Raw genomic sequence first — 69,941 nt, forward strand, 5'->3', positions numbered from 1 at the left:
ATCATTATTATCCCTACTTGAAAGAAGGAGAAGCTAAGGCTGAGAAAGAAGAATTGACTTGTCTTAGGTCACACAGCCAGTCAGCGGCAGAGTTGGGAATAGGACCCAAGAGCCCTGATTTTCAAACTAACCGTCGGATCTCGAATTTCATACACTGAATGACGTGAATAAAGTGCTCTCAAATGAGCTCCAGACCAACAACACTACACAGGAATTATTCAGCAAGTATTTTAGGAGAACTGGAATGTTAGAGAGAATCATGAACTGCTCAGAGACAATTAAGGCAGAGAAGCAGCAAAATTCGTCCAACATATGACTGGTTATGACTTATTTACTTGGTCTTAAAAGAGAACAACAAGGACCTGAGCCTCCTCCCTGTCAATAATCCCCAGCTCAGCCAATCAGGGTAGAGACTGAGGATGGGAGGCTGAGGGTTCTCACCAGAGAGCCCAAAGGATGGCCCAGGTCACTGGTGGGGATCACTGCTCGAGCACTATTTCAGCCCCACATTTGTGGGGGGACCTCTCACAATGGGAGCTGCAGAGCATTCGCTCGCGACACACACACACACACCCCTACACCTCCTGGTGTTGGGAGGGGAACAGGAGAAAGGACAAAAGAAGCAAGAAAAGAAGAGAAAGGAGGGAGGGATGGAGGAGAAGGTGAAACAAAAAGGACAAACCCTAATGTCCCCAGTGATTCTAAGGGACAAAATTCTAGGTGCAGAATAAAATTCTGCCTCCTTAAACTCATGTGTTCCACGCCTAGAATTCAACTGTCACCAGATGGATCAGACTGAGCAGGTTTCAAACTTTAAGGAGGCTCTTACCTTCTAAACAGGGACGTCTGTTTTCTAGTCAAATCAGTAAAAGAAAAGGAGAAAACTCAAAAGAGGTTCCTCCTCCGCTCACAAACGTGAACACTAATACTCTCTCAGTCCTCAAAGAGAGACCTCGAGAAGACGACTTGCTGAAGCAAAGCCACACAGGTCTGTGAGGTTTCCCTGGCCCCTCGCCCCTGTCCCGCCTGGCTGATGTCAGCATCTCTCTGTGAGGTCACCACCTCCTCACCACCTTGAACCAATAGTCTGAGGTCCTGCAAAAAGCCTTTGTGATGTCACTGCCACACCCCTCCCTTGCTGTGCTAATGTCCTGCCGCTGGCCAGGCACTTTGGAGGTTTGAGCTACTCCCTGTGGATCACCCCACTCAATGAGTGTTCATTCTAGGAAAGAAGCCGGCTAGACAGTAAAACATCAGACGCTGCTCCCAATGCTCCACTCAGTTTTTCAGAAATGAGGAGACTTTGTGGCCAGAAGAGACCATTAGAGCATCTAATCTGACCCCCTGCGTACCACTGGCCTCCTGTATGACACAATAGCTACTTTTTGGGCAAACACATTCCAGAAAGGCATCCAGTCTTCATTAAATGACATTAAGAGATGGAGAATCCACCACTTTCCTTGGTAGCTTGTTACTGTGGTGAATCATCCTCGCTGTTGAATATTTGTGCCTTATTTGTAATATGAATTTGTCTCTCTTCACCTTCCAGCCATTGGGTCTTGTTATGCCTTTCTCTGCTAGATTAAAGAGCCCTTTAATAACCAATATTTTCTCTCCATTAAGACACTTCAACACTTAAATGAAGTCCCCTTTCAATCTTCCTTTGATAAGCTAACCAGTTTGAGCTCTTTCAATAGCTCACGAGAAGGCATTTTTCTCCAGCCCTCAGAACATTTGGTGGCTCTTTGCTGCCCCAGCTCCAATTTCACAACATCTTTTTCAAATGAAGAAACCAAAACTGGATGCAGTATTCCAATATCAGTCTCACTGATGCCGTGTCACCTCCTGTGAAGTTACTGACATAATCTGTAACTGTATAGATCACTGTTGAGACCACTGTTATATATTTGCAGCGACTATTGTATAAAGGTTGTCGTATAAGGGGTCTGTGGAGAGGTTATGATTGGTTGAAACCTTGACAACGTGAAACCAGTGCACCTTAACAGCTCAGAAACCTAAAGCAAGTAAAAACCTCCAACTTCCCTTTTTTTTACAAGAGTCTCATGAGTTTTAACCATTTAGGGCTGGCAAACTGTTTAGCTAACATGTACTCCTCAGGCAGGTTAGTCACAGCACAGCTCAGGTTCACCAGCAGGAGAGAGAGGCACAATAACTCCTATTCACTTTGGGGTTTGATAGTGAGCCGAAATGTCAGGTAACCAGACTCAACAGATTTACTGATTGGAAATGAAGTCAGTAGAATTGTGACTTTAACCACGGTTCCATCCAGAATGTTGAACAGCTGTATCCCATCTGGTCTCCAACCAGGGGTGCCTTTTACACTTCTTAGCTGTGAAAGCAACCACTCCTGGTTTGCTCTCTCAGCCTCCAGCATGTAAATTACTCCCAGCAACACTGTATGAGGCCTATAGCCAGTGACTCCTGAATTACACTGCAGAGCAACACCAGCCAATTCCTAGTTCCAGACCTTCCCCCCAGAAATGTAACACATGGTCCTGTCCAGCCTTCTTCTGGACAATACAAGCTCATATAAACTCCATCATTTTATTAACAGAAAATGCTAGGCACAAATCCTGGTCTCAAATAAAGTTTCTCAAACCCTTCAATCCAAACACAGTGTTTTAGATGAAACAATAAAACAAGTTTATTAGCTACAGAAAACAGATTATAAGTGATTACAAGTAATGAGGCATAAAAATCAGGATTAGTTATAAAATAAAAGGTAAAACACAACTAATATCTAACGTAACTAGCTAAATGGATTCAAAGCAAAAGTCTCTCTCACCACCTATTGTATTAGTTTTATTGGCGGGAATCCTTTCAGTTTGGGACCCTCCCCAAGTGAGGTGTTACTTTCTTTGTCTTTCAGGTGTCAATGATGCCATGAGCAGAGAAAAAGAGAGGACTATTTGGGGGCACCTCTTCCCCTTTTTTATAGTTCATTCTCTTGTGAAAGAATCATCCCCAGCCAAGTTTTAGGAGACATACGTCTGTCTAGACAGAAATCTTAAGCTGTTCCTTTGTTAAAATGCCGATTTCTCACTCACACCCTTTCCCCTAGCCAAATAACAGCCACTTAACCAGGTGAAAGTCCATTCGATTTAGCTGATATTTGGCTGACGGGTCAGTCTGCCTTTTTGTCTCTGAGGAACTGGTCTGTGGGTTTTCTCTAGAACTATGACATGTCTAAGTAACATCATACAGTAGAAATCATAACTTTACATAGAATGTTGCCTCCCATATTTTCACAAGACAACAATGTTCAGCACATTACGAGTTTTCTAATAATACTTCAAAAGGCATACTTTGTACAAAATTGATCATTAACCTGAGGAGGGGTGAATATAGAGGTACAGACTGTCACAGGTTTCAGAGTAGCAGCCGTGTTATTCTGTATCCGCAGAAAGAAAAGGAGTACTTGTGGCACCTTAGAAACTAACAAATTTATTTAAACATAAGCTTTCGTGAGCTACAGCTCACTTCATTGGATGCATGCAGTGGAAAATACAGTGCAGAGATTTTATATACACAGAGAACATGAAACAGTGAGTGTTACCATACACACTGTAAAGAGAGTGATCAGGTAAGGTGAGCTATTACCAGCAGGAGAGAGAAAAAAAACACCTTTTGTAGTGATAATCAAGGTGGGCCATTTCCAGCAGTTGACAAGAACGTATAAGGAACAGTAGGGGGAAAAAACAAACATGGGGAAATAGTTTTACTTTGTGTAATGACACATCCACTCCCAGTCTTTATTCAAGCCTAATTTAATGGTGTCCAGTTTGCAAATTAATTCCAATTCAGCAGTCTCTTGTTAGAGTCAGTTTTTGAAGTTTGTTGAAGAATTGCGACTTTTAGGTCTGTAATCGAGTGACCAGAGAGACTGAAGTGTTCTCCGACTGGTTTTTGAATGTTATAATTCCTGACATCTGATTTGTGTCTATTTATTCTTTTACTGTCACAGTAATACAAAAAGGTAAGTATGTACTCACTCTGGAGAAATGTTTTGCAGCAGATACCTCTTCACTCTGTTCTAAACTATGAGCTCAGTTTTGCTCATATTTGTATTCTCCTCATTTACAAGACAGAAAAGTCCAGATTCCGCAGACCTTACACATCTTTTCTTATCTAATTATGCACAAAACATTTTAGCTGATAATAAACCACAGCACACAAGTAGCATAAAACCATAGAAATATTTGCACCAACTGTACCTAGCACACAGTTCACATTTAGCAAACCTTAACAGAGCATACATTTTGCGTCTGACAGATGTTGCATATACAATGAACAAAGGTTAGAACAAATTGAACTACTAGTAAATTTGTACAATAAAGCTTAGCATGAGCACAGAGTTTTCTGGATGATTTTAACTAGTTTAGAGTCTAACACCCCCATTTCTTCAGTAGAAATAATGGTTAAAAGCAGATTACAACTGAGCTGAACTGCAGCTGGCATAACCAGCTCCAGAAAGAAAGGCAGGATGGCTGCTTCTCCCCAACATCATCTCCCAAGAGTGACCAGAACATAACAAAGTCAGCACTGCAGGGAAGATTGCAGATCTTCTCTTGCACACACGGCAGTGCAGCCATTTCAGACTCATATTTCTCTTGTATTATTTTACTCCCTCCAGGAACGACGAGACAACAGTGACATAAAGTCCCATCTCATCATCGCCCTCTGACAGAGAAGAATGGCCACAAATTACCCCAGCTTAAGGAATGGGGAGACAATGGCCCAGTACTACTGCTCAGTTTGAACTGTGGATGTTGCTGGGACTAATATCTCTCCCTCTCTATTTAGGAATCTCTCTCTTGAAACAATGCTCTCTGGGCTCTCTGGGCTCCCTGTTCCCAAGCAGGATCCCCCCTCTGTCCCTGCCCCATGACCCCTGGGTGTTTCATATTCATGTCACACTCTGGGCTGGGACTGCAACTCCACGAGTTGTTTACAGAAAACACCTACAACAAGCAGCAAACCCGAGTCCCAGCCTGCAAAGCAGGGCAAAGTTGCCCAGAGAGATTTTCCTGCACTCCTTGCCACTTGGTGTCACGGCTGAGATCTGGGTACCTGTCAAGGCTTGTCTACACTACCACGCAGGGTTGATCTAAGATACCGCAACTTCAACTATGTGAATAGCGTAGCTGAAGTTGACACCGCGGTAACTCCCATCAACTGCACTTGCCCTCCTCGTTCTGGTGGTGTACTGGTGTCGACCTCCTCTGGATCGATTGCTCCCCGCTGACATAGTGGGTAGTGAAGACAAGCCCAAAGTGCAACAGCTCCCGCTAGTGTTCAAGACACCAAGCTATCATTCAAGACGCTCTAATCCAATGGGAGAGAGCTTGCCTGTCAGCAGAACACCTCCACCTCTACGACAGGCGATGGCTATGTTGGCAGGGAAGCTCTCCCATCAACATAGCTCAGTTTACACCAGTGCTTAGGACAGTATATTTTACATCTCTCAGGGATGTGGATGAGTGTTCTGGTAAGTGATAAGTTCTAGTGTAGACAAGCCCTAGGTGGCATTACAGTGCCACTAACTCATCCAGGAACACAAATTTGAGTTATTAAAAAAAAAGCCATTATAATAGGAAGTAACTGACATCTCTCATCCCTGCACTTGCCTTTTTTTTGGTGGATGACTTCTGATGGCACAATGAATCAGATGATGGGTAAGTGATGTAGTCAACGCTGATCATGACAGCAGCATCCATAGATGTCAAGCATTTGCATGTACCATCAAGATGACAAAGAAGGCAGGCCATAACCAAATGGCATGCTGTTTGTTGATCCGGAAACTCCAATCTCCAACCTTCCGGTCCTAGCTGGTATTGCTTGCCAGGCAATTAGGTGTGAAGACAGAGCCCTGGCTGCATTCTGCATGAAGCCAACTATCAGGACACCTTGCTTCATAATTTTCTCTCAAAGCCAAATCAAAACAACCTTCCTTTTGATTCAGTACTATGAGGGGCACACAGGGGATGTCACAGCCTTTCATTAACTACGGAGATGAAAGCTCCTTTTCAGTCTCTGCCAGAATCTTTACCCATTATTCCTTTTTCCAAACAGAAAAATCCCAGAACAAATAAAACAATTACTTCAATTTGTGGAGCCTGAGAGGATGGGAGCCGCAGTGAACAAATGGCTTGGGATAAACCAGGGCCTCCAAAGTGCAGTCTTGGCTCCAGTCATCTCTCTCTTAGCTGCAGCCCATAATGCCCACAATGCAATGTTTCAGTACCTCTTGGCTTAAATGCTCCCATCTCCAGGACCATACAAATTATTTTAACAAACCCAGCACCTTAACTCATGTCTGTTTACTGAAGAGGTGGGAACATTTCAGAGTGGGAGCAAGTTCTCCCTCTTTTACAGGCTTTAGGAACAGGGTGAAGTGAGAGATTGAAGAGGTTCCCTCCATCAAACACAAGGGTCAGGCATCTCTATTCTGAGTGGGTGCTCTGGTGTTTAGTAAGATATGATGAGCGAGCAAAGCGCTTCCCACACTGAGTGCAGGAATATGGTCGCTCTCCTGGGTGGGTTCTCTGATGCTGAGTAAGAGATGATGAGCGAGCAAAGTGCTTCCCACACTGAATGCAGGAATATGGTCGCTCTCCTGAATGGATTTTCAGATGCTCAGTGAGAGATGATGAGTGAGCAAAGCGCTTCCCACACTGCGTGCAGGGATAGGGTCGCTCTCCTGAATGGATTCGCAGGTGGTTGGTGAGGCCTGACAGTTGGGTGAAACTTTTCCCACACTCAGTGCAGCAATAGGGTTTCTCTCCAGTGTGGATTCTCTGGTGGCTCTTGAGATGATGTATATAGACAAAGCCTTTTCCACACTCAGTGCAGCGATGGAGTTTCCCAGTGTGGACTCCCTGGTGTCTAGAGAGACTGTCTGGATGACGGAATATTTTCCCACACTCAGCACAGCGATGGAGTCTCCCCATATTGTGGGTTTCCTGGTGTCTCCTGAGACTTTGAAGGAGACTGAATTTTTTCCCACACTCAGCACAGCAATAGGGCTGCTCCCCAGTGTGGATTCTCTGATGTCTGATCAGATGTTCTCGTAGACAAAATTTTTTCCCACACTCATGGCACAAGAAGGGTCTCTCTTCGCTGTGGATTTTCAGGTGTCTAGTAAGACTTGATATAACTTTGAAACCTTTCCCACACTGGCTACAGCGATGGGGTCTCTTTTCTGAGTGGATTGCCTGATGATTACGAAATGTTGATGAATCCATAAATCGCTTTCCACACTCAGCGCAGGCATAGGGTCTCTCTCCTGAGTGGACTCTCTTGTGGATGTTAAGTGCTGATATATGGAAGAATCTTTTTCCACATTCAGCACAGCAGTAGGGTCTCTCTCCTGTATGTATTCTCTGGTGGGCAGTGAGATACGATAACTTGTGGAATATCTTCCCACATTCAGAACAGGGATGGTCTCTCTTCTTTCTGTGAGCTTTCCCATGTGCTCTGAACTCCTTCTTTCTCCTAAAGGTCTCCCCACACTCGCTACAGTGATACAGTTCCTGTCTCCTATGAACCATCCAGTGGTGGCTTATCAGATCTCTCTGCACCTTGAATTCTTCTCTGCACACACGACAGGTAAATAGGGTCTTTCTGGGCTCAGCTTTAACCTCTGCAAGAGGCTTTAGATATCGCCTGGGTCTCCTCTGATGGCCTCTTGAGGTTGCTGGCTTGTTCCTGATCAGATTTTTCCTCTGCCTTTGGAGCCTGCACTGCCTCTTGTGGGGTCTCCCCCGCTCAGATTTCTTGGAATGCTTCTTCCCTGATGTCCCTGGGAAAGGCCTGAGTGGCTCCAGGTTGCCACGCCCTTCATCAGGAGTCTGCCCCTCAGCCCTGCTCAGGTTCCTTGCCCCTGCTTGGTGGGGAAGAGAATCCAAATGTTATTTCTTGTGCTGCTCACAAAGGGAAACCACTAATATTCCCAGCAGGGGGACGTGCCTGAGGAAGCGCCACACCCCTCCCCTCAGAACAGGGCTGACCCTTGGCACTTCAGTGTAAGAGGCCAAACTTCCAGGGGCCCCAGCACTGGGAAAGGAGGAGAAGGTCAGTGTCCCATAGGTCCTGATAACAGTCCTCCAAGTCAACATGAAAATCAGCCCCCAAAATCCTCTCTACACCGAGGCCCATTTCACTGGGGAGAACAGCATCACCACACACCAGCACTGAGGACCCCTCTCCCGAGGGACACACACGGAACACTCACACTGTGATGGGATCCCAACGGCTCCGTGTTCTATGGAAAATGGGGGAGGGGAAGAGACTGGGGGAATCTGCGTAAGGGGAGAGATGGGGTTTCTAGGGGGATGTCAGGGTGAGGAGCACTTCTCATGTTTGGGCTTCAATCCGTATTGTAATGCTCTGGGAGGGGAGAGTTTGCAGCTGATGGACGATTCCTGAAATGAGCTCCCTGGCTCCCACAGGTTCAAAGGTCAGAGCTGCTTCCCTACCTGTTCTAGGGGAAGAGCTTTGTGTGAGGAAGAAGCCCAAGGAGCTTTCAATTGCTGACCAGTCCCAGGTCTCCTCTGCATCTGGAAAACCTGCACCAAGACAAAAGGTCTTTGGTTGACAGCACATAGACCGAATTAATATCACTGAGGGAAGCCCTTTCCCCTGCACTGTGAATTACTCATTTATGGTCACTTGCACAGCGGGTTCCACAATGCACAAGAGGGGAAGCTACTTGGGGCTCGACAGTTACTTTGTACTGTGGTAGCATAACTGAGATCTTGGTTCCACAGCACCAGGTGCTGCACAAAATTGGAGAGAGATTGCCCTGATGTTGAAGAGCTTATACACTAAATACAGAAAGGGTGGGTCCTTTGACCTGAGTTGGGCCCACAAATTTACAAATTTACCCTAATTGGCCATTTAATTGTAAAAACTGTGAGAAAGTTTCTAAAGTGTTACAATACCCTGTGAGAATAAATGATGATGGGAAAAGGTGCAAAATATAAACAAGATGACAGAATTAGTCCAAATATAAAAGGCCTATAATGCAATTCAAGCACAGTGTTAAAATGATGGTGGTAAACAAAAGAAGTGTGGAACTGGATATTAACGAACCAAAATGACTGAGTTAGAATTTAGGCCTAACTGACAGAAAAACAGTGAGGGGCTGGGCTATTTTGCCCATTACTTCTTTTTGGTGTTTCTCAAAAGAAAACACTTTCGGGGGAAAATAAAGGAGCAAGACTGAATGCAACCCTTGCTGACTGAAAGAACAGCAACAGCAGGAGCATGCCAACAACTGCTGCAGTGAGCGATACCATCAAGCTGCCGCCCTGATCCTGATTTTGGGACCCCAGATCTTCTTCATCCTAATCCTAAAAGATGTCTTAACAAGACCGGACCAGAGAAAGGGAGCTGGAGGATACTGCCACCGTTACCAGTTCTCGCCAACTCCCCCAAATCACCTGGAATGTGAGATTTTTGTGCCCCTGTCCCTCTTAACTCCCATGAATTCTTTTCATTCCCCATCATATTTCTTCTCTTTCTTATTTTTCTCCCTTTGCCTTCTAATAAGTAAGAGTCTGGCTTAGCTGGCCAAAACTGTCATAGTTTGCAACCTTGCTGTAAGCCCATGATCAAAGAGGCAGCCAAACACATTGTCCAGAACAGACTAACGCTCGACAGGTTTGCCAGGCAGGTCTCCAATTGGCTGATCAGACCATGTGCCATGCCTGTGTTTCTCCAGCCATGAAGTGGCAAGTAAGAGTAAACCCGAGCTAGAAGCCACATGTTCTATCCATGCTGTTCTTTTCTCTTCAGTCTTGAGTGGGTTTATCTTCTTTTGTCTCCCAGGAAACGGGATCGGATTTTTATGATATCAACATCAGCTCCAGCACATTTCAACTAGCTGTTTCTCTTTTCCCCAAAAGGACAGTTATTACCATCTTTAATACCATCAAAAAGACTTTCAAACAGAGGCCTTTTGTCTGAAGAATTTCTCCGGGTAACGGGAAAGGAAACAAGGGACATTGTCAAAATAGAAGTTCTTAGGTCATACCTGACATTTCAAATGCCTTAACTCTTTTTCCTTCTTTTTCTGTATCTTTAATACAAGAATAGAAAGAATTTTTCACAGTGTTCTCCACGGTACTACGCAGGCGTCTGTCTCTGTATTCCAAACTCCAAACCTTATTTAACACTCTTTAATGTTAGCCATAACAGTGTCATATTAATACCTTTGTCTCTCTGGGCCCATGTAGTCTATATGAATTAATACAACATTGTCCAAGGTCTGCCAGCAGCTCAGTGGCAGAATGAGGAATAGAATCCAGGTCTCCTCACTCCCACAACATGATGTTGCCTCCCAACCAGTCCTCGAGAGTAATAACGAAATCCCTTATTAATGTCAATTCAGAGCCCCAAAAAGCAATGGAACAATGTTGGGTCCTTACAAAACTGGGCCTGAACTCAGAAGGGAGATTCCCAAGTGCTGCTCGGCCAATGATTCAGAAAGCCAGGGAAGGATTACAAACACTTTGGTGGACAGGATTAGATTTCTAAATGATGTTGACAAACTGGAGAATTGGTCTGAAATCAACCAGGTGAAACTGAAGAAACAAGTTCAAAATAGCTCACCTAGGAAGGAAAAATGAAATGCACAATAGAAAATGGGGAATAACTGGCTTGGCAGCAGTGCATCAGAAAACAATGTGGTGATTACAGTGGATCATGAATTGAATGAGAGCTGAAAATGTGACACTGTTCTAAAAAAGCCTTACAATATTAGACTAAAAATTATCATTCCCAGATGTATTGTCACTTTGGCCAAAATGTATTAGGATTCCAGCTGCCTTCAAGCAACTAATTTGTTCCCTGCTCAACACTTTAACTCCTTCCTCACCTGGGCGGGTGCCACTCAGGACGTCCTCATCTTCATCTTCTGTGGGACCCTGGACACAAAGCTCTTCCCCTCGCTCTATGCTGGAGATCACCACTGGCTTGGGGGTTTGGATTCCTGTTTAGAGAAAAGCATCACCCCTAAGAACTTCTAAGGACATTGTGCAGCTCCATATGCAATGTTTGTGCCAATTAGGCTTTGAGCTAATTGTGAAGGCTAATAGGCAATTGTTTTCCATGGAAACATGAACTGCAGCTTATGGTCAAAACTCCTGGTGCCCGGCAGTGGTGGGATATTGAGTTGCAAACAACCTGGCACCTGTGGAAAGGGGAGCTGGAGAGGAAAGCGGTGTCTGAAGGGATTGGGTGGAACACATGTGGCAAAAGCTGGATATTTCTCCTTGTCATAGGAAAGTTACTCTACTATGGCCCAGCACCCTTCTCCCTCCTGTGGATATGTTTACATAGGAATTAAACACCTCTGCCTGGCCTGGATCAGATGACTTGGGCTTGAGGGGCTTGGGCTGTGGGACTGCAAAATTGCTGAGTGAATATTTGGAGGGAGGGTCCCAGACAGGGCCGTTCCTACCTATACGCAAAGTAGGCAGCTGTGTAGGGCACCCGGAAATTTGGGGCACCACATTTCCTGGTGCCCTATGCAGCTGCATGCTGCTCCAGCCCCTGCTCTACTTCTTCCCCCACCCATGCTCTGCCCCAAGCCAGCCTCTTCCTCCCTGCTCCACCCCAGCCCCAACCCCACTCCACCCTTTCCCCATGACCCCCGCCCATGCTCCACCCCGCCTCTTCCCACCCCAGCTCTGTCCCCACTCCAACCCTTCCCCAAAGCCCCCACCCCTGCTCTGCCCCAGTCCCTCCCCCACTCCACCCCTTCACCAAAGCCCCCGCCCCTGCTCCACGCCCACTGCGCGCCCACTCCCCTGAGGACTGCAACAAGGAAGCACTGACCGGCGGCGGGAAGGGCAGCAACCTGGCCCCAGCCGCGCCACTGGTGAGTGCCGGGGGGCAGTTCCCCCCGTCCCCCAAGACAAGACACACCCCTGCGGAGGCCTAGGGCTAGCCCCTCCCCCCCTACGGAGGCCTGGGGCCAGCCTCTCCACCCCCCTGCGGAGGCCTGGGGCCCCAAACGCACACCCTGCGGGGGGGGGCGGGGTTGCGTAGGACCCTAGAATGGCTAGTGATGGCCCTGGTCCCAGAGCCCTAGCTCCAACCCAAGTATGAACATATACACTGCAATTTTTAGCCCTCCAGCCTGAGTCCCACGTCCTGAGTCAACTGACCCAGGCAAACCACGGCCGTGGTGTTGGTCTTGTATACCAGCTTAGATGAACCCAGTCTGTCTCTCTCCTTAACTGTGGTGTTGGCCTTTCATCCTGTAGCCTGCAGAACACAGGGCCCTTTTCTGCTCATGTGCTCAGCCTGGGGAACTACAAGAGCCAGAATTCTCTTGCCTTAAACTGTGGAGCCCTAGTGACTATGGGTGGAAGTGCGTCCCCTTGAAGACATGCAGTGTAGTTATAGCCCTATCAGTCACCGGACATTAGAGAGAGCAGATGAATGAGGTAATACCTTTTATTGGACCAACTTCTGTTGGTGAGAGAGAAGCTTTCCTTTCCCAGACCGGAAGAAAAGCTCTGGGTGGCTCAAAAACTTCTCACACTCACCAACAGAAGTTGGCAAAATAAAAGATATTACCTCACCCACCTTGTCTCCCCATGAACTGGCTGATCTCCTCAATTAAACATGCCTCTATCCATCCACACCCATGCCCCCCTCCTCCCATAGACACCTCTCCACCCAACCACTCACACCAATGCTCCACCTCAGTTACGGTGTCTCTGTGCAGCACCCAGTGCACTGCGGCCCTGATCTTACAGACACAGCTCCTCACCTAACGAGACCAGAGTCTGGTAATTTTCCCACATAACGTGTTTGTAAAGTTGCCTTTGCTCCTCGCCCAGCAGCGCCCACTCTGCTGGGGAGAAATACATGGCCACATCCTCAAACGTCAGCGACATCTGAAAGGACAAACAACCCAACTCAGCATGGCAAAGTTTACACATGGGTAGAGGAAGAGCTGTTGCAGGTGAGGCAGACGCACAGTGGTCCATGGAACTGGGAGGGCCCTGGGAGGTTTGAAAGTTTGTACCATTGCTATGGGCGCAGGTTTGTCCGATTGTACAAAAAGTAATGGCCAGTGTTCTCTGTGTCTGTGACTCCTCACACAGTGGTGGCTTCGAGAGCTGGGCCTGGACCCCTGCTGTGGGTGTTGTATCCTGTCACAAAGAGCTGCATCACTGCAGAGGCGTCTTTCTCCGGACCCTCTGTCGTGATGGAGCAGACAGGCCAAATGTCAGTCAGCACACCAGGTCACACAGCCCCACTTACATTGAGCCGGCACACCTGACCCTCTGTCACCAGGCTGGGGGGGCTGGGCAGACCAAACCAGAATAGCACTGCAGCCCCTCCAGCCATGATGCAATGCAATTTATTTTCCACCTTTTCCCATCAAGCAGGAGCAGCCCAGGCTGGTAGCGCTGGAGGCCCCGGGCTGGATCCCCAGCACGCTGCCCGATGGGGCGCTCACAGAAGGAACCTTCCCCCCGCGGTACCCACGGACCCAGCGCAGCCTCCCCCCGCGCTCCCATCGCCGGTGTGTGCAGCGGCCCCGGCCCGGCGCCGAGCCCGGTGTCCCGAGCGGGCCGGGCCCAGCCCCCGTGGCACAGGCCAGGGGAACCGACCGAACGGAGCCGCCCCCCAGCCCCGGCCGGTGCCTGCTCTGCGGGGAGGGGTCAGAACCCGGCAGCCCCCGCAGCCCCGCACCGGGGAAGGGTCCCGCCTGCCCCCGTCAGCGAGCGGGGGGGCTCGGTCGGGCTCTCGCTGGTTGGGGCGCGGACCCTGCCGGGCTCCGCTGCACAGACCGGCCCCCGGGGGGTGGCTCCGGTCCCAGGCGCGGTTCGGCTCCGGCACCAGCAGCAGCCTCCTCCCCGGGCAGCGATTCGCAGCCTCTGCGGCCGCTTCCCTCCCTCCGCGGCCGCCTCTGGCGGCGCCTCCCCGGGCCCCGCTCACCGCCCCGCGCGCCGGGGCTGCAGCCTGCAGAGGGGGCTCGCTCCCGCACGCGCCGCTCGGGCCGGGCTCGGCCCCCGGGTCTCCGCGGCGGGCACGAGAAGGTCCCTCCCTTCGCCCGCCCCCTCGCGCAGTCATGCCTGGGCCTGTCTAGGCTGCGGAGGACCCCGAGCTCTGTGGGTTTAACCCTTAAGCATCTCGGTCGGGGAAGCGAGTTGCAGGGGGAGCCACTAGGGGAGACGGGGTGAAGCCGGTTCCCTGTGGGTTGGTGGCTCCCATCCCTTGTGCAAAGGCGGGTATCGCACCAATGTTACAGTGGGGGGCTGGGCGCCCTGTGTAGGGTGGAAACCACTTCAACCCGGGGGGGCTGCTGCATCTGCACCCCCAGCACCCTGAGTTCCAGCCCCCGGTGCAAAGACCATTTCTTGGTAATTCATCAGGGTGAGCGACGCCTTTTCAAACATTTCACCAGAATATGGATTGAGATTCATAACAGTGTCTATCAGTAAATCTATATATTATTTAATAATTGTTTAGATCTGGAACTGGGATGTGAGTGGCTGTAAGTAATAAAATACTTTTGGGGGCATTGTAACTTGTGCCGTTAAGATAACAGAAAACAATTTCCAGAAGTGACATTCTGTGTCTGGGCTACGCTCTGCCAAATATCATACCCGAGTTTCTAGTCTATATTATTTGACAGTAGTCATACCACATGTATGAAAAAAAATCAAACAAAAGCAATAGTCAACCAAATTATGGCAGATCCAGATGTAATGTTTTCACATAGTTTATATGGACAACAGTTACAATTTAAGAAGTCTGTAGGACTAGCCCTGCATTCTTCTTAGCCAAAATAAGAACAAGAAAAGGGCTCAATTTATCAGAACTTACTTCATAGTTGTATAAATATCTAAAATGTTATAATTTGTGTCATGTCTTTTGCATGGTGCACAACAAAAATTATTTGAAGAAACTATCAGACACAACCAGCCCCCCAAAAACATGTTTATTATTTATATATAAACATACACGACCTAGCTGAGTGCACACTGTGGTCAGACTGATTTTCAGATGGCTTCTAAAATACAGATCACAGTAAGTACCATCAGAGGGCTCACAAACAACTTAAAGGGTATTACAACCCTATTCCCACACACACTACAACTAGTTAAACCAGGCTTTAATGTTGCTGTGAGAGTTGCACAGTAGTAGTGTGGCTTGGTACACTTTACTTTTCAAGTTACTTGGAGAACTCTTCATCTGTGCAATAATATCTCCACTTCCTTTCCTTTTAATTTCCAGAATTCCATCACAGAAATGCCAACGCTCGGTTTGATCAAGTTTTTGGAAACGTACAAAATGGTTCCCAGTGTTGTATGTTATCCTAACAGTTTTGTGCCTGTAATGACAGCACCTTGGCTTTAATAAGTGCTAATGTTTATTCAAATCACTTTGATGTTTTCTACTGAACTAATCAATATTTGGAACACTATGTTTACTATTAATCTTATATCCAGATTACATGGAAAGGAGTTAAAGAAAGGGCAGGCGAAGGATTTATCTGCCCTTGGGATATTTCTTTTTCTGAACAGTCAATGCATGTATCTGAAAAGATGCAGTACAGTACTTTAATATAAAGGATCCCCTGGGAGAATAACATGAGGGGGAAAGGAGTCCAGGAGAGCTGGCTGTATTTTAAAGAATCCTTATTGAGGTTAAAGGGACAAACCATCCCGATGTATAGAAAGAATAGTAAATATGGCAGGCGACCAGCTTGGCTTAACAGTGAAATCCTTGCTGATCTTAAACACAAAAAAGAAGCTTACAAGAAGTGGAAGATTGGACAAATGACCAGGGAAGAGTATAAAAATATTGCTTGGGCATGTAGGAGTGAAATCAGGAAGGCCAAATCACACCTGGAGTTGCAGCTAGCAAGAGATGTTAAGAGTAACAAGAAGGGTTTCTTCAGGTATGTTGGCAACAAGAAGAAAGTCAAGGAAAGTGTGGGCCCCTTACTGAATGAGGGAGGCAACATAGTGACAGAGGATGTGGAAAAAGCTAATGTTCTCTAATGAACTAATCAATATTTGGAACACTATTTTTACTATTAATCTTATATCCAAGTTACATGGAAAGGAGTTAAAGAAAGGGCAGGCAAAGGATTTATCTGCCCTTGGGATATTTCCTTTTCTGAACAGTCAATGCATGTATCTGAAAAGATGCAGTACAGTACTTTAATATAACACCCCAAATACATTTTGTTTTCTCTCAACTTACTTGCCATCATGCACAGAAATTGCTGGTGGAAATAGACGAGGGTCATATTTTAGAATTTTTCTGTGATTGGACTTAACCTCCAGTGTAATGCAAAAGATTTGTGGTTCGTCATTAATGAGATGACATTTACTCAGTTGATATACGTTGCACTTGTTAATTTTGATTCTGAAACTGTAAAATAAGCAAAAAACCTGCTAGCTATTATACCACAAATATTTTAACTAACCAATTCCTGCTTTTGTTGTTAGTGCTGAACACTAATGACACCTGTATTTACCTATTCCTAAAGGTTTGTATTATGTGACACTGTGTTGTGCAGAAGGGAATTTTCTTCACCAGTTACTGCAGATAGTTCCTGTATAATTTGGTGCTGTGTCTGCCTCTCCGTAAAAAGTTCTCCTGGTCTGTAAACTTGACACAACCAACTACTGCACCAAACATCCATGTGAAGGAGGAAAGTTGGTAAAGGTGAATGTGGAGAGGGATCAAAAAAGGGCTTCAGAAATTCATAGGTATTAAGGCCAGAAGAGACCAGTCAAACATCTATGTCATCTGCATAACACAGGCCATGACATTTCAATGTATTACCCCTCTGTGGAGCTCAACAACTTTTGTTTGGCTAAAGCATCTTCCATTATGGTGTCCCCGAGACACAAATCCCATCTTGCAAATTAAAGAGCACATAAACTACAATAGCATATAGTTCAAATGATTCTAAGCAAAGCAATTCATTGCAAGTAGCCAGTTTGCAACAAATCGCTGACAACAGATCTTAAATTACTTTCAAGTTTATATATGTATACACTGGTGCCGCATAGGAGTCGCACCGAGGGCCATGTGCTGCCCCCGGCCTGCTGCCTGAACTCCAGGGGCAGGGCCGGCCAGAGTACGCAGCCGTGTAGCTGCGCTGCTCGGTCCGCCGCCAGAGCTTAGGGATCAGACCTGGGATACCTCCCCAGCCTCGGATAAAGAAGGATGGGGCCGGGGAGTGGGGGGTGAAACACAGGATGGGGAGAGTGTGGGGGTCCTGGGCTAGGAATGGGGCGGGGATGGGTAACATGGGGAGGTCACGTGGCCCCCCTTAGGGTGGTCCCCACTAGCTGCTGCTGTAAGTATACTTAAAACACACACACACGTAAAGCATACACATACTAACCCTATATACTGCCCTATACACTAAACCATAATTAAAAGTATATTAAGCTTACGCTATAAATCTGTTGCTGTTTTCTTTTAAAAGTCAAATCACAGCTGTGGCTGCTGTTCAATTCCTGCTCAGTCAGCTTTGCCCGACTCCATCTTTCTTTTCTATCTCTGCCGCAGTTCTTCTTTGGCTTCTCTTGCTGGCTCCCCGGCTCTTCCTGCATGCCTCTCTCCTTTTCAGACATAGCCTCCGGACTTCGAAACTATTGCTGGCAACTGGCCTTTTACGGTTATGCTACATTGTACCTCTTTCTTTATATAGCTTCCTATTCTTAGACCTGGTCTACACTACAAGGTTAGGTCGACTTTAGCCTCATTAGGTTGATTTTATAATGAACTACACAACCAGCCCCATTCCGCCAACTTAAAGGTCTCTTACAATCAACTACTGTACTCCTCCCTGACGAGGAGAGAAGCGCTAAAATCCACCTTCCTGGGTCGAATTTGGGGTAGTGTAGATGCAGCGCTGTGCAATTAGATGTTCTTGGCCTCCGGGAGCTATCCCAGAGTGCTCCAATGTGACCACTCTGGACAGCACTTTCAACTCTGCTTCACTAGCCAGGTATGCAGGAAAAGCCCTGGGAACTTTTGAATTTCATTTCTTGTTTGGTCAGCGTGGCGAACTCAGCAGCACAGGTGACCATGCAAGCCCAGAATCGCAAACAAGCTCCAGCACGAAGCGAACAGGAGACAGTGGATCTGATTGTTGTATGGGGAGAAGAATCTGTGCAGACAGAACTCCGAACCAGCAGAAGAAATGCTGATATATATGCCAAAATCACACCAGGCATGGTGGAGAGAGGCTACATACACAGCAGTGCCGTGTGAAAATTCAGGAGCTCAGGCAAGTGTACCAAAAGACAAAGGAGACAAATGGTCGCTCCAGATCAGAGCCCCAGACATGCCGCTTCTATGATCAGCTGCATGCCATTTTAGGAGGAGACCCTACCAGTACCCCAACACTCTCCATGGACACCTGCAAGGTGGCATCCTCAGCCAACAGCTGCAAGGTGGCATCCTCCTGGCAACACGGAGGAGGATTTTGTGGATGAGGAGGATGAGGAGGAGGGGAATGCGCAGCAGGCAAGCAGAGAATCCGTTCTCCCTGGCAGCCAGGACCTTTTGCTCACTCTGGAGCCAATACCCTCCCAGGACCTATTGTTCCCGGACCCTGATGGCAGACGAGTCACGTCTGGTGAGTTCACATTTGTAATGACACTACAGGAGTTAAAAGCAATTGTGTTTAATGTTTGATTTGCCCTGAACAATTGGGATGCATTCGCGGCCAGTACAGTACAGCTAATGGAAAAGTCTGTTTACGTGACTGGGGATGGAGCGGGAATCCTCCAGGGACATCGCCGTGAAGCTCTCCTGGAGGTACTCTGAAAGCCTTTGCAGAAGGTTTCTGGGGAGGGCTGTCTTATTCCACCCTCCACGGTAGGACACTTTACCACGCCAAGCCAATAGCAAGTGGTCTGGAATCATTGCAGCACAAAGCATGGCAGCGAATAGTCCTGGGTTTTGGTTGCGTTCATGCAACTTTCGGTCCTTTTCTTTCTGTGTCAGCCTCAGGAGAGTGATATCGCTCATGGTCACCTGACTGAAATAGGGGAAGTTTTGTAAGGGAACAGTAATCCCTTCTGTTTGCTGATTAGACCCCGGGCATGCTGGGCTGTTTGCGCTTGGCTAAAAGGGATCATCTTGGAGAACAGCCATGCTGGGGGAGGAATGTGTGTGTGGAATCCACGTCCAGTACCAGAAGTGGTGCGGCTGTGTGGGGGGCTGGGGGTGTGCAGGCTGCTGGGTATTTGTGGTGGAGGGTCTGTGCGGAGGGCTGCTGGGCATAGCAGTTCCAGGGGATGCTGGGCATAGGAAGTCGGGGGCTGTGTGACACGCCATGGGCCCACCCCCGAGGGCAAGGCGCAGGCTGGCAGCACAGGGCTGGGCGGGCCAGTGTGCATCTGGCAACTGCCTGTTTGTATACAGTGCCCTTGCACTGGGCTGGGCAGGGTGGGGCCGGCCCCACCATGCTATGCTCCATTGCCCCTGGCTGGCCCCTTGCTCTGGGGACCGACCTCCCCACGCCATGCTCCTTTGCCCCCATGGGGGCCCACAAATATGTTTGGTGCCGAGCCCATAAAAGGTCAATCTGGCCTTGTCCACGCCGACAGTGCACGGGCTGTCCCCTCCTTTTAAACAGCAAACACAACCGGCATTGGTTGCTATGGGAAAGGAGGGTGCTGCAGTTTGAAATCATTCCCACATGTTATGAACGCGGAAGAAGACAACCCCATGTACCCTTTCGCTCACCATGGCTGTGTGCAAACCAAATTTTGTTGCCCAGCCATGTGTGTTGTGTCACCCTGCTGGTAGGCACTCGATTTAAAAAGCAAAATGTGACCTTGTACCTAAAACACGTGCTGTCTGCTGTGAATTGCTTGATTCACTGTGAAATCGTCTGCCTTTTGTTCTCAGAAATGAATCTTCTGTAAAGTCTACTCTCCCTCCCCACCCCCAGCCCCTGCAGCTGCAAATGTTTCCATGCTACCCACATCAACTCCAGCCTGAGGTTATCGCAGATTAGAAAGCGAAAAAAACACACTCACGATGACATGTTTTCAGAGCTCAAGCAATCCTCTTGCACTGATAGGGCACAGCTGAATGCATGGAGGCATTCGGTGGCAGAGGCTAGGAAAGAATACAGTGAGCATGATTGTAACATGTAGGAGGAGATACTGAGGCTAATGGGGGAGCAAACGGACATGATGAGGCGTCTGGTGGAGCTGCAGGAAAGGCAGCTAGACTACAGAGCCCCGCTGCGCCTGCCCTCATCGCCAAGTTCCATATCTTCCTCACCCAGACGCCCAAGAACATTGGGGCGGGGGCGGAGAGAGGGAGGGGGAGGCTCCAGGCACCCTGCCACTCAACTCCAGGGGATGGCCCAAGCAACAGAAGGCTGTCATTCAAACAGCTTTGATTTGTAGTGTGGCTACAATAAGCAATGTGGCCTTGTCCTTCACTCCACCTCCAGCCGCCCGTGTTATCAAACCCTTCGTACACCTGGGCTTCCTTTTACTAGTCAGCATTGCCAGTGATCTCAAGTTTTTTTAATAGATAAAAAATGAATGGATTGAGAACAATAGGGACTTTATTTCCTGTGCCAGCTGTGGTCGAAGTGGGGAGGGGGGATTGGTTTACAGGGAAGTATGTTCACTAAAGGGGGCAGCTTTACATCAAGGACAAACACACACAACTGTCACACCCTAACCTGGTCAGTCATGAAACTGTTTTTCAAAGCCTCTCTGATGTGCAGCACACCTCGGTGTGCTCTTCTAATTGCCCTGGTATCTGGATGCTCAAAATTGGCCACCAGGCAATCTGCCTCCACCTCCCACCGTGCCATAAATGTCTCCCCCTTACTCTCACAGATATTATGGAGCACGCAGCAAGCAGCAATACCAGTGGGAATATTGCTTTCGCTGAGGTCTAACCTACTCAGTAAACTGCGCCAGCGCTCTTTTAAATGCCCAAAGGCACATTCTACCACCATTCTGCACTTGCTCAGCCTATAACTGAACTGCTCTTTACTGCTGTCCAGGCTGCCTGTGTATGGCTTCATGAGCCATAGGAGCAAGGGGTAGGCTGGGTGCCCAAGGATAAGTATTGGCATTTCAACGTCCCCAGTGGTAATTTTCCCCAATGGTAATTTTCCGGTCTGGGAAGAAAGTCCCTTCTTGCAGCTTTCCAAACAGCCTAGAATTCTGAAAGATGCAAGCGTCATACATTTTTCCTGATCATCCCATGTTGATGTTGGTGAAACGGCCCTTGTGATCTACCAATGCTTGCAACACCATTGAGAAGTACCCCTTGAGGTTTATGTCCTCTTTGGCAAGATGGTCTGGTGCCAGGATAGAGATATGCGTTCCATCTATCGACCCATCCCAGTTAGGGAACCCCATTGCGGCAAAGCCATCCACTGTGTCCTGCACATTTCCCAGAGTCACTATCCTTTTTAGCAAAAAGAAAAGGAGGACTTGTGGCACCTTAGAGACTAACAAATTTATTTGAGCATAAGCTTTCATGAGCTACAGCTCACTTCATCCACTGCATGCATCTGATGAAGTGAGCTGTAGCTCACGAAAGCTTATGCTCAAATAAATCGGTTAGTCTCTCAGGTGCCACAAGTACTCCTTTTCTTTTTGCGGATACAGACTAACATGGCTGCTACTCTGAAACCTATCCTTTTTAGCAGAATGGTAATGATTGCCCTGGCTACTTGGATCACAGCAGCCCCCATGGTAGATTTGCCGACTCCAAATTGATTCCTGACTGACCGGTAGCAGTCAGGCATTGCAAGCTTCCACAGGGCTATTGACACTCGCTTTTCAATTGTCAGGGCAAGTCTCATCTTGGTATTCCTGTGCTTCAAGGTGGGGGAAAGCGACTCGCAAAGTTCCATGAAAGTGACTTTAAGCATGCGAAAGTTTCGCAGCCACTGGGAATCATCCCATACCTGCAACACTATGTGGTCCCACCAGTCTGTGCTTGTTTGCCGGGCACAGAATCAGCGTTCCACTGTATCAACATGGCCCAATGATGCCATGTGCTAATTGCCACATCCCATGCTTTCAGGAACATCTGTGTCCATGTCCTCCCCACAGTCTTCCTCATGCCAGCTCCTAGCTAGGCTCTGCACATAGTGCAGGATAATGCGTGAAGTGTTTGCAATGCCCACAAAAGCAGTGTACAGCTGAGCAGGGTCCATGCTTGCCATGCTATAGCGTTTGCATGGAAAAAAGGCGTGAAACAATTGTTTGCCATTGTTTTCAAGCGGGGGTGGGGGAGACGGATGACATGTACCCAAAACCAACTGCGACAATGTTTTTTTTCCCCATCAGGCATTGGGAGCTTAACCCAGAAATCCAATGGGCAGCGGGGACTGTGCGATAGCTACCCACAGTGCACTATTCCGTGAGTCAATGCTAGCTGTGGTACTGAGGATGCACTCCGCCGACCCAGTGTGCTTAGTGGGGAAATGCACCACTGACTTTATAAAATCAGTTGCTAAAGATCGACTTCTATAAAATCGACCTAATTTCGTAGTGTAGACATGCCCGTAGAAACAGTTCCCTCACTTGCACATGCTCAGCCTTGACCACTACCCCGGAATTCGGAGTGACAGCTCTGACCTTTAAAACAAGTTGTGACCAGGACGAGTGGCTTCCGACCAACCAGCTGCTTAACTGACTGACCTGTCCGTCCCCCCTTACTGCACATGCCCAGTAGTTGCCGATCTCGCACGATGCTCCTTGTTGTCCTTTACCCCAGCGCTGTGACTCTGCAGAGACACGTCCGCACACACTTGGCTCTTTGCCAGCGGCCAGCGCAACGTTTTCTTTTCTTTTTTTTTCTGAAGAAATCCAAAGTTCTTACTGAGCCGGCTCCGAGCCCGCGGCAGCCGTCGCAGGGCGGAGTGACTTCTCCTTACTCCGAACGGAGATCAGAACTACACAGCAGGGACTGGAGAATTGGCTCTGGTGATACCGTGTTCACTCCCTTCGCCCTCCCCCATCCACCCCCGTGGGGAGGAGAACAGTGAACTGCCAGCCTGGACTGGGGAGGGACCGTTCGCACCCTGAGACGGGGGGGATGGCAAATAATGTAACCGCAGAGATTTTTCTTGACATTCCTGACAGCAAAATAAAAACAAAAATGAAATGGGCTCCCCCGTGACTTTATCGCCCCTGCTCCTGCCACCAGCGAGATGGTTCCATCCAGAGCAGAGCAAGGCACTAAACTCCCAGCTCGTGGGACGAACCATTTCCCTTTGGGAGGAGGAGCTCATGCAGCATAAAATGCCAAAGGTTCAAAACTGACCTGCTTAATTTTGTTCCTCTATATGTTTAAATCCAGATGCTTTAAAAGTTTTCTCTTCTCTTTAGTGACAGGGGGAGTATTTACCAAACCAATAGGTTTGAGGATTTTAGTAGGGATCCCTCCCCCCCTTCCAGCTGAGAATGGGCCCTGCCAAAGTGGCAGTTATGGCAGTTGGACTGACCCTTCCCCCACCCCAACTGCCCGCCTCAGATGCCAAATGGGCTCAGAAGCCATGGTGAGGCCTGGCCTGGGGGGACTTTAATCCCTTCAATCCATGGCAGGGTAGAGGTTAATTGGGTCTGTCTGTCCTGTCTCCACTGGGGAAGTTGGGGGTGATTCTGGAACAAGTTAAGGACTGAGGAGGGGGAATCCTCCATTGACAGGGGAAAGCCCAGGCCGGTCAGGGCTGCTGATCCCCCTCGCCCTCTGACGGGGCAGTTGGGGGTGGGAAAGGGAGGCTGGCCAACTGCCATAACTGCCACTTTGGAAGGTCCCACTCTCCCAGGTGGCAGGGGGTTATCCTTACACAATCCCAAAATCTGTCACGGTGGTAAAAATCCCCCTTTGCTAAGGGGAACAGGGAAAATGAAAAGGATCTGATTGTTCAGAAACCCCAAACCAACATTAAACAGGTGAAATTTCAGCCTTTGCCATTTAATCCCCCTATGACGTTGCACTCCATATGCTTTCTGAAAATATGCTTATGAATTGAATATGACATAACTGGAATATGCTTTATGCTAAATATGCCATGTAACATATCTCTGCAAAGGTTATGATCTACTGAATGCATTCATCCTATTTGTATGCATGCATCATTTTTATATCTGAAGTTATGAGCATTGGCTCTATTCTTGTATTTTAAGTGTTTGCTGTGGGAAACACATAAAGGAGTTTTGGCCAACCTATTGTGAAGGGACTATTCAAGTAATTGGAAGTACTTGACTGACAGTGGATTTAGGGAGATGCCAATCCACATCTGCTGAGCTAACATGTATACAATGGCGCTGGTCTGCAAAAAGTTGAATCATTCATGGACATGTGACTTGCCCAGGTGGCTACAAACTCCATCCTGCTGCCGTGATTTTGCACAGAAGAACAAAGGGGTTTCCACCCACAAGAGAGAGAATATTAAAAGGCCATGGAAGCCCCTCCATTTTGTCTTCAGCTGGCTCAAGAGGCTGCCAGTTAGGAGAACACCCCTGTTTATCACCTGAGATGTAAGCTGAAACTAACAAGATCTGTACCAGAAGAAAGGATTGGGCCCAGGCTAAGAAGGAGTCTAGTCTGTAAAAGAAGCTTATTGGAACATATTTGGGGGTGTGTGTGGTGGGATGGAGCCCCACCCCCTGAGAAAAGGGCTGAACCAGGCCAGAGAGGCTGCGCGAACCAGCAGACAATCAGTGAAGGCCTGGGGAGAGCCAATCAGGGAGGGAAAAGGGGCAGCCAATCAGGACCAGGCAAGGTCCTATATAAAGGCTGCCCAGCTAGGGCACAGGGTAGTCTCTCCCTGACTGGTAAGGGAGGAGGACTGTCTCCTGAGTGGAAAGGTAGCACCTTGGACAGAGCAGTGCTGGGGAAGGGTAGAAGGTGCTGGGGAGCTCCGGCCAAAGAAAACCCTAGGCTGCAGGCCTTGCTACAAAGGGCTGAGCAGGTGCATGGGGCCAAAGGGGAAGCGGCCCAGGGACAATAGTTTGACATGGGGCGAGAAGGAGGGCAGAGAGGCTGCTGCTAGAGGGCCCCTGGGTTGGGACCCAGAGTAGTGGGTGGGCCTGGGTTCCCACCTTATACTACACCTGGCTGAGGAGGAGCGTGGCCTGATATAGGCTGTGGCTGGACCCTGCGACAAAGGGGATAGACTTTGAGGCTGCAGTCGGCCACTAGAGCTGGTGTAGATCAGACTGCTGATAACACCAAACCCCCGGAAGGGGGTGAGACCGGAGCAGTGGGCATTGCCGGAGGGCAGTGTCCTGAAGAGGACACTGCCAAGTGGGGAGCAACCTGGGTCCCCAAAGCAGCAGAGCAGACAAAGGGCAAGGCACCATGTGCAAAAAGTGCTCCATGATGAGACTGAGCTAATTCCTTGACGTTCCAGGGGGCGGCACTGTGGTGGTGAGTCCCAATCCTGTCACAGGGTAAGATATTACCTGTAATCTGTTTCTTAATGTATTGGGCTTAGACTTATGTGTTATGTTTAATTTTGTTTAATCAGTGTTATAGAGGGTGAACAATTTATGAGTTTACCCTGTATAAGCTTTATACAGACTAAAATGGATTTATTTGGGGGTTGGATCCCATTGGGAGCTGGGTATCTGGGGACAGGTAACTTGCTGAACTGTTCTTAGTGAAGCCTGCAGCTTTGGGGGCCCAGCCCAGACCCTGGGTCTGTGTTGGGCAGGCTAGCATGTCTGGCTCACAAGACAGGAGTCTGGGGCGCCCAGGCTAGCAGGGAAAATCGACTCCAAGGCAATTCCAGCACATCATTTGACAGTCCCAAGGGGATCTCTGTGACCCAACCCATCACCCCCCTCCCCTCCCATAGTGAAATGGTTCATCCCCTCAGCTGGGAGCTTTTATCCTGAGTCTGGGGATAAGTCTCCAACTCCCTTTCTCCCCCCCTGCGCAGGTGAGAATGGTCCTTCCCCAGCCCAGAGTGGCAGTTGGTAATTAGGGGTGGGGGCGGGGTTGTGCAGTTTGAAAGTAGAGGGGGAATTGCCCAGAGTGGGACAGTCTGGGCCTGTATTGGCTCCACCCCACAATCCAAACCCCAGATGCCCTTTGCCCTTCACTGCGGCATTAACCCCTGGGAGCAGCAGCTGCAGGGGGCGAGAGGGGATGATGGGCTCAGGAGGATCAAACAGCTCCTGAATTTCTAACAGTCCCAGTGAATGTTCCCTGAGGGGCCACAACAGGCTGCACAGGGCTCAGACCCTGAGAGGTCCCTGTCCCCCCCCCATATCCTGTGGGGCAGCCCCTGCTTCAGCCCCTAAGACATCACTGCCACACTGTATCCTGTGAGGCTCATCACACTCCACAGGGATCTATGAAATCACCCCCATTTCCTTTCCTTGCCATCTTCACCATTTATGGCCACGTAGCCCTACTCCCACTCTGTGGAGTGGCACACCAGATGACAAGCCCGGGGGAGAGGAGCCTGTGACTGCAGATCAGGTTCCTATTAAATTATTCTGTCTGAGGAGTACATAAAAAGGACCATGATAACCTGAACCTGGAGCCCATCCTGATCACTCAGCAACTGTCATGTGAGCCCAGATACAGATCAGGAGACTCTGTCTGCATGGGAAAGTGCCAAAGCTGGTTGAAGGAAGGGATGGGGATGGCACTCAGGGGGTAGGGGTGGTACAGGGGTTCAGGTTGTCTCCACTGCATTGCAGGAGAATTTTCTTTCATTACAAAAGATAAGTTTCTAGCCCTCATGGTGGTAGAGTAAACCTTTAAAACACGAAACAAGTGCACCCTAACAACTCAAACCTAAAGCAAATAAAAACCTCCAACTTTTATATTTTAGAAAAATCTCATAATTGTTTAACATTTGGGGCTGGCACAGTTTCCATAACATGTACTGCAGAGGCAGTTTAGTCAAGCTCAGATTAATAAGAGAGATGCACAATAATTCTTATCCGCTTCGGGGTCTGATGGTAAGTGCGTTGAGACGTCAGATAACCAGACTCACTGATTTTATTGATTGGAAATGGTCAGTATAATTGTGACTTTAACCATGGTTCCATCTGGAATATTGAACAGCTGTTATCTGATATGGAGATTCTCAAACCCTTCAATCCAAACACACTGGATTTGATGAAACAATATTACAAGTTAACTGCAAGTTAAAACTACAGAGAATTTTTTAAGTGATTACAAGTAATGAGGGATTGTTCATGGGATTGTTAATAAAGAAAAATTCAGAGAGGCCTGTGACTCGTCCCTGACTTTTATAAAAATATCCATGATAAAAAGGGAAGGGACTGGGCAGTTGTGGAGTGGCTTGGAGCTCTTGGGGCCCCTACTATCAGTGGGGGTTCAGCTCTCCAGGGTCCTCCTGCCACCAGCAGTGGAGAGAAGCTGCAGGGTCCTCCTGCCCCCTCTCCAGCAGTGGGGAGCAGGGAATCCCCCTGCCATCGCTGCAGGGGGGAGCTGTGGGGGTGCACATGCCCCCCAAGTGGGTCAGGAGCTGCAGGGATTCCCCTGTGCCACACAGTGGCCAGAAGCTGCAGGGTACCCCCTGGCCTGCGGCAGCAGCTACAAACTGTGGGATACTCTGCTGTCCATGGTGGCAGAGAGCTTGGGGGCCCACTGACTCAGGCAGTGGGTGTACCTCACAGCTCCCTGCTGCTATGGGAGGCAGTGGGACCCTGCAGTTCCCAGATGCCAGGGCTGAAGTCATGGAGGTCTTTGGAAGTCACGGATTCTTTGAATTTTGCAACTTCTGTGGGGAAAAAAAACATAGCCTTAGTTATAAGAAAATAAAAGGTAAAACACAACTAATAACTAACTTTACAAGCTAAATGAATTCAAAGCAGCCGTCTCTCACTGCATGCTGTATTAGTTTTATTGGCTGGAATCCTGCCAGCTAGGGACCCTCCCCAAGTGCAGTGTTACTTTCCTGGTCTTTCAGGTGGTGTTGATGCCATGAGCAGAGAGAGAAAGAGGGAGGAAACTTGGGGGCACCTCTTCCTTATAGTTAATTCTCTTCTGCATGAATCATCTCCAACTGAATTTCAGTATCCAGCGCCCTTTTCAAGAATGTAACCCTGATGTATACAGGAGACAGAAAAGTCCGGATTCTGCAGACCTTACACACCTTTTATCATCTAATTATGCACACGACAGTTTAGCTGGCGGCAGACCATAGCAGACAAGTAGCATAAAAACCAGATACATGTACACTAACTGTACCTAGCACACAGTTCATATTTGGCAAACCTTGAGAGAATACATCTTGCATCTGACAGATTCTGCATATATTATGAACAAAGGTTAGAGCAATTTAACTACTAGTACATTTGTACAATAAAGCTTAGCATGAGCACAAAGTATTCTGGGAGATTTTAACTAATTCAGTGCTCTAACACCCCCATTTTTTGAATACAGATAATGATTTAAAGTAGATTACAACTGAGCTGAACTGCAGCTGGCATAACCAGCTCCAGAAAGAAAGGCAAGATGGCTGCTTCTCCCCCCACATCATCTCCCGAGAGGGACTGGAACATGGCACAGTCGGCACTGCAGGGCCACGCGTACACGCACACACAGAATCTTTCCGACGGCTATTTCTCTCGTATTATTTTATTCCCTCCAGGAATGATGACACAACCGTGACACAAAGTCCCATCTCCTCATTGCCCTCCGACAGAGAGGCATGGCCACGGACTTCCCCACCTGAGGAACGGGGAGACACTGGCCCGCTACTGTGGCTCAGTTTGACCTGTGAATGTTGCTGGGGCTGGTCTCTCTCTCCTCAAACAATGCTCTCTGAGCTGCCTGTTCCCACGCAGGATCCCACCTCTGTCCCTGTCCCATGACCGCTGGATGTTTCATACCCATGTCACACTCTGGGCTGGGATTGCAACTCCATGAGTTGTTCACAGAAAACACAGACAACAAGCAGCAAGCTGAGTTTCAGCCTGCAAAGGGGAGCAAAGTTGCCCAGAGATTTTTCCTGCACTCCTTGCCACTTTGTGTCAAGGCTGAGATCCAGGTACATCTCAGTGTTAGGGGTAATCTACATTAGAAGTGCTATAGCTCCCACTAGTGCTCAAGACCCCAACCTAGAATTCAAGATGCTCAAGCCAATGGAAAAGAGCTCACCTGTGGCTGCGAACGGTGGGGTACCCCTGTTGCCCATGGCAGCGGAGAGCTTGGGGGGCTACTGACTCAGGCGGAGGGGGTACCTCACAGCTCCCTGCCACTACGGGAGGCAGTGGGACCCTTCAAATGCCAGGGTTGAAGTCATGGAGATCTTTGGAAGTTACGGATCCCGTGACTTCCACAACCTCTGTGACAAAACCGTAGCCGTAGCTATAAGAAAATAAAAGGTAAAACACAACTAATAACTAACATATCTAGCTAAATGGATTCAAGCAGAAGTCTCTCACCACACGCTGTATTAGTTTTATTGGCAGGAATCCCTTCAGTTAGGGACCCTCCCCAAGTGAGGTGTTACTTTCTTTGTCTTTCAGGTGTCATTGATGCCATGAGCAGAGAGAAAGAGAAGACTATTTGGGGGCACCTCTTCCCCTTTCTTATAGTTCATTCTCTTGTGAAAGAATCATCCCCTGCTGAGTTTTTAGGACACACAAGATTTGTCTGGACAGGAACCTTAAGCTGTTCCTTTGTTACAATGGATATTTCTCAATCTTAAAGCAGATTACAATTGAGCTGAACTGCAGCTGGCATAACCAGCTCCAGAAAGAAAGGCAAGATGGCTGCTTCTCCCCAATATCATCTCCCAAGAGTGACTGGAACATGGCAAAGTCAGCAGTGCAGGGAAGATTGTAGGTCTTCACTTACACACATGGGAGGCAGCCATTTCAGACTCATAATTCTATTATATTATTTTATTCCCTCCAGGAATGATGACACAGCAGTGACACAAAGTCCCATCTCATCATTACCCTCCGACAGAGAGGCATGGCCACAGATTTCCCCACTTGAGGAATGGGGAGACACTGGCCCAGTACTGCTGCTCAGTTTGATCTGTGGATGTTGCTGGGACTGATTTCTCTCCCTCTCTATTTAGGAGTCCCTCTCTTTCTCCTCAAATAGGTCTCTCTGAGCTGCCTGTTCCCACGCAGGATCCCATCTCTGTTCCTGCCCCATGACCCCTAGCTATTTCATACCCTGTCACACTCTGGACTGGGACTGCAACTCCACAAGTTGTTTATAGAAAACACCTACAACAAGTGCCAAACCTGAGTCCCAGCCTGCAAAGTGAAGCAAAGTTGCTCACAGAGTTTCCTGCATTCCTGGCCACTTGGTGTCAAGGCTGAGCTCCAGATACATCTCAATGTTAGGACTAATCTACACTAGAAGTGCTACATCTCCCAATAGTGTTCAAGACACCAAGCTAGCATTCAAGATGCTCAAAGCCGATGGGGGAGAGAGAGCTCACCTGTCAGCATAACATCTCCACCTCTATGAGAGGCGAAAGCTCTCCCACCAACATAGCTCAGTCTACACCAGAGCTTAGGTTGGTATATTTTACATCTCTCAGGGATGTGGATGAGTGTTTTGGTAAGTGATAAAGTCTAGTGTAGACAAGCCCTGGGTGGCACTAAAGTGCCACATAAGCGTCCAGGGATACAAATTCGAATTATTAAAAAAAAAAAAAAAGGCATAACAGGAAGTAACTGACATCTCTCATCCCTGCTGTGATAAATGAAGGGGGTGGGGAGTAGCTCCATTTTATGGACACCCACCCAGCCAGTTAGCTATAAAGTCCCTCTTGGTGGCTGTTCTCTGCTTGCTTTACCTGCAAAGGGTTAACAAAGTCCCCCAGGAAAAGGAAAGGGAGTGGGCACATGACCAAAAGAGCCAATGGGAAGGCTATAACTTAAACTCATAGATATTAAGATCAGAAGGGACCATTATGATCATCTAGTCTGACCTCCTGCACAATGCAGGCCACAGAATCCCACCCAGGCACGCACTCCTGCAATAAACCCCTCACCTATGTCTGAGCTATTGAAGTTCTCAAATCATGGTTTAAAGACTTCAAGGTGCAGAGAATACTCCAGCAAGTGATCTGTGTACCATGCTGCAGGGGAAGGCGAAACCCCCCCCCCCCCAGGCCTCTTCCAATTTGCCCTGAAGGAAAAATTCCTTCCCAACCCCAAATATGGAGCATGTGGGCAAGATTCACCAGCCAGATACCTAGGAAAGAATTCTCTGCAGTAACTCAGATCCCATCCCATCACAGGCCATTGGGCCTATTTACCATGAATAATTAAAGATCAATTAATTGTCAAAATCATGTTATCCCATCATACCATTTCCTCCATAAAATTATCGAGTTTAATCTTGAAGCCAGATTTTTTAAAATGGGGGAAAAAACTTCCCCTTTGTCTCTGTTGTTGTTCTCCAGAAAAGAAGGGACAGGGAGCAGTTATCCTATGAGAAACATTAAGCCAGGTATGATCATAGATCATCAAATCATACCTAGAACGACTGATTTGGAACCCCCAAATGTGTAAGCAGATCAGGAATGTTTAGAAACACACAATTAGGTTTATTTCCGTTTATTTCTTATGGCTAGTGGACTCCTCTGTGCTGACCCCAGATACTTTTGTTTGCTTGTAACCTTTAAGCTGAACCCCCAAGAAAGCTATTTTGGGTGCTTATTTTTTGGAATTGCTCTTTTAAAACCTAGCAAAAGCCTAAATTCCAGATCTTTGTTCTTTCTTTTTGTTTTTAATAAAATTTACCTTTTTAAAGAACAGGACTGGATTTTTGGTGTCCTAAGAGGTTTGTGCATATGTTGTTTAATTAGCTGGGGGCAACAGCTAATTTCCTGTGTTTTCTTTCTCAGCTCCACCCTGGAGGAGGGAGTGAAAGGGCTTAAGGGTACCCCACAGAAAGGACTTCCCAAGTGTTCCTTCCTGAGTTCCAAGGGCTTTGCATTTGAGTGGTGGCAGCATCTACCCGTCCAAGGTCAGAGAGAAGCTGTAACCTTGAGAGTTTAATACAAGCAAGGAGTGGCAAGTATTAACGTTTTGAATCCTTGCAGGCCCCCACCTTCTGCACTCAAAGTGCCAGAGTGGGAATCAGCCTTGACACCTGCCCATGCCCATTTTTCTGGTGTATGACTTCTGATGGCACAATGAATTAGATGTTGGGTAAGTAATGTAGACACTCTAATCATGACAGCAGCATCCATAGAGGTCAAGCATTTGCATCTTCCATCAATATGATAAAGACGGCAGTCCATAACCAAACAACATGCTGTTTGTTCTTGAGCCCCACAGGAACAGGATGGGGAGCTTGAGAAGCCTCAATGGGTAGAGATGTAAGTTAAAGCACCTGTCACCACAATGTATCCTGTTGTAACGAAGAAGGATCTTTCACGAGAAATCTGATGAGGTTCAATAAGGATAAGTGCAGCGTCCTGCACTTAGGACGGAAGAACCCAATGCACAGCTACAGACTAGGGACCGAATGGCTAGGCAGCAGTTCTGCGGAAAAGGACCTAGGGGTGACAGTGGACGAGAAGCTGGATATGAGTCAGCAGTGTGCCCTTGTTGCCAAGAAGGCCAATGGCATTTTGGGATGTATAAGTAGGGGCATAGCGAGCAGATCGAGGGACGTGATCGTCCCCCTCTATTCGACATTGGTGAGGCCTCATCTGGAGTACTGTGTCCAGTTTTGGGCCCCACACTACAAGGAGGATGTGGACAAATTGGAGAGAGTCCAGCGAAGGGCAACAAAAATGATTAGGGGTCTGGAACACATGAGTTATGAGGAGAGGCTGAGGGAACTGGGATTGTTTAGTCTGCAGAAGAGAAGAATGAGGGGGGATTTGATAGCTGCTTTCAACTACCTGAGAGGTGGTTCCAGAGAGGATGGTTCTAGACTATTCTCAGTGGTAGAAGAGGACAGGACAAGGAGTAATGGTCTCAAGTTGCTGTGGGGAAGGTTTAAGTTGGATATTAGGAAAAACTTTTTCACTAAGAGGGTGGTGAAACACTGGAATGCGTTACCTAGGGAGGTGGTAGAATCTCCTTCCTTAGAAGTTTTTAAGGTCAGGCTTGACAAAGCCCTGGCTGGGATGATTTAATTGGGGATTGGTCCTGCTTTGAGCAGGGGGTTGGACTAGATGACCTCCTGAGGTCCCTTCCAACCCTGATATTCTATGATTCACTTAATATGGTTATTCCGAGAAGGACATGAGAGCTGATTCGGAGAGAGCAGGGGATGGAAATCTGACTTATCTATCCACCAAGAAATGCAGCATCAAACCAAAGTACAGTTCCACACCACCTGTTGGCACTGTTCCTTAGAAATGTTGTCTCTGATACATTGTCTGACAGGCTATTTCAGAAAAGGGGTATCTTGACTTTAGCTGTATCATCATTGTGTGACCTGGAAACTCCACTCTCCAAACCTCAGGTCCTAGCTGGTATTGCTTGTCTGGCAATTAGGTATGAAGACAGAGCCCTGGCTGCATTGTGCATGAAGCCAACTACTAAGACAGCTTGATTCATAATTTTCTCTCAAAGCCAAATAAAAACACCCTTCCTTTTGATTCAGTACTATGAGGGGCACAGAGGAGATGTCACAGCCTTTCATTAACTAAAGAGACAAAAGCTCCTTTTCAGTCTCTGCCAGAATCTTTGCCAATTTTTCCAAACCCAAAAATCCCAGAAGAAATGAAACAATTAATTTGATTTGTGGAGTGTGAGAGGATGGGAGCTGCAGTGAGCAAACAGCCTAGGATAAACCAGGACCTCTAAAGTGCAGTCTTGGCTCCAGTCATCTCTCTCTTAGCTGCAGCCCATAATGCCCACAATGGAATGTTTCGGTACCTGTAGGGTTAAATGCTTCCATCTCCAAAACTACACAAAATAATTTTAACAAACCCAGCACCTAAATTTCTGTCTGCTTACTGAAGAGGTGGGAACATTTCAGAGTGGGAGCAAGTTCTCCCACTTTTACAGACTTTGGGAACGGGTGAAGTAAGAAATTGAAGAGGTTCCCTCCATCAAACACAAGGGTCAAGAGTCTCTATTCTGAGTGGCTGCTCTGGTGTTTAGTAAGATATGATGAGCGAGCAAAACGCTTCCCACACTGAGTGCAGGAATATGGTCGTTCTCCTGAGTGAGTTCTCTGATGCTGAGTAAGAGATGATGAGCGAGCAAAGTGCTTCCCACACTGAATGCAGGAATATGGTCGCTCTCCTGAATGGATTTTCAGATGTTCAGTGAGAGATGATGAGTGAGCAAAGCACTTCCCACACTGCGTGCAGGGATAGGGTCGCTCTCCTGAATGGATTCTCAGGTGGTTGGTAAGGCCTGACAGTTGGGTGAAACTTTTCCCACACTCAGTGCAGCAATAGGGTTTCTCTCCAGTGTGGATTCTCTGGTGGCGAGTGAGATGATGCATATAGACAAAGCCTTTTCCACAGTCAGTGCAGCGATGGAGTTTCCCAGTGTGCACTCTCTGGTGTTTAGAGAGACTGTCTGGATGACGGAATACTTTCCCACACTCAACACAGCGATGGAGTCTCCCCGTAATATGGGTTTCCTGGTGTCTCCTGAGACTTTGAAGGAGACTGAATTTTTTCCCACACTCAGCACAGCAATAGGGCTGCTCCCCAGTGTGGATCCTCTGATGTCTGATCAGATGTTCTCGTAGGCAAAATTTTTTTCCACACTCATGGCACAAGAAGGGTCTCTCTTCACTGTGGATTTTCTGGTGCCGAGTAAGATTTGATGTAAGTTTGAAGCCTTTCCCACACTGGCTACAGCGATGGGGTCTCTTTTCTGAGTGGATTCTCTGGTGATTACGAAATGTTGACGAATCCATAAATTGCTTTCCACACTCAGCGCAGGCATAGGGTCTCTCTCCTGAGTGGACTCTCTTGTGGATGGTAAAAGCTGATAAGTACAAGAATCTTTTTCCGCACTCACCACAATGATAGGGTCTCTCTCCAGTGTGGATTCTCTGGTGGGCAGTGAGCAGTGATAACTGGTTGAATATCTTCCCACATTCAGAACAGGGATGGTCTCTCTTCTTTCTGTGAGCTTTCCCATGTGCTCTGAACTCCTTCTTTCTCCTAAAGCTTTCCCCACACTCACTACAGTGATACAGTTCCTGTCTCTTATGAACCATCCAGTGGTGGCTTATCAGGTCTCTTTGCACCTTGAATTCTTCTCTGCATACACGACAGGTAAATAGGCTCTTTCTGGGCTCAGCTTTAACCTCTGCAGGAGGCTTTCGATATGGCCTGGATCTCCTCTGATGGCCTCTTGAGGTTGCCGGCTCATTCCTGATCAGCTTTTTCTTCTGCCTTTGTGGCCTGCCCTGCCTCTTGTGGTGTCTTCCCCGCTCAGATTTCTTGGAATGGTTCTTCCCTGATGTCCCTGGGAAGGGCCTGAGTGACTCCAGGGTGCCAGGCCCTTCCTCAGGAGTCTGCCCCTCAGCTCTGCTCAGGGTCCTTGCCCCTGCTTGGTGCGGAAGAGAGTACAGATGTTATTTCTTGTGCTGCTCACAAAGGGAAACCACTAATATTCCCAGCAGGGGGATGTGCCTGAGTCAGCCTCATGCCTCTCCCCTCAGAGCAGGGCTGGCTATTGGCAGTTGAGTGCAAGAGGCCACACTGTCTGGGGCCCCAGTGCTGGGGGAAGGAGGAGAAGGTCAGTGTCCCATAGGCCCTGCTAATAGTCCTCCAAGTCAACGTGAAAATCAGCCCCCACAATCCTCTCTCTACACTGAGGCCCATTTCACTGGGGAGAACAGCATCACTACACACCAGCACTGACAACCCTCTCCCGAGGGACACACATGGAACACACACACTATGATGGGATCCCAACGGCTCCGTGTTCTATGGAAAATGGGGGAGAGGGAGAGACTGGGGGAATCTGCGTAAGGGGAGAGATGGGGTTTCTAGGGGGCTGTCTGGGTGAGGAGCTGTAGCACTTCTCATGTTTGGGCTTCAATCCGTATTGTAATGCTCTGTGAGGGGAGAGTTTGCAGCTGATGGACGATTCCTGAAATGAGCTCTCTGGCTCCTACTGATGGAAAGGGCCAAGCTGCTTCCCTACCTGCTCCAGGGGAAGAGCTCTGTGTGAGGAAGAAGCCCAAGGAGCTCTCAATTGCTGACCAGTCCCAGGTCTCTTCTGCATCTGGAAAATCTGCACCAAGACAAGAAGTCTTTGGTTGACATCATATGAACTGATTGATTATCACTGAAAGAAGCCCTTTACCCTGCACGGTAAATTACTCATTTATGGTCACTGTTGGACAGTGGGTTCCACAATGCACAAGAGGGGAAGCTATTTGCGTCTCGACAGTTACTTTGTACTGTGGTAGCACAACTGAGATCATGGTTCCATAGTACCAGGTGCTACACAAAAAAACAGAGAGATCGCCCTGATGTTGAAGAACTTATACACTAAATACACAAAGGGTGGGAGAGAACCTTAGCCAAAGGAGTAATTTGCTGTTGTAATAATTGGGCCCACAAATTTTACCCTAATTGGCCATTTAATTGTAAAAACTGTGAGAAAATCTATAAGTGTTACAATGTCCTACAACAACAAATGTTGATGGGAAAAGGTGAAAAATATAAACAAGATGATGGAATTAGTCCAAACAAAAAAGGCCTATAACGCAATTCAAGGACAGTGTTAAAATGATGGCTGTAAACAAGAGAAGTGTGGAACTGGACATTAACGAACCAAAATGACTGAGTTTAATTTAGGCCTAACTGGCAGAAAAACAATGAGGGGCTGTGCTATTTTGCCTACTAATTCCTTTAAGGGTTTCTCAAAAGAAAACACTTTCAGGAGACAATAAAGGAGCAGAACTGAATGCAACCCTTGCTGACTGAAAAAAACAGCAACAGCAGGAGCGTGCCAACAACTGCTGCAGTGAGCAATACCATCAAGCTGCCGCCCTGATCCTGATTTTGGGACCCCAGATCTTCTTCATCCTAATCCTAAAAGATGTCTTAACAAGACCGGACCAGAGAAAGGGAGCTGGAGGATACTGCCACCGTTACCAGTTCTCGCCAACTCCCCCAAATCACCTGGAATGTGAGATTTTTGTGCCCCTGTCCCTCTTAACTCCCATGAATTCTTTTCATTCCCCGTCATATTTCTTCTCTTTCTTATTTTTCTCCCTTTGCCTTCTAATAAGTAAGAGTCTGGCTTAGCTGGCCAAAACTGCCATAGTTTTCAACCTTGCTGTAAGCCTGTGATCAAAGAAGCAGCCAAACGCATTGTTCAGAACAGACCAACGCTGGTACACGTTTGCCAGGCAGGTCTCCAATTGGCTGATCAGACCATGTGCCGTGCCTGTGTTTCTCCAGCCATGAAGCGGCAAGTAAGAGTAAACCCGAGTCAGAAGCCACATGTTCTATCCATGCTGTTCTTTTCTCTTCCGTCTTGAGTGGGTTTGACTTTTTTTGTCTCCTAGGAAACGGGATCGAATTTTTATAATATCAACAACAGCTCCAAGAGCTTTGATATTTCAAAAGGACAGTTATTACCATGTTTAATACTATCTAAAAGACTTTCCAACAGAGAACTTTTGTCCAAAGACTCTCTCCAGCTAAAGGGAAAGGCAACAAGGGACACTGTCAAAATAAAAGTATTACATCATCCCTGACATTTCAAATGCCTTATCTCTTGTTCCTTTTTTTTCCCTGTATCTTTAATAAAAGAATAGAAAAAAAATGTTGTGGTGTTTTCCATGGTACTACGCAGGCTACTGTTTCTATATTCCTGACCCCAAAGCTTATTTAACACTCTTTAATGTTGCCCATGACAGTGTCATGTTAACATCTTTGTCTCTCTAGGCCCATGTAGTCTATATGAATTAATACAACATTGTCCAAGGTCTGCCAGCATCTCAGTGGCAGAATGAGGAATAGAGTTCAGGTCTCCTCACTCCCACAACATGATGTTGTCTCCCAACTAATCCTGGGGAGTAATAACGAAATCCCTTATTAATGTCAACTGAGAGCCCAAAAAAGTGATGGAACAATGTTGAGTACCTACAAAATTGGGCCTGAACTTGGAACGGAGACACCCAAGTGCTGCTTGGCCAATGATTCAGACAGCCAGGGAAGGATTACAAACACTTTGATAGACGGGATTAGTATTCAAAATGATGTTGACAAACTGGAGAATTGGTCTGAAATCAACAATGTGAAATTCAAGAAACACAAGTACGAAATAGTTCACTTAGGAAGGAAAAATGAAATGCACAATAGAAAATGGGGAATAACTGCCTTGGCAGCAGTACAGCAGAAAAGAACGTGACGGTTATAGTGGATCACAAATTGAATGGTAGCCGATGTGATACTGTTCTAAAAAAGCCTAATATTAGACTAAAAGACTAGCATTCTGAGATCTACTGTCACTTTGGCCAAAACATATCAGGATTCCAGCTGCCTTCAGCTACTTGTTCGATCCCTCCATATGACTTTAACTCCTTCCTCACCTGGGTGGGTACGTCTCAGAATGTCCCCATCTTCATCTTCTGTGAGACCCTGAACACATAGATCTTCCCCTCGTTCTATGCTGGAGATCACCACTGGTTTGGGGGTTTTGATTCCTGCTTAGAGAAAAGCATCACCGCTAAGCACTTCTAGGCACAGAAGTGCTGCACTTTCCACAGATGCACATGCAGTGTTTGTGCCAATTAGGCAATCAGCTAATTGTGAAGGCTAATAGGCAATTGTTTTCCCTAGAAACATGAACTGCAGCTTATGGTCAACACTCCTGGTAGCCGGCAGTGGTGGGATTGTAAAATTGCTGAGTGGATATTTGGAGGGAGGATCCCAGAGCCCAGGCACCAGCCCGAGAACATCTACAATGCAATTTTTAGCCATACAGTCTGAGTCCCACGTCCTGAGTCAACTGACCCAGGCCAACCAGAGCAGCATAGATTAACCCAGCATACACCCGCATAGCTGAACCCAGTCTGCCTTTCTCCTTAACTGTGGTGTTGGCTGGGCTTTCATACTGTTGGCTTGAAGAACACACCATTGTTTTCTGCTCATGTGCTCTGTCTGGGAACTACAAGAGCCAGAATTCTCTTGCACTAAACTGTAGAGCCCTAGTGACCATGGGTGGAAGTGCATCCTCTTGAACATATGCAGTGTAGTTTTAGACCTTTCAGTCCCAGGATATTAGAGAGATCAGCTGAGTGAGGTAATACCTTTTATTGGACCAGCTTCTGTTGGTGAGAGAGAGTTTTCCTTTCCCAGACCGGAAGAAGAGCTCTGTGTGGCTCAAAAGCTTTTCTCTCTCAACAACAGAAATTGGCCCAGTAAAAGATACTACCTCACCCACCTGGTCCCCCCATGAACTGGCTGCTCTGCTCAGTTAAACACACCTCTATCCATCCACACCCATGCACCACTGCTTCCAACCCCATAGACACCTCTCCACCCAACCACTCACACCAATGCTCCATCTCAGTTACGGTGTCTCTGTGCAGCACCCAGTGCAGTGGGGCCCTGATATCACAGACATAGCTCCTCACCTAATGAGACCAGAATCTGGTAATTTTCACACATGATGTGCCTATAAAGTTGCCTTTGCTCCTCGCCCAGCAGGGCCCACTCCGCTGGGGAGAAATACATGGCCACATCCTCAAACGTCACCGACATCTGAAAGGACAAACAACCCAACTCAGCACGGCAAAGTTTACACACTGGTAGAGGAATAGCTGTTGCAGGTGAGGCAGATGTATCGTGGTCCATGGAACCGGGAGCGCCCTAGGAGGTTTGAAAGTTTGTACCATTATTATGGGTGTGGGTTTGCGCAGCGTAAAAAAAGTAATGAAGAGTGTTTTCTATAAAGAAAAGGAGTACTTGTGGCACCTTAGAGACTAACCAATTTATTTGAGCATGAGCTTTCGTGTTTTCTATGTCTGTGATTCACCACACAGTGGTGGCTCTGAGAGCTGGGCCCAGCCCGCAGCTGTGGGTGTTGTATCCTGTCACAAAGAGCTGCATCACTTCTGAGGCAGCGTCCTCCTGATCCTCTGTCGTGATGCGACAGGCAGGCCAAACGTCAGTGAGTGTCGCAGCAACCTGGAGCACCAGGTCAAAGCCCCACTTACGTTTAGCCTGCACACCTGACCCTCTGTCACCATGCTGGGGGGCTGGGCAGACCAAACCTGAGTAGCACTACGACCCTTCTAGCCATGAGGCAATGCCCAGAGCAGGGCACTGGGGGCAGGCAGCCCCATAAGACTCTGCTGGAGCCACTACTGCAGGGTGAATGTGGGGCACTGGAGTGGCATTGTGGGGTGTGTGCAGGGTTGGTTCACTCCCCAGGTGCTCCCTCCCTGGGCTTGCCCTCTTTCTTGGGCAGGAATTAGGGTTACAGTGTTGTAGTCGTGTTGGACCCAGGATATTACAGAGACAAGGTGGGGCAGGTAATATCTCTTATTGGACCAACTTTATTTGTTCTTGAGCTACACAGAGCAGGGTCCCAAAGCCCAGGCTCCAGCAGGAGCCCAAATGTCTGCACTGCCATTAAACTGCCCCTAGGCTGAGCCCCATCAGCTGGCACAGCCCGGCTGCAGGTTTCAGTTGCCATCTGCACAGACCCTGGGAGCCCCAGCCAGAGAGCTGCAGCTCAAGCAGGAGCAGCCCAGGCTGGTAGCGCTGGAGGCCCCGGGCTGGATCCCCAGCACGCTGCCCGATGGGGCGCTCACAGAAGGAACCTTCCCCCCGCGGTACCCACGGACCCAGCGCAGCCTCCCCCCGCGCTCCCATCGCCGGTGTGTGCAGCGGCCCCGGCCCGGCGCCGAGCCCGGTGTCCCGAGCGGGCCGGGCCCAGCCCCCGTGGCACAGGCCAGGGGAACCGACCGAACGGAGCCGCCCCCCAGCCCCGGCCGGTGCCTGCTCTGCGGGGAGGGGTCAGAACCCGGCAGCCCCCGCAGCCCCGCACCGGGGAAGGGTCCCGCCTGCCCCCGTCAGCGAGCGGGGGGGCTCGGTCGGGCTCTCGCTGGTTGGGGCGCGGACCCTGCCGGGCTCCGCTGCACAGACCGGCCCCCGGGGGGTGGCTCCGGTCCCAGGCGCGGTTCGGCTCCGGCACCAGCAGCCTCCTCCCCGGGCAGCGATTCGCAGCCTCCGCGGCCGCTTCCCTCCCTCCGCGGCCGCCTCTGGCGGCGCCTCCCCGGGCCCCGCTCACCGCCCCGCGCGCCGGGGCTGCAGCCTGCAGAGGGGGCTCGCTCCCGCACGCGCCGCTCGGGCCGGGCTCGGCCCCCGGGTCTCCGCGGCGGGCACGAGAAGGTCCCTCCCTTCGCCCGCCCCCTCGCGCAGTCATGCCTGGGCCTGTCTAGGCTGCGGAGGACCCCGAGCTCTGTGGGTTTAACCCTTAACCATCTCGGTCGGGGAAGCGAGTTGCAGGGGGAGCCACTAGGGGAGACGGGGTGAAGCCGGTTCCCTGTGGGTTGGTGGCTCCCATCCCTTGTGCAAAGGCGGGTATCGCACCAATGTTACAGTGGGGGGCTGGGCGCCCTGTGTAGGATGGAAACCACTTCAACCCGGGGGGGGGGGGGGCTGCTGCATCTGCACCCCCAGCACCCTGAGTTCCAGCCCCCCTCTTTATTCATCAGGGTGTGAGACCTTTTCAAACATTTCACCAGAATAAATGTGGATTGAGATTCATAACAGTGTCTATCAGTAAATTAATAGATTTAATTATTATTCAAACCTAGAACTGGGATGGGATTGGCTGTAAGTAATAAAATACTTTCATGGCACTTACAGTGCCCTGAAAAGTGAGACAAGGATATGCCATTCCGCAAGCTGAAACTCTGCATCTGGTCTACACTCTGCTAAATATCAGACCCCGCTGAGTTTCTATTTTGTATCTGATTTAACAGTAGTCATACCATATGTATGAAAAAAAAATCAACCGAAAGCAATATTCAACCAAATTGTTTCAGACCGACATGTAATGTTTTCACATAAATTATATGGACAGTTACAATTCAAGAAAGCTCCATGACTAACCTTTCTTGGTCCTTTAGCCATTTTTCCGGTTCTTAATTTGTTTATCTAGAGAAACTGTCTTGCAGGAAAAAATAAACAAACAAACAAGGAGTTTGCAGCACCTTAGAGACTAGCAAATTTATTTGGGCATAAGCTTTTGTGGGTTATGACCCACTTTATTAGATACATGGAGTGAAAGATACAGTAGGCAGGTATAGACAGCCCATGAAAAGATGGGAGTTGCCTTACCAAGTGGGGGGTCAGTGCTAACGAGGCCAATACAGTCAGGGTGGATGTGGCCCATTCTCAACAGTTGACAAGAAAGTATGATTTCTGTCCATTTATTCTTTTGCATAGAGACTATCTGGTTTGGACAATGTACATGGCAGAGGGGCATTGCTGGCACCGACTGAATTGGCCTCATTAGCACTACAATAAGTAATATTTTTCCTCTGCTGATATTCATACCTTCTTGTCAACTGTTGGGAATGGGCCACATCCGCCCTGACTGTATTGACCTCGTTAGCACTGACCCCCCACTTGGTGAGGCAACTCCCATCTTTTCATGTGCTGTCTATTTATACCTGCCTACTGTATCTTTCACTCCATGCATCTGATGAAGCGGATCACAACCCATGAAAGCTTATGCCCAAATAAATGTGTTAGTCTCTAAGGTGCCACAAGGACTCATGGGTTTTTTGCTGATACAGACTAACACGGCTGCCCCTCTGAAACCTGTCTTGCAGCAGTTACATCTTCACTCTGTTTCAAACTATGAGCACAGTTTAGCTCATATTTGTATTCTCCGCATTTAGGAGGCAGAAAATTCCAAATTCCACAGACCTTACACACCTTTACTTATCTAATTATGTACACAACAGTTTAGCTGGCAGTAGACCATAGCACACAAGTAGCATTAGATCAAGGAAACATTTGCACTAACTGTACCTAGCACACAGTTCATATTTGGCAAACCTTAAGAGCATACATCTTGCGTCTGACAGACGTCGCATATACAATAAACAAAGATTCGAACAAGTTAACTACTAGTAAATTAGCAAAATAAAGGTTAGCACGAGCAGAGTATTCTGTCAGATTTTTAGTAGTTCAAAGCTCTAACACCCCCATTTCTAGAGTGGGAATAAGTGTTTAGAGAATATTACAACTGAACTGAAATGCAGCTGGCATAACCTGCTCCAAAAAGAAAGGCAGTCACGGATAAAGTCAGCACTGCAGGGAAGATTACAGGTCTTCACTTACACACTTGGCAACGCAGCCATTTCAGACTCATAATTCTATTGTATTAGTTTATTCCCTCCAAGAACGATGAGACAACAGTGACAAAGTCACATCTTGTCATCGCCCTCCGACAGAGAGGCATGGCCATGGATTTCCCCACTTGAGAAACAGGGAGACACTGACCTGGTTCTGCTGATCAATTTGTTTTGTGGCTGTTTGATTGATTTGTTTGATTCATGGACTCCAAACTGCAGTCCTGACTCCAATCATCTCTGTCCCAGCTGCAGCCTATAATGCTCACAATGGAATGTTTCGGTACCTCTAGGGTTAAATGCTTCCATCTCCAAAACTACACAAAATAATTTTAACAAACTCAGCACCTAAATTTGTGTCTGCTTACTGAAGAGGTGGGAACATTTCAGAGTGGGAGCAAGTTCTCCCACTTTTACAGACTTTGGGAACGGGTGAAGTAAGAGATTGAAGAGGTTCCCTCCGTCGAACACAAGGGTCAGGAGTCTCTATCCTGAGTGGGTGCTCTGGTGTTTAGTAAGATATGATGAGCGAGCAAAGCGCTTCCCACACTGAGTGCAGGAATATGGTCGCTCTCCTGGGTGGGTTCTCTGATGCTGAGTAAGAGATGATGAGCGAGCAAAGTGCTTCCCACACTGAATGCAGGAATATGGTCGCTCTCCTGAATGGATTTTCAGATGTTCAGTGAGAGATGATGAGTGAGCAAAGCGCTTCCCACACTGAGTGCAGGGATAGGGTCGCTCTCCTGAATGGATTCTCAGGTGGTTGGCGAGGCCAGACAATTGGGTGAAACTTTTCCCGCACTCAGTGCAACAATAGGGTTTCTCTCCAGTGTGGATTCTCTGGTGGCGAGTGAGATGTTGTAGACGGACAAAGCCTTTTCCACAGTCAGTGCAGCGATAGAGTTCGCCAGTGTGTACTCGCTTGTGTCTAGTGAGACTGTTTGGATGACCAAATACTTTCCCACACTCAGCACAGCAATGGAATCTCCCCGTACTATGAATTTCCCGGTGTCTCCTGAGACTTTGAAGGAGACTGAATTTTTTCCCACACTCAGCACAGCAATAGGGCTGCTCCCCAGTGTGGATCCTCTGATGTCTGATCAGATGTTCTCGCAGACAAAATGTTTTCCCACACTCATGGCACAAGAAGGGTCTCTCTTTGCTGTGGATTTTCAGGTGTCTAGTAAGACTTGATATAACTTTGAAGCCTTTCCCACATTGGTTACAGCGATGGGGTCTCTTTTCTGAGTGGATTGCCTGATGATTACGAAATGTTGATGAATCCATAAATCGCTTTCCACACTCAGCGCAGGCATAGGGTCTCTCTCCTGAGTGGACTCTCTTGTGGATATTAAGAGCCGATATATGGAAGAATCTTTTTCCACATTCAGCACAGCAGTAGGGTCTCTCTCCTGTATGTATTCTCTGGTGGGCAGTGAGATGCGATAACTGGTGGAATATCTTCCCACACTCAGAACAGGGATGGTCTCTCTTCTTTCTGTGAGCTTTTCCGTGTGCTCTGAACTCCTTCTTTCTCCTAAAGCTCTCCCCACACTCGCTACAGTGATACAGTTCCTGTCTCCTATGAACCATCCAGTGGTGGCTTATCAGGTCTCTCTGCACCTTGAATTCTTCCCTGCACACACGGCAGGTATATAGGCTCTTTTTGGGCTCAGCTTTTCCCTCTGCAGGAGGCTTTAGATTTGGCCTGGATCTCCTCTGATGGCCTGTTCCGGTTCCTGACTCCTTCCTAGTCAGGTGCTTCCTCTGCCTTTGGAGCCTGCACTGTCTCTTGTGGTGCCTTCCCCGCTCAGATTTCTGGGAATGGCTCTCCACTGGTGTTCCTGGGAAAGGCCTGGGTGACTCCAGGTTGCCAGACTCTTCCTCAGGAGTCTGCCCCTCAGCCCTGCTCAGTTTCCTCACCCCTGGTTGGTGGGGAAGAGAATTCAGATGTTATTTCTTGTGCTGCTCAGAAAGGGATACTACTAATATTCCCAGCAGGGGGATGTGCCTAAGGGAGCCCCATGCCTCTCCCCTCAGAGCAGGGCTGGCCATCGGCAGTTCAGTGCAAGAGGCCAATCTCCCAGGGGCCTCAGCGCTGGGGAAGGAGGAAGAGATCAGTGTCTCATAGGCCCTGATAACAGCCCCACAAGCAAACATGAAAATCGGCACCCACAATTCTCTCCCTAATCTGAGGCCCATCTCAGTGGGGAGAACAGCATCACCACAGACCCAGCACTGACACCCCTCTCCCGAGGGACTCACACTGTGATGGATCCGAATGGCTCCATGTTCTGTGGAAAATGAGGGAGGGGGAGAGACTGGAGGAATCTGCGTAAGGGGAGAGATGGAGTTTCTAGGGGCATGTCAGGGTGAGGAGCTGTAGCTCTTCTCATGTTTGGGCTTCAATCCCTATTGTAATGCTCTGTGAGGGGAGAGTTTGCAGCTGATGGACGATTCCTGAAATGAGCTCTCCGGCTCCCACTGCTAGAGAGGGCAGGTTCCCTACCTGCTCCAGACGAATATCTTCGTGTGAGGAAGAAGCCCAAGGAGCTTCCGATTGCTGACCAGTCCCAGGTCTCCACCGTATCTGGAAAATCTGCACCAAGACAAAAGGCCGTTGATTGACATCATATGGACCAAACGAACATCACTGACAGAAGCCCTTTCCCCTGCACTGTAAATTACTCATTTATAGTCACTCTTGGACAGTGGGTTCCACATAGGGTGACCAGATGTCCCGATTTTATAGGGACAGTCCCGATTTTGGGGGCTTTTTCCTATTACCTCCCACCCCTGTCCCGATTTTTTACACTTGCTATCTGGTCATGCTAGTTCCACAACATACAAGAGGAGAAGCTATTTGAGGCTTGACTGTTACTTTGTATTGTGGTAGCACAACTCAGCTTGTGGTTTCATAGCACCAAGTGCTACACAGAGAGATCACCCTGATGTTGAAAAGCTTACATACTAAATACATAAAGGGTGGGAGAGAACCTGAGCCAAAAGAGTAACTTGCTGTTGTAATAATTGGGCCCACAAATTTACCCTAATTGCCAGTATAACTGTAAAAACTGTGGGAAAGTTTATAAAGTGTTACAATATCCTACAACAATAAATGAAGATGGAAAAGGTGCAAAATATAAACAAGATGACGGAATTAGTCCAAACAAAAGAGGCCTACAATGCAATTCAAGGACAGTGATAAAATGATGGCTGTAAACAAGAGAAGTGCGGAACTGGACATTAACGAACCAAAATGACTGAGTTAGAATTTAGGCCTAACTGGCAGAAAAACAATGAGGGGCTGGGCTATTTTGCCCATTACTTCCTTTTGGGGTTTCTCAAAAGAAAACACTTTCGGGGGGAAATAAAGGAGCGGGACTGAATGCAACCCTCGCTGACTGAAAAAACAGCAACAGCAGGAGCGTGCCAACAACTGCTGTGGTGAGCAATACCATCATGCTGCCACTCCTGATACTCTTTTGGGACCCCAGATCTTCTTCGTCCTAATCCTAAAAAATGTCCTAACAAGACTGGACCAGAGAGAGGGAGCCGGAGGATACTGCCACCGTTACCAGTTCTGGCTAACTCCCCCAAATCACCTGGAATGTGAGATTTTGTCTCCGTCCCGCCTAACCCTCATGAATTATTTTCATTCCCCATCATATTTCTTCTCTTCCTTATTTTTCTCCATTTGCCTTCGAGTAAATAAGAGTCTGCCTTAGCTGGGCAAAAATGCCAGTTTGCCACATTGCTGTAAGCCCATGATCAAAGAAGCAGCCAAACGCATTGTCCAGAACAGACCAACACGGGACAGGTTTGCCAGGCAGGTCTCCAATTGGCTGATCAGACCGTGTGCCGTGCCTGTGTTTTTCCAGCTGTGAAGTGGCAAGTAAGAGTAAACCCGAGTCAGAAGCCACATGTTCTATCCATGCCGTTCTCTTCTCTTCCCTCGTGTGGGTTTGTTCTGTTTTGTCTCCTAGGACACCAATGCGAGGAGCCTAGGTAACAAAATGGAGGAACTAGAGCTACTGCTGCAGGAAGTGAAACCAGATATTATAGGGTTAACAGAAACATGGGGGAATAGTCGCCATGACTGGACTACAGGTATTGAAGGGTATGTGCTGTTTAGGAAAGAGCGAAACAAAGGTAAAAGTGGTGGAGTAGCATTGTATATCAATGATGAGGTAGAATGTAAAGAAATAAGAAGTGATGGAATGGATAAGACAGAGTCCGTCTGGGCAAAAACCACATTGGGGAAGAAAACTACTAGAGCCTCCCCTGGGATAGTGCTTGGGGTGTGCTGTAGACCGCCGGGATCTAATTTGGATATGGATAGAGCCCTCTTTAATGTTTTTAATAAAGTAAATACTAATGGAAACTGCGTGATCATGGGAGACTTTAACTTCCCAGATATAGACTGGAGGACGAGTGCTAGTAATAATAATAGGGCTCAGATTTTCCTAGATGCGATAGCTGATGGAATCCTTCATCAAGTAGTTGCTGAACCGACTAGAGGGGATGCCATTTTAGATTTGGTTTTGGTGAGTAGTGAGGACCTCATAGAAGAAATGGTTGTAGGGGATAATCTTGGTTCAAGTGATCATGAGCTAATTCAGTTTAAACTGAACGGAAGGAGAAACAAAAATAAATCTGCGACTAGGGTTTTTGATTTCAAAAGGGCTGACTTTCAAAAATTAAGGAAATTAGTTAGGGAAGTGGATTGGACTGAAGAACTTATGGATCTAAAGGTAGAGGAGACCTGGGATTACTTTAAGTCAAAGCTGCAGAAGCTATCGGAAGCCTACATCCCAAGAAAGGGGAAAAAATTCATCGGCAGGAGTTGTAGACCAGCTGTATGATTAAGAAAAAGCAGAAAGCATACAGGGAGTGGAAGATGGGAGGGATCAGCAAGGAAAGCTACCTTATTGAGGTCAGAATACGTACGGATAAAGTGAGACATGCTGAAAGTCAAGTAGAGTTGGACCTTGCAAAGGGAATTAAAACCAATAGTAAAAGGTTCTATAGCCATATAAATAAGATGAAAACAAAGAAAGAAGAAGTGGGGCCGCTAAACACTGAGGATGGAGTGGAGGTTAAGGATAATCTAGGCATGGTCCAATATCTAAACAAATACTTTGCCTCAGTCTTTAATAAGGCTAAAGAGGATCTTAGAGATAATGGTAGCATGACAAATGGGAATGAGGATATGGAAGTAGATATTCCATACCTGAGGTAGAAGCGAAACTCAAACAGCTTAATGGGACTAAATCGGGGGGCCCAGATGATCTTCATCCAAGAATATTAAAGGAATTGGCACATGAAATTGCAAGCCCATTAGCAAGAATTTTTAATGAATCTGTAAACGCAGGGTTTGTACCGTATGATTGGAGAATTGCCAACATAGTTCCTATTTTTAAGAAAGGAAAAAAAAGTGATCCGGGTAACTACAGGCCTGTTAGTTTGACATCTGTAGTATGCAAGGTCTTGGAAAAAATTTTGAAGGAGAAAGCACTTAAGGACATTGAGGTCAATGATAAATGGGACAAAATACAACATGGTTTTACAAAAGGTAGATCTTGCCAAACCAACCTGATCTCTTTCTTTGAGAAAGTAACAGATTTTTTAGACAAAGGAAATGCAGTGGATCTAATGTACCTAGATTTCAGTAAGGTGTTTGATAACGGTGCCACATGGGGAATTATTAGTTAAATTGGAAAAGATGGGGATCAATATGAAAATTGAAAGGTGGATAAGGAATTGGTTAACAGGGAGACTACAGCCTGTCATACTGAAAGGTGAACTGTCAGGCTGGAGGGAGGTTACCAGTGGAGTTCCTCAGGGATTGGTTTTGGAACCATTCTTGTTTAATCTTTTTATTACTGACCTCAGCACAAAAAGTGGGAGTGTGCTAATAAAGTTTGCGGATGATACAAAGCTGGGAGGTATTGCCAATTTAGAGAGAGACCAGGATATCATACAGGAAGATCTGGATGACCTTGTAAACTGGAGTAATAGTAATAGGATGAAATTTAATAGTGAGAAGTGTAAGGTCATTCATTTTAGGGATTAATAACAAGAATTTTAGTTATAAGCTGGGGACGCATCAATTAGAAGTAACAGAGGAGGAGAAGAACCTTGGAGTATTGGTTGATCACAGGAGGACTATGATCCACCAATGTGATATGGCCGTGAAAAAAGCTAATGCCATCTTGGGATGCATTTGGCGAAGTATTTCCAGTAGGGATAAGGAGGTTTTAGTACCGTTATACAAGGCACTGGTGAGACCTCACCTGGAATACTGTGTGCAGTTCTGGTCTCCCATGTTTAAGAAGGATGAATTCAAACTGGAACAGGTACAGAGAAGGGCTACTAGGATGATCCTAGGAATGGAAAACTTGTCTTATGAAAGGAGACTCAAGTAGCTTGGCTTGTTTAGCCTAACTAAAAGAAGGTTGAGGGGAGATATGATTGCGCTCTATAAATATATCAGAGGGATAAATACCGGAGAGGGAGAGGAATTATTTAAGCTCAGTACCAATGTGGACACAAGAACAAATAGATATAAACTGTCCATCGGGAAGTTTAGACTTGAAATTAGACAAAGGTTTCTAACCATCAGAGTGGTGAAGTTTTGAAATAGCCTTCCAAGGGAAGCAGTGGGGGCAAAAGACCTATCTGGCTTTAAGATTAAACTCGATAAGTTTATGGAGGAGATGGTATGATGGGATAACATGATTTTGGTAGTTAATTGATCTTTAAATATTCATGGTAAATAGGCCCAATGGCCTGTGATGGGATGGGATCTGAGTTACTACAGAGAATTCTTTCCTGGGTATCTGGCTGGTGAATCTCGCCCACATGCTCAGGGTTCAGCTGATTGCCATATTTGGGGTTGGGAAGGAATTTTCTTCCAGGGCAGATTGGAAGAGGCCCTGGAATCATAGAATATCAGGGTTGGAAGGGACCTCAGGAGGTCATCTAGTCCAACCCCCTGATCAAAGCAGGACCAATCCCCAATTTTTGCCCCAATCCCTAAATGGCCCCCTCAAGGATTGAACTCACAACCCTGGGTTTAGCAGGCCAATGCTCAAACCACTGAGCTATCTCTCCCCCCAAGGTTTATTGCCTTCCTCTGTAGCATGGGGCCATGGGGTCACTTGCAGGAGGATTCTCTGATCCTTGAAGTCTTTAAACCATGATCTGAGGACTTCAATAGCTCAGATATATGTCAGAGGTTTATCAGAAGTGGGTGGGTGAGATTCTGTGGTGTGCATCGTGCAGGAAGTCAGACTAGATGATCATAATAGTCCCTTCTGACCTTAATATCTATGAATCTATGAAATGGGATTGGATTTTAATAATAGCAATAACAGCTCCAGCCCATTTCAACTAGCTGCTTCTCTTTTCCCCAGGAGGACAGTTATTACCGTCTTTAATACCATCTAAAAGACTTTCAAACAGAGGCCTTTTGACTAAAGACTCTCTCCTGCTAAAGGGAAAGGCAACAAGGGACATTGTCAAAATAAAAGTCTTACGTTATACCTAAAATGTCTTAACTCTTTTTCCTTCTTTTTCTGTATACTTAATGAAAGGTTAGAAAGAATTTTTCATGGTGATTTCCATGGTACTGAGCAGACTACTGTCTCTGTATTCCAAATCCCAAACCTTATTTAACGCTCTTCAATGCTGGCCATAACAGTGTCATGTTAACATCTTTGTCTCTCTGGGCCCATGTAATCTATATGAATTAATACAACATTGTCCAAGGTCTGCCAGCAGTTCAGTGGCAGAATGAGGAATAGAGTCCAGGTCTCCTCATTCCCATAACATGTTGCCTCCGAACCAGTCCTGGAGAATAATAAGAAAATCTCTTATTAATGTCAACAGAGAGCCCAATAAAGCGATGGAACGATGTTGGGTCCCTAGAAAACTGGGCCTGAACTCGGAAGGGAAATTCCCAAGTGCTGCTCAGCCAATGATTCAGACAGACAGCGAAGGATTAGAAACACTTTGGACAGGATTAGAATTCTAAACCATCTTGACAAACTGGAGAATTGGTCTGAAATCAACACGGTGAAATTGAAGAAACACAAGTTCAAATTAGTTCACCGAAGAAGGAAAAATGAAATGCACAATAGAAAATGGGAGATAACTAGCTTTACAGCAGTACAGCAGAAAAGAATGTGGTGGTTAAAGTGGATCATGCATTGAATGAGAGCTGACAACGTGATACTGTTCTAAGAAAGCCTACCAACAATAGACTAAAAGACTAACAATCAGGGATTTATTGTCACCTGGACCACAATCAGGATTCCAGCTGCCTTCCTTCTATCCCTGCACATCAGTTTAACTCCTTCCTCACCTGGGTGGGTTCCTCTCAGGATGTCCCCATCTTCATCTTCTGTGGGACCTGGCACACACAGATTTTCTCCTCGCTCTATGCTGGAGATCACCACTGGCTTGCGGGTTTGGATTCCTGCTTAGAGAAAATCATCACCGCCCATTAGATCTAAGCTAAGCACTTCCAGCTACACAACTGTTGCACTTTGCACCGCTCCATATGCAATGTTTGTTAATTAGGCAATGAGCTAAATGTGAAGGCTAATAGGCAATTTTTTTCTATGGAAACATGTACTGCAACTTATGGTCAACATTCCTGGAGCCCGGCAGTGGTGGGATATTGAGCTGCAAACAACCTGGCACCTGTGGAAAGGGCAGATGGAGAGGACTGCGATGTCTCAAGGGATTGAGGGGAACAGATGTGACAAATGCTGGATATTTCTCCTTACCCTAGGAGATTTACTCAGTTACCCAGCACCCCCCTTTCTCCTGCAGATATGTTTACATAGGAATAAAACACCTGTAGCTGGCCTGGGCCAGATGACTTGGGTTTGGGCCGTTGGACTGTAAAATTGCAGAGTGGATATTTGGAGGGAGGGTCCCAGAACCCAGGCTCCAACTCGGACATGAACATCTGCGATGCAATTTTTAGCCCCACAACCTGAGCTCTACATCCTGAGTCAACTGACCCAGGCCACCCATAGGTCTTGGGCCTATGCCAGGGGTCTTTTATTCCTGCACAGATGAACCCAGTCTGTCTTTCACCTTAACTATGGCGTTGGCTGGCCTTTCATCCTGTAGACCTAACGAACACACAACCCTTTTCTGCCTATGTGCTCTGTCCGGGGAACTACAAGAGACACAATTCTCTTGCACTAAACTGTGGAGCCCTAGCGACCATGGGTAGAAGTGCATACTCTTGAAGATATGCAGTGTAGTTGTAGCCATATCAGTCCCAGGATATTAGAGAGATCAGCTGAGTGAGGTAATATCTTTTATTGGACCAACTTCTGTTGGTGATAGAGAGTAGTTTTGCTTTCCCAGACCTGAAGAAGAGCTCCGTGTGGCTCAAAAACTTCTCTCTCTCACCAACAGAAGTTGGCCTAATAAAAGATATTGCCTTACCAACCTTGTCTCCCCCTGAAAGGGCTGCTCTGCTCCATTAAACATGCCTCTATCCATCCACACCCATGCACCCCTCCTTCCAACCCCATAGACACCTCTCCACCCAACCACTCACACCAATGCTCCATCTCAGTTACGGTGTCTCTGTGCAGCACCCAGTGCAGTGGGGCCCTGATCTCACAGACACAGCTCCTCACCTAACGAGACCAGAGTCTGGTAATTTTCCCACATGACGTGTTTGTAAAGTTGCCTTTGCTCCTCGCCCAGCAGGGCCCACTCCGCTGGGGAGAAATACATGGCCACATCCTCAAACGTCAGCAACATCTGAAAGGACAAACAACCCAACTCAGCATGGCAAAGTTTACACACGGGTAGAGGAAGAGCTGTTGCAGGTGAGGCAGACGTACAGTGGTCCACGGATCTGGGAGGGTTCTGGGAGGTTTGAAAGTTTGTACCATTATTATGGGTGCGGGTTTGCGCAGTGTAAAAGAAGTAATGGACAGTGTTTTCCGTGTATGTGATTCACCACACAGTGGTGGCTCCGGGAGCTAAGCCTGGCCCCCTGCTGTGGGTGTTGTATCCTAGCACAAAGAGTAGCACCACTTCTGAGGCGGCGTCCTCCTGACCCTCTGTCATGATGGGACAGGCAAGCCAAACTTCAGTGTGTGTCGCAGCAACCCGGAGCACCAGGTCACAGCCCCACTTACATTTAGCCGGCACACCTGACCCTCTGTCACCATACACTGCAGCCCCTCCAGCCATGATGCAATGCCCAGAGCAGGGCACTGGGCCCAGTCAACCCCACAGGACCTTGCTGGAGCCACCATTGCAGGGTGAGAGTGGGGCACTGGAGTGGCATTGTGGGATGAGTACAGGGGTGGTTCACTTCCCAGTCACTCCCTCCTAGGGCCTGCCCTCTTTCTTGGGCAGGAACTAGCGTTCAACATGGCTACAACAGTGTGTCCCAGGATATTACAGAGAAAAGGTGGGGGAGGTAATATCTCCTTCTGGACCAACTTTATTTATTCTTGAGCTACACAGAGCAGGGTCCCAAAGCCCAGGCTCCAGCAGAAGCCCGAATGTCTGCACCACAATTAAACTGCCCCTAGGCTGAGCCCCATCAACTGGCACAGCCCAGCTGCAGGTTTTAGTTGCCCTCTAGACCATCGGTGGGAAAACTGCATCCTGCAGGCCGGATCTGGCCCATCAGGGTTTTGGATCCGGCCCGCGGTATTGCCCCCATGGTGCTGCAGGCCCCGTGCCACTCTCAGAAGCGGCCAGCACCACATCCCTGCTGCCCCTGGGGGCGGGGAAGGGGGGCAGAGGGCTCTGTATGTTGCCCTCACCTTCAGGCACCCCCCGCAGCTCCCATTGGCTGGGAACGGGGAACCACGCGCGGCCAATGAGAGCTTCGGGGGAGGTACCTGGAGGCGTGTCAAGGACAGTAAGCGAAGCCCTGTACAAACCCCCGCCCGCCCCCCGGGACCACGCAGGGACCTGGTTCCCGCCGCTTCCCGGAGCGGCGCGGCATGGGGCCAGGGCAGGCAGGCAGGGAGTCTGCCCTGGCCCCGGTGCATGCCGCTGCCACCCCTTAGCCACTTTAGGTAAGCAGCACCAGACTGGAGCCCGAACCCCTCCTGCACCCCACCCCCCAACTCCCTGCCCTGAGCCCCCTGCCCTACCCCACACCCCTCCTGCACCCCTGCCCAGAGCCCCGTCCCGCACTCTGCACCCCAACTCCCTGCCCTGAGCCCCCCATACACCTCACACCCCTCCTCTGCCCCAATCCCTTGCCCTGAGCCGGTTCCTGCACCCCGCACCCCAACCCCCTGCCCTACATACAATTTCCCCACCCAGATGTGGCCCTCGACCCAAAAAGTTTGCCCACCCCGGTCTAGAGAGACCCTGGGAGCCCCAGCCAGAGAGCTGCAGCTCAAGCAGGAGCAGCCCAGGCTGGTAGCGCTGGAGGCCCCGGGCTGGATCCCCAGCACGCTGCCCGATGGGGCGCTCACAGAAGGAACCTTCCCCCCGCGGTACCCACGGACCCAGCGCAGCCTCCCCCCGCGCTCCCATCGCCGGTGTGTGCAGCGGCCCCGGCCCGGCGCCGAGCCCGGTGTCCCGAGCGGGCCGGGCCCAGCCCCCGTGGCACAGGCCAGGGGAACCGACCGAACGGAGCCGCCCGCGCAGCAGCCTCCTCCCCGGGCAGCGATTCGCAGCCTCCGCGGCCGCCTCCCTCCCTCCGCGGCCGCCTCTGGCGGCGCCTCCCCGGGCCCCGCTCACCGTCCCGCGCGCCGGGGCTGCAGCCTGCAGAGGGGGCTCGCTCCCGCACGCGCCGCTCGGGCCGGGCTCAGGATTGAGGCACGGAAGGTCTCGCAGTCATTCCTGGGCGTGTCTAGGCTGTGGAGGACCCCGAGCTCTGTGGGTTTAACCCTTAATCATCTCGTTAGGAGAAGATTTGTTACAGACCCAGCCAGCCGTGAACACGAAGCGAGGTCGGTTCACTGCTGATGGGTCCCATCGTCCCATTCCTTATTCAAAAGAAAAGGAGGACTTGTGGCACCTTAGAGACTAACCCAATTTATCTGATTAATGCTCAAATAAATTGGTTAGTCTCTAAGGTGCCACAAGTCCTCCTTTTCTTTTTGCGAATACAGACTAACAGGGCTGCTACTCTGAAACTTATTCAAAAGAGTATTTTGTAGTAATTCATCAGTGTGCGATGCTTTTTCAAACATTTTACCATAATAAATCTGATTGAATTTCATGACAAAAACAACAAAGAGACCTGTAGCACCTTAGAGACTAACCCATTTATTTGGGCATAAGCTTTCATGGGCTATAACCCACTGTTTCATAACAGTGTTTATACATTATTTAATAATGCAATATTCAAATCTGGAATTGGAATGGGAGTGGCTGACAGTGACAAAATATTTCTCGGAGCACCAGGAGTGCCATTGTGGTGAGACAAGAATATGCCATTCCCAGAGCTGAAACTCCATGTCTGGGCTACTCCCTGCCAAATATTACACCTCTGTTTCTATTTTGTATCTCATTTGACAATAGCTATAGCACATGCACAAAATAATCAACCAAAAGCAATAGTCACACCAAATTGTTGCAGATCCAGAGGTAATGTTTTCACATAAATTATATGGACAGTTACAAATTAAGAAGTCTATGGGACTAACTTCGCTTGCTTTTTGGACAAATTAAATCAGACAAATTAAGAACAGGAGCAATGGCTAAGGTATCAGAACTTGTTTCATTGTGTTATAAATAGGAAAAAAATTATTATAATTAGCATGTGTATTTTGCTTGGTGCACAACCAAAAATATATGAAGAAACTATCAGGCACACCTGGCTGCCAAATAGTCATGTTTATTATTGATATAAAAACACACTAGAAAGAGCTTAATGCAGACTATGCTCAGACTGATTTCTGATAGCTTCTAAAACACAGATCACAGTGAACATCATTAGAGGACTCTCAAACAACTTACAGGGATATTCCCCTATTCCCAGACACACTACACTACTAGTTAAACCAGTCTTTAATGTTGCTGTGAGAGTTGCACAGTAGTAGTGTGGCTCTTGGTACACTTTACTTTTCAAGTTACTTGGAGAACTCTTCATCTGTGCTGGAATCTCTCCACTTCCTTTTCCTTTTAAATTCCAGAATTCCATTACAGAAACGGCAACTCTCCTTTTGATCAAGTTTTTGGAAACATAAAATGGTACCCAGTGTTGTATGTCATCCTAACAGTTTGTACCTGTAAGGACAGCACCTTTGCTTTAATTAGTGTTAATGTTTATTTAGATAACTTTGATGTTCTCTACTGAACTAATCAACATTTGGAACATTATTTTAAATGTTAATATTATATACAAGCTACATTGAAAAGAACTGAAGAGGGGCAGATGAATGATTTATCTGGCCTAGGAACATTTCTTTCTCTGAACAGTCATAGAATATATCTGAAAAGAGGCAGTACTGTACAGTACTTTAATATAATACCCCAAATGCATTTTGTTTTCTGTCAACTTACTTGCCAGCAAGCACAGAAATCTCTGATGGAAATAGCTGAGGGTCACATTTTAGAATTTTTCTGTGATTAGATTTAACTTCCAGTGTACTTAATGACAGGTTTCAGAGTAGCAGCCGTGTTAGTCTGTATTCGCAAAAAGAAAAGGAGTACTTGTGGCACCTTAGAGACTAACCAATTTATTTGAGCATAAGCTTTCGTGAACTACAGCTCACTTCATCCTTTTCTTTTAGTGTAATTAATATGATGCATGGTTCACCATTAGTGAGATGACATTTACTCAATTGATATATCTGTAGCACTTGTTCACTTTGACTCTGAAATTGTAAATTAAGCAAAAAAAAGTTGCTAATTATTATAACACAAATATTTTCATTAATTAAGGATTTCCTGCTTTTGTTGTTAGTGCTGTTCACCAGTGACACCTTATTTACTAAAAGAAAAGGAGTACTTGTGGCACCTTAGAGACTAACCAATTTATTTGAGCATGAGCTTTCGTGAGCTACAGCTCACTTCATCTGATGAAGTGAGCTGTAGCTCACGAAAGCTCATGCTCAAATAAATTGGTTAGTCTCTAAGGTGCCACAAGTACTCCTTTTCTTTTTGCGAATACAGACTAACATGGCTGTTCCTCTGAAACCTTATTTACTCATTCTTAATGGTTTAAATTATAAGACACTGTTTGATACAGAAGGGAATTTTCTTCATGAATTACGACAGAGAATTCCTGTATAATTTGGTGCTGTGTGTGCCTCTGCATAAGAACTTTCATGCTCCATAATCCTGATGCAACCAACTACTGCACCGACATCCATGTGGAGGGGGAACATTGATGAAGGTGAATGTGCAGAAGGATAGGAAAAGGGCTTTAGACATTCATATATTTCAAGGCCAGAAAGGATCAGTAGATCATCTAGTCTGACCCCTGTATAAAATCATCTAGTCTGACCCCTCTATAAGACAGGCCATTAAATTTCACCTAGTTACTCCTGTATTGAGCACAATATCTTGTATTTGGCTAAAGCATCTTCCATAACCGTGTCCCAACAGGCTTTGAAGACACCAGGAGCTGGAGAATCCACCACTTCCCTTGGGAGTTTGTCCTCATGGTTAATCACCCTCACGGTGGAAAACTGGTGCCTTATTTCTAATTTGAATGAATCTTTCTTCAGCTTCCAACCATCGGTTCTTGTTCTGCCTTTGTAGAAGGAGCATTCTGGGGGGAAGAAAGCGGGTTCTCAGGCACCACTGATCTTGAGAAAGCCCCACTCCTGTGATACAAATATCTATTAGCTGGGGACACCTGAAAAGTGTGTCTACTTCATCTTGGGCCCATTCGTGCTAACCCCCCATCCCATGCAATATAAGGCTGTGTTTATTTCTAATTTCCCCTTTGGAAGGTCCCATTTCACCCCTACCCCTAATACAGAGCTTTGTTTACTCTCCCCCCGCCCCAGTTTAAGTGGAAGGGAAACAACTAACTGCCACTCAGGGCTGGGGAAGGACCTTCTCAGCCTGAGAGGGAGGATGGAAAATTATCCCCAGACATAGGAATTTTAACTCCCATGTTGAAAAGGAGTCACTAATACAAGGGGAGGGGTTTTTCTTTTAAAACTCCTGACAGGGCAACAAAAACAAAAATAAAATGGGCTCCCCAGATACTTTATTACTGTCCCCACCACCAGCAGCAAGATGGTTCAATTCAGAGCAAAGCAAGACACTAACCGTCTCAATGAACCATTTCGACAGTGGGTGGGGAGAAGAGGGGAAATAAAATGCCAAAGGCTCAAAATTGACCCGCTTCATTTTTATTTTCCACATTTTTAAATGCACAGATTCATGGATTCCAAGGCCAGAAGGGACCAGTGTGACCATCTAGTCTGACCTCCCATGTAACACAGGCCAGAGAACGGCCCCAAAATCAGTCCTAGAGCAGAGCTTTTAGGAAAACATCCCAACTTGATTTTAAAAAAATCAATAGATTTGAGGGTTTGGTGAGGGATCCCCCCTCCCCCCGTGAGAATGGGACCTTCCAAAGTGGCAGTTATGGCAGTTGGCCAGACCCTTCCTCTGCCCCGACAGTGTCAGGCTCACAACTGCTGAGCTCACAGTGTCAGGGGAGGGCTCAGCAGTCATGGCCAGGCCTGAACTGGGGGTAATTTAATCCCCACAGCCTATGGCAGGGTGGGGTTTAACTGGTGTGACTGAATGCACCCCTATATTCACACCCTAAACACTCCTGAAATTACCTTTGTATAATATATGCCTTGTAAGGTATCATTTCAAATCTAATAACTTTCTGATCAATAATATCTTGGTAAAATGTATGTAGCAATGTTATGTGTAAAGTTATGAACATAAGCTGGAATCATGTGTTTACCAGACAAGTCTGGGAAGTGGGCAAACCCGTCCCTTAAAGACAAGGAGCAAGCTGATGCCCCAGCCAGGTGCCATCAAAAGTGATGGGCCATCACCTACCAAGTGACCATTCTTTTGGCAAGGAAAAGGGTAGGAACAAACAGATTTGATCTAGGCAATCAATAGTGTAAAATCTCCCCCTCATGAGACTGCATGTCTCTTTGCTTTCAGCTGCAAAGAACTTTATGTAAGGGTCATTCTCAGGGAAATGCATTTCAAAGGGTGACTGAAGTGAGGGGCAAAAGCACTCCAAGTTATCTCTCCCTGTCCTTCTCTCTCTTTTCCACCTGAGAAGACAAAATAATTCAGCTCTTTAACTTTGGGAGGAATCCTAACCTGAAGATTGGTCAGTACGGCAGTTGGAAGCACATGGTACAAATTTCACCTTAAACCAAACCTACTTTGTAAAGATTTAGTACTACAAAGCATTTTATCTTTATTTTTCTTCTAACAATTTCTGACTTTAATGCTTTAATACTTGTACTCACTTAAAACTTATCTCTTTATAGTTAAATACACTTTTTTGTCCTTTAATCAAAATTAATCCGGTGTTGTCAGTTGGTCTGCCTGTCTGTCCTGAATCCATTGGGGTGAGGTGGGGCATGATTCTTCTGAGACCAGCTCAGGAGCGAGGAGGGGGTATCCCCCATCGACAGGAGAATGAGCAGAGTCAGGCCCAGAGCTAACTCTTCCGAGGTGATAACTCCCCTTTAAATCACTGCACAAACTGAGATGGTCCCCAGCACCAGGGATTGGTCAATTGCACTTGCCCATCTCCATGTGCAAAACATTCCTTGCACCCAGTGTGAGCTCATAGCTTTCCTGCCCCCTGGCACTAAGAGCTCCCTGATGGGCATGTCTCATCGTCCTCCTCAGACACAGAGACCAGGCCCCTTGAGCCTGAATCTTTTTGTACATAATAATGTCATTAGGACTGTAATGAGGCAGAGTGGCCTCCCACTGAGCCAGAGGGGGAGAAGCCACTCTCTGATCCTTGGTGCGTGGAACCTGGCCATGCCCACTTCTCCTGCCATGCCCTGCCCCTACAGAAGACTGACCCTGGAGAAGAGTTGCCAGGACGGCCGCTCACTGTATACCCTGAGAAGACAAAGGACCCCTGGACTACCCCTCGCCCAGACCATAGTAGGAAGTAGCCCAGGGGAACCAGTCCATGGTCCAGTTTTGCTGTTAGACCCCAAGTCAGTGTGTTGCAGTAGGCTCCCTGCTGACCCAGTGGTGGAACACTAAGCCACTGTTAGGGCCCTGGTCTGGGACCCTGTGGAGGAGGTTGGGCCTGGGTCCTCCTACCCCCTGCTGCCCACTCCACCTCGTGGTGGCAGCCTCCCCACCTTAGGCCAAGAGGCTTGCATTTGTCTGCCGTCTGTCAGGCAATAGACTGTTTGTTTGCTCTACCCTGCCTAAGGACCTCAGGGGCCTAGATCATCTTGGCCCTGTCTAACCACCGAAACCACAGATTCTCGTGCTCGATTAGCTAATTCCCCAGTAGTGGGCCGTGCCCCAGTGACATAGTGAGGTGGAGTGGACTCCCACTGAGCCAGAGAGGGAAGGAAGACCACTAATCCACTACAAGGACAAGCTAAGAATACCAGGCAATGAAGCAGAATGAGGTGCCTGGAAACAGTGTCTCCACTCCCTGCTGCTAAATGTCAGAGCTGAGACCCTAGAACATCTCAGTGTTAGTGGCATTCATAGAATCATAGAATCATAGAATATCAGGGTTGGAAGGGACCCCAGAAAGTCATCTAGTCCAACCCCCTGCTCAAAGCAGGACCAATTCCCAGTTAAATCATCCCAGCCAGGGCTTTGTCAAGCCTGACCTTAAAAACCTCTAAGGAAGGAGATTCTACCACCTCCCTAGGTAACGCATTCCAGTGTTTCACCACCCTCTTAGTGAAAAAGTTTTTCCTAATATCCAATCTAAACCTCCCCCACTGCAACTTGAGACCATTACTCCTCGTTCTGTCATCTGCTACCATTGAGAACAGTCTAGAGCCATCCTCTTTGGAACCCCCTTTCAGGTAGTTGAAAGCAGCTATCAAATCCCCCCTCATTCTTCTCTTCTGCAGGCTAAAGTGCATTCAAGTGTTGCTTCCGCTTCCAGGGACAAAGACTTCAGTTATTCAGAAAAAGAGTCATTATAACAGGCAGCAGCTCTCTGACCCCTGTAATGTATCAGTCCTTCGTCCCTGCCCTTCCCTGTGATCAGTGCAGTGAGGGGTACAGAGGAGGCATCACAGTCTTTCAGTTACTCAGGAGCAGGAAACTCCTTGTCAGTCTCTTGGTGAGAAACTTTCCTCATTTTTTCATTTTGCAAACTGAAACCCCCCTGAGGAAATAAAATAATACATTGCATCTGTGGGGGTTGAGGGGAAGGAGCTGCAGTGAGTGACTGGCCTGGGAGAAACCAGGCAGTCCTCTCTCCAGTTGTCTCCTCTGTCCTAGCTACAGCCCATAATGCCCTCTCAATGGGATGTTCAGATGCTGACCCCATGCTGACCTAGTGCCTGGTTAAAATGGGGAGGTGGGGGCATTTCAAGGCAGGTTCAGGGTCTAGCTCCTGTCTAAAGGCTTTGGGGAGAAGGATCAGGCGAGAGCAAGCAGAGGTTCCCCCTTATCACATACAAGGGCCAGGTCTCTCTCCCCTGTAAGTTCTCTGAACAGATTACTTTTGGGAGCGAAGGCATACTTAAGCATGACAGAAGCCTGTTGTGGATTTTACAGTCCTGTTCTGATAATGCTTAACAGCATAAGTAGAACTGTGTATGTGTAAAAAATTGCAGAGTAATCATGTCTGTGAGAGCCACAAAACATAAAGTAATTAAAAAGCTAGAAAAGACCAGTTTGAACTAACACTAAACCTGTACTGATGGGGTAAGGGGTAAGGAATTAACATGGAAATGAGACTAATAAATATATGTAAGAAAAGATATCAAAAAGTAATTAATAAGTTTGTGTAACATAGGGAGGTTGAAATTGTATTGTCCAGTGCTGGAGATGATGGTGATGAGATCGACCTAATGAACTTCTCACTTGGAAGTAATTGATCACAGCTTGCTGAGTGCTTTGCCTTAATAAATATTTGTTAGATCCATCTGCTCCGTAAATGAACCTCAATCCAACATTCTGGTGAGCTAGCCAAACACTCCTCAGATTGGGCTAACAGCCAATATTCCAGGAACCACAACCTACGGCTATTGAGGGGTGTGACAGAATGTATCTCTATGTTTACACCCTATATGCTATTGTAATAATCTTTGTACAAAGTATGCATTGAGAGGTATCATTTGAAATCTCAGAATTTGCTGGTCATTGCCCTGATAAAATGTGTGTAGCAAAATTGTAAGTGAAGTTATAAGGTTCCACTGTATGGTGTTCTTAACATATATTGCAAACAGGCCTGTCTCAAACAAAGGAATGGGTGCCTGTCTTAATTTACATTTTAAGCAGTAAACAGAGTCCTCAAGCAGAAAGGGAAACAAAAGAAGCTCCAACAGTTAAGGAAAAAGCAGCAGGGAGCATCCTTCCCTATAGACTCTCTCTCTCCAAAATCTCATCTGCAAATGTTTTCCAAGGGGGAGACTGACACTATAAAATGAAGAGACAAATACCCAGTGCCCCCTCCCCTCCTCTCTCTCTGCATCAATTGATTCACTACACCAGGAGGGAAAAAGGAAGTGGCCATTGAACTGGGGAAGGGGTCCTGACCTAAGAAGTTTGGTCAGCAAGACTGCTGAGAGCATGTGGTTAGGCACCAGTTGCATTTTATTTTTATGTAACCATTTCTGATGTTTATGGCTTATTATATGGACTCATGTAAAATCTCTCTCTTTGTAGTTATTAAACTTCTCGTATTGTTTTATCCAATTCAGTGCTTTTAAATTGAAGTGTTTGGGAAACTCCTTTTGGGATAACAAGATGTGTGCATATTATTTCAATTGATGAAATGACAGACTTTATATAAACTTCTATTGTCCAGGAAAGGGCTGGGCAGTACAGGACATAGATTTCTGGGGGGAAATCTGAGATTGGGAGTAAGTTGGAATCACCCTGGAGTGGCTCGCTGGCTACAGCAAACATAGATCTAGCTGGGAGTGATTTGCATGCTGGAGGCCATTTGTGAGCAGTCTAGGCTGGAGGCTACAGCAGCAAAGCATTGTAAAGGGCACCCCAGGTTAGAGATCTGGGGTGACAAAGGTATTCATTAGTCTGGACATAGCGCTGACTTCCCCTCTAGCCAGGGGGTGTTCGACCCTCCCCTCCGCCCCTTCCCCCAAGCCCACATCCCCACTTGATCCCTTCCCCTAAGCCCCCTCCCCTGCCTCTTCCCACCCTGCCTTTTCCCCACCTCTTTCTCCCCCCATGCGCACACATGCCCCCCACTGCTCCCACCCTGGAGCCTCGTGAATGCCGCGAAACAGCTGTTTACGGCGGGCAGGAGGCGCTGGGAGGGAGGGGGAGGAGTTGAGGAGCAGGCAAGAGGTGCTGTGGGGAAGGGGGAGTTGGCTGCCAGTAGGTGCTAAGCACCTGCTAATTTTTCTCCCTCCGTGCTCCAGCCCCAGAGCACCCACAGAGTCAGCGCTTATGAGTCTGGATTGTACTGTGGGACTGTCAAAAGGGATTTAAGGCATTTTTCAGGGACAATGGAGTTGCTGGGGAGATCTGCAGATACGGTGGGGGTCCGGTTAAGGAGGAAGACAGCCTGACAAGCCAGAATCTATTTGAACTGGGGACGAAGCTGTTGGAAAGCAACTTTTTTTTTTTTTTTGGCAACAAAACGTTGCTAAGAAAAAGGCAAAAGCCACCGTTGTTCAGAGTTTGATAGTAGCAGCCAGAGCTTTTGTGAAACAATGCAGCATTGAAACGGGAATGTAGAACATACAAAACGCCTGAACTCAAGGATGTGCAGGAGGGTGGAATGCAAGGTCACAGAGCTAGGGGCACAGGGTGTTACAAGGTCTGAGGCTTTGACTGAGAAGCCCCAGGAATGTGAGTCTCTTGTGGAGGCGAGCGACATTCTGCAGACACAGCTAGAAGCAGTACAATGGGAGAATACAGAAACGACTGGGCTTTTAGTGAAACTTTTGAAAGGAAAAAGCATTAATGTGTAGAGTGTTGTAGTGTCAAAAGAAGTTCCATTCCTTTACAGTCCACTTTATCCTTCCTTGACCAATCTGGATTCGAAGTCTCCTACAGCACCTGTTCCTGTGAAGCCTGTAATCATATCCACAGTCCAAAACAATCAGAGTAGTTCGTGTGCAGAAGTGAAGGTTAAAAACCTTCTCCCAGAGGAGATATCAGCCATAATGAAAGAAATAGATCCTTGTCCCAAAAAGCAGACGTATGGAGGAAGTATTAAAGAGGCTTATGACAAGTAGGGAGCAGGCTGAATTTTGTGATCTGACTAGAGGGAATTGGGAGAGAATTTTGCAGAAGGGAGTTTGCTCTGGGTTTGGCTGCATACGCCACAGGGCTACAGAGGTCAGGGACAGTGGCAGTTCCTGTGTTCAGAGATTATCCAAACTTTATTCGGGTCTGGCACAGCAATCACCATTGTCAGTGCTGTTAAGCAGAAACCTATTATAATATGAAGGGCAACTATTTTTGCTTAATCTCTAATAATCTTGATATAGGCTACCAAAAACTTGTAGATGGGCTACTTCCAAAGATTAAAAAGGCAGTCAAAATGATGTTTGATAGGGATTGTACTGATTTTCAGATTTTGGGTAAAAAAGCAGAATGTGGTTTTTGCCATGGCCCCTTGAGGTAAGAATAGGGACCCATTGGAGGAGGCTAAAGCATTCAGGGTTGAAAGTGGCCTGCCAGAAACCCAGTTCAGAGGGTAGTCTGGAGACCTCTGAATATTGGAGAGGGTACAGCTGAGGGAAAGGCGGCCTTGAGCACCCATGGCTCACTTTCTACGAGATACAAAGGCATCATGAGGAACTGGAGGAAGATGTGCAGAGGCTTAAGGAGCTGATTTTGGGGGCAAGGAGCTGTGCTCCAACTGGAACTGCTTCCTCCATCCCCCACTTATCCAGGAGTCTTACCCACATTACCTTGGATAAGTGGGGATGCCCTGCTGTGTCATTGCTTGTAGAAGGCATTCACAAGCCAGCTTTGCTTGATAGTGGATGTCTGTCTCTTTAACATCTAGAATTCAGATGTGGGACATCACACAACAAGACAACAGTGGAAACTATGACTGGAGTGACAGGGCAAGGAGATACTCACTGGTATAAACCCTTAGATGTCCCAGTTGGGAGCTTTTCTGTTACTCATGTCTTTCTGGATGCTGCTTCTTGGGAATTTTAGGAGCAGATTGGGTTAAAGCTGGGGGTTGTTTGGTGGATATGGGTGATCTTTGGCTATGGCATACCTCACAGGTTGAGAATATGTCTATACCAATAGCTTTCAGTGTTTACAGTTAAGGGGGTTCATTCTTTATACTGGAGGGAGTATGTGACAGATGCTGAGGTTTTGGAGCTGTGCTTCCCATTTGCCCAAGATTTGCAAAGTCTAAACATGAGTATGAGACCCTGGATGTAAGTATCAGGTTCAGGGAATGGATCCTAGAGAGGCAGTGGGCTCAATGCATGTAGCTTCAAGGAACAACATTGTTTTATTTTTTATTTTTAGAGAGGGGGTGTGTGTAAAATATTTCATGGAATCAAGTTTGCTTTAGCAGCTTGATACAGCATAGCAGATAGGGAAGAGCTGCCTTTTCTAGGCATTGGGATGCACTGTGCCTTTAAGAAAGAACACAGCCCTGGGACTCCTTCAGCTTTCCCCTCCCCCACCCCATTTTTGCAGCCACAGATGGCTTGGAATAACTTTAATCCCTGTGCCCCTCCCGCTCCTTAGGTTTCCCCCTCTGTCGCTGTCCGGCAACACTTAGCCCGGTTCTCAACCCCAGCTCCTACCCCATCCCTGATTTTGCCCCTTCCTTGGCCTCTCTCCTTGTCCTTCCCCTGCCTCCAGCTGTTTGACCCTCCTGTGCAATGTGCATTCAGTTTCTGCCCTGCCCAAACTATACCCCTCCCTCCCCCATGAACCCCAGAGCAGCAGGGACTCCAGGGAGCAGGTTGTATGGGAAGAGTAGGGCAGCGGTTTCAGCAGATGTTACTGAGGCTGCTCAGTACAGCACAGCAGCAAATTCTGACAGGCAGCAGCAGTTTGTGACAACTCGCTGTTCCCGGGGCTCACAGTCCCACGAGCAGCCCCCTGCCCTGTGTCCAGGAGCTGGGCCCAGCCTCCACTCCTGAGTGGGTCTGGGGGTAGCGGTGCAAGAGCAGCCTGAGCCCAAGCCCATGGGCCCAGCCTGGCAGCTGAGCTCAGGAGAGAGTAGAAGGGAGCTGAGCTGCAGCAGCATCGCCCTGCCCTGGGCGGGCAGGGAGCTGGGGACATGCAGAGGCTAGAGGGGACAGGCAGGGGGTCAGGGACGGGCCTATCTGTGCTGAGTGGGAGCAAGGAGCTGGGGTTACAGATCATTTCTTGCTCTCCCATCACAGTAAGATCCGTGTTGGAGCCTTTGCTGCAGGCTGCAGGGGAGGCTGGACATACACAACAGGCCCTGCAAGTGTGGAGAGCGAGGGAAGGCCCCAGCTGAGATAAGTGCTCCTCCGGGAGAGAAAATGGCTGTAAAGCGAGAGACAGCAGCAGCCCTGGGTCTCCAGTTCCAGTTACTGATAGAGCAGGGGGTGCAGCCTCCAGTGAAAATGGAGAATCAGGACGCAGCAGGCCCAGAGCCAAGGGAGGGGGCAGGAAAAGCCTCTGATGCCATCCAGGCTGGGACCATTGGGGAGTTACTGAGATGGGCAGCACCACGAGAGGTCAAGCAGGAGCTGAGCCAGCCACCCTCTGTGGGGATGACACCCACATAGAGATGTGCCGTCGGCGCTTCAGGCAGTTCTGCTACCAGTAGGCCGAGGGGCCCCAGGAGGCTTACAGCCACCTCCAGCTCCAGGAGCTCTGCCATGGCTGGCGGGAGCTGCACCAAGGAGCAGATCCTGGAGCTGCTGATCCTGGAGCAGTTCCTGACCATCCTGCTGGAGGAATGCAGAGTGTGTGTCTGGGAACGTGGCCCTGAGACCTGTGCCTAGGCAGTGGCCCTGGCAGAGAGGTTCCAGCTGGGACATCCAGAGACTGACAGGCCAGGGCTACAGGTCAGAGCATTTAACCCTAATCATCCCAGTGAGGAATGGGGTTGGGGAAGGGAGACAGACTGTGCTATGTCTGTGCCAGGATCTAGGGTATGTTCATTTCTATAGAGACAGTTTCCCCCTACACTGACTGCCCAGCCGCATGGGAGCTTCCAGGGGGGCACAAAGAGTGGCAGAGCCAGAGCTATTGGTTTCTTACTTCCAGGAAGCACCACAGCTCTATATACTGCCCCTGGGCATTGAGCATGGGTTTGTATCCCCCCAACCACCCCCATCCCTGTGTCCATGATGGATGTTCTGTGCCATTTCCCGTCTCAGGCCCAACTCGCCTCAGAGGGTGCCAGGCCCCAGCACAAGTTGACGTTTTTAACTTGTCCTCAGGTCATGGTGCATGTTAAAGTTGATGAAGTGACCTCAGAGAAGATGTTATCCTCTGGGGCATTATGGGAATCTCCTGGCTCTCAATTGGAGCAGCCACAGCCACAGTCCCATCACAAGTGTGTATTCCAGGAGAAGGTGGGATAGGATGAAGACCCAAGATCCCAATACAAGCTGCCCTGTGTCCCCAAAGAAGAGCTCTGGCCTCTCCAGGAAATGGGTAATATGATGACTACAGGATATGACAAGATGGATGTGGGGAATTCTGAAGGGGCAGCTGTGAAGGGAGTGCCCAGTACTGGGTGTGTGGGGAAAATAGGAGGCTGGCTGCCTGGCTCAGGCTGGGAGTAATGGGATATGGAACTGTTCATCTCTAGGACACATGATAACTAAGGAGGACTTAAACAATATCTCATAGTGATAAACATTTAAATAATCAGCTCATGTAGCTTTCACCCAAGAGTTCTAAAAGAGTTGGCTGAGGCATTCTCTGAGCTGCTGATGTTAATTATTGATAAATCTTGAAATGGTGGGGAAATTACAGCAGAGAGGAAGAGAGCTAATGTTGTGCCAATATTTTAAAAATGCAAGTGTGATGACCTGGAAAATTAAATGCTGGTTAACCTGATATCAGTCCCAGGCAAAATAATATAAAAGCTGGTAGGGGATTCAATAAACAATGAAGCAAGGATGGAAGTGATCAATGGCTCCATGTCTAGTTGGCAGCCGGTATCAAGTGGAGTGCCCCAGGGGTCGGTCCTGGGGCCGGTTTTATTCAATATCTTCATAAATGATCTGGAGGATGGTGTGGATTGCACTCTCAGCAAATTTGCGGATGATACTAAACTGGGAGGAGTGGTAGATACGCTGGAGGGGAGGGATAGGATACAGAAGGACCTAGACCAATTGGAAGATTGGGCCAAAAGGAATCTGATGAGGTTCAATAAGGATAAGTGCAGGGTCCTGCACTTAGGACGGAAGAACCCAATGCACAGCTACAGACTAGGGACCGAATGGCTAGGCAGCAGTTCTGCGGAAAAGGACCTAGGGGTGACAGTGGACGAGAAGCTGGATATGAGTCAGCAGTGTGCCCTTGTTGCCAAGAAGGCCAATGGCATTTTGGGATGTATAAGTAGGGGCATAGCGAGCAGATCGAGGGACGTGATCGTTCCCCTCTATTCGACATTGGTGAGGCCTCATCTGGAGTACTGTGTCCAGTTTTGGGCCCCACACTTCAAGAAGGATGTGGATAAATTGGAGAGAGTCCAGCGAAGGGCAACAAAAATGATTAGGGGACTGGAACACATGAGTTATGAGGAGAGGCTGAGGGAGCTGGGATTGTTTAGCCTGCAGAAGAGAAGAATGAGGGGGGATTTGATAGCTGCTTTCAACTACCTGAAAGGGGGTTCCAAAGAGGATGGCTCTAGACTGTTCTCAATGGTAGCAGATGACAGAACGAGGAGTAATGGTCTCAAGTTGCAGTGGGGGAGGTTTAGATTGGATATTAGGAAAAACTTTTTCACTAAGAGGGTGGTGAAACACTGGAATGCGTTACCTAGGGAGGTGGTAGAATCTCCTTCCTTAGAGGTTTTTAAGGTCAGGCTTGACAAAGCCCTGGCTGGGATGATTTAACTGGGAATTGGTCCTGCTTTGAGCAGGGGGTTGGACTAGATGACCTTCTGGGGTCCCTTCCAACCCTGATATTCTATGATTCTATGATCTACCTGGATGTGAGTGTTGGCCTTCCCCATGCCCATGGTCTATACTCCATTCAGGGCAGCACACAGGAACTGCGATTCCTATTCTGGATCTAGGGCTGGTTTCAGTTTGCTGGCAGGAGACTGTACATGAGCCCTTGCAGTTGCGGGGTGACCCAGGCACGAACACGGGCACGGAAGTTTGAGGAACAGGGCAGAGGTCTGTGTGGGGCAAGGAGGGCAGGGATTTGGGAAGCAAGAGCAGAGGATCCAACACTTTCTAATGTGGGACAGGATGATCCCCATTTCAAAGACAGAGAAAGTGAGGCACCAGGTGGGAGAGTGACCTGGCCAGGATCACATTACCACTCAGTGGCAGGGCTGCAGTATAACCTGTTCCCTGCTCTCATCACTGGACCCTGCTGCCCCTTCTGTATGA

General features: G+C 47.8%; 3 protein-coding genes across 11 annotated transcripts; all 3 read right to left on the minus strand.

Annotated features, from left to right (window-relative positions):
• Positions 1-2,640: 2,640 nt before the first annotated feature.
• LOC140913659 (uncharacterized) lies at positions 2,641-14,133 on the minus strand. 5 transcript variants are annotated; one of them, XM_073350431.2, is made up of 6 exons: positions 13,984-14,058; positions 13,064-13,238; positions 12,806-12,932; positions 10,901-11,014; positions 8,499-8,588; positions 2,641-7,906 (listed from the first exon to the last, which is right to left on the minus strand). In XM_073350431.2, the coding sequence occupies exons 2-6, from the start codon at positions 13,064-13,066 to the stop codon at positions 6,465-6,467; spliced, it is 1,776 nt and encodes a 591-aa protein (XP_073206532.2). In that variant the 5' UTR covers positions 13,067-13,238; positions 13,984-14,058; the 3' UTR covers positions 2,641-6,464. The 5 variants fall into 5 exon arrangements, with proteins under 5 accessions (XP_073206532.2, XP_073206531.2, XP_073206526.2 ...); XM_073350430.2 differs by lacking the exon at positions 13,984-14,058 and adding an exon at positions 13,738-13,976; XM_073350425.2 differs by lacking the exon at positions 13,064-13,238 and having other exon boundaries at positions 13,984-14,133.
• Positions 14,134-30,118: 15,985 nt separating this feature from the next.
• LOC140913657 (uncharacterized) lies at positions 30,119-43,551 on the minus strand. 3 transcript variants are annotated; one of them, XM_073350421.2, is made up of 5 exons: positions 41,235-42,190; positions 39,574-39,700; positions 38,527-38,640; positions 36,123-36,212; positions 30,119-35,522 (listed from the first exon to the last, which is right to left on the minus strand). In XM_073350421.2, exons 1-5 carry the CDS (start codon positions 41,367-41,369, stop codon positions 34,081-34,083), a joined length of 1,908 nt encoding a protein of 635 aa, XP_073206522.1. In that variant the 5' UTR covers positions 41,370-42,190; the 3' UTR covers positions 30,119-34,080. The 3 variants fall into 3 exon arrangements, with proteins under 3 accessions (XP_073206522.1, XP_073206524.1, XP_073206525.1); XM_073350423.1 differs by lacking the exon at positions 41,235-42,190 and adding an exon at positions 43,463-43,551 and having other exon boundaries at positions 33,963-35,522; XM_073350424.1 differs by lacking the exon at positions 41,235-42,190 and adding an exon at positions 40,992-41,228 and having other exon boundaries at positions 33,963-35,522.
• A 246-nt stretch (positions 43,552-43,797) lies between these two features.
• LOC140913664 (uncharacterized) lies at positions 43,798-55,169 on the minus strand. Of its 3 annotated transcripts, none has more exons than XM_073350437.2 (5): positions 55,063-55,169; positions 52,980-53,106; positions 51,680-51,793; positions 45,821-45,910; positions 43,798-45,236 (listed from the first exon to the last, which is right to left on the minus strand). In XM_073350437.2, the coding sequence occupies exons 2-5, from the start codon at positions 53,104-53,106 to the stop codon at positions 43,798-43,800; spliced, it is 1,770 nt and encodes a 589-aa protein (XP_073206538.2). In that variant the 5' UTR covers positions 55,063-55,169. The 3 variants fall into 3 exon arrangements, with proteins under 3 accessions (XP_073206538.2, XP_073206540.2, XP_073206539.2); XM_073350439.2 differs by lacking the exon at positions 55,063-55,169 and adding an exon at positions 54,949-55,049; XM_073350438.2 differs by lacking the exon at positions 55,063-55,169 and adding an exon at positions 54,828-55,047.
• Positions 55,170-69,941: the final 14,772 nt, after the last annotated feature.

The sequence above is a fragment of the Lepidochelys kempii genome, chromosome 6 (genome assembly GCF_965140285.1).
Source record: "Lepidochelys kempii isolate rLepKem1 chromosome 6, rLepKem1.hap1, whole genome shotgun sequence".
NCBI classification, from domain to species: domain Eukaryota; kingdom Metazoa; phylum Chordata; order Testudines; family Cheloniidae; genus Lepidochelys; species Lepidochelys kempii.

Excerpts from the sequence above, each read along its gene's own strand:
- LOC140913659 (XM_073350425.2), bottom strand. The coding sequence starts at position 14,118 with ATGACTGCGCGAGGGGGCGGGCGAAGGGAGGGACCTTCTCGTGCCCGC. Across the intron at positions 12,933-13,983 it reads CAGCCCCGGCGCGCGGGGCG|ATGTCGCTGACGTTTGAGGA; the intron begins GTGAGCGGGGCC and ends TTGTCCTTTCAG. Across the intron at positions 11,015-12,805 it reads CCAGACTCTGGTCTCGTTAG|GAATCCAAACCCCCAAGCCA; the intron begins GTGAGGAGCTGT and ends TTCTCTAAACAG.
- LOC140913657 (XM_073350421.2), bottom strand. The coding sequence starts at position 41,369 with ATGACTGCGCGAGGGGGCGGGCGAAGGGAGGGACCTTCTCGTGCCCGC. Across the intron at positions 39,701-41,234 it reads CAGCCCCGGCGCGCGGGGCG|ATGTCGGTGACGTTTGAGGA; the intron begins GTGAGCGGGGCC and ends TTGTCCTTTCAG. Across the intron at positions 35,523-36,122 it reads GAGCTCTTCCCCTGGAGCAG|CAGGGGCAAGGACCCTGAGC; the intron begins GTAGGGAAGCAG and ends TTCCGCACCAAG.
- LOC140913664 (XM_073350437.2), bottom strand. The coding sequence starts at position 53,106 with ATGTTGCTGACGTTTGAGGATGTGGCCATGTATTTCTCCCCAGCGGAG. Across the intron at positions 45,911-51,679 it reads CCTGAGAGGAACCCACCCAG|ATTTTCCAGATACGGTGGAG; the intron begins GTGAGGAAGGAG and ends GTCTTGGTGCAG. Across the intron at positions 45,237-45,820 it reads AAGATATTCGTCTGGAGCAG|GGGTGAGGAAACTGAGCAGG; the intron begins GTAGGGAACCTG and ends CCCACCAACCAG.